Consider the following 72,089-nt stretch of genomic DNA (forward strand, 5'->3'; position numbering starts at 1 on the left):
AGACAGGCAGATCACAAGGTCAGGAGATCGAGACCATCCTGGCCAACACCATGAAACCCCGTCTATACGAAAAATACAAAAAATGTTAGCTGGGCACGGTGGCAGATGCCTGTAGTCCCAGCTACTAGGGAGGCTAAGGCAGGAGAATGGCCTGAACCTGGGAGGCAGAGCTTGCAGTGAGCTGAGATTGCACCACTGCACTCCAGCCTGGGTGACTGAGCGAGACTCTGTCTCAAAAAAAAAAAAAAAAAAAAATTCTTGTAAACATGTCTTACATATTTTTAAAGCCATTTTATGTTTTACTGATTACAGTATATACTGTGCCAAAAAATACCTATATGTACTTTTTATTGTAGTACTAACTCCTATTTTTGAACATTTAGAATTCTCAGGAAGCCCTATATAATGATAGCTGTATTCATAAAAACACATCATAGAAATATATCATCACTGAAATGAAATGTGTTTAGTCTATGGATGAAAATTGAGCCTCCTTGTTTGTAGCTCTTTGTGACACCTCATCTTGGTGTGACAGAGAAAACTAGAAAATGAACTTTCATTTACAAAATTTTCAATAAGGTCTATTAATGAATTAATGACATATGTTTTCCTAGACTGTAAGCTCCTTGAGGACAGGAACTACAGCTTATTTATTTTTAAGTACCAGCAATATTCTGCTTGATAAATTGGTGGTGCATGCATGTATATAAAAGGAAGAAAATCGTTTTTCTATCCAAAGGAAAGGATTTTAGATATCAGAAAGAAAATACATCTTTTCAAGGAAAGATATTACATAGAATGTGTCTTAGAATCATAGAATTTCAGAGTTGGAAGATATTCCTCAAAGTAAAAGTGTTATACACATTCAATGCCACATTCATTCAACTTTTATACATTAGAAAAGTTTGGAGATTCCCTTTTTCTTAAGCTTGATTCTTTTGAGCTAGTCAACAGAAAATGAAACCCCAATGTATGGCACTTTTTCATGCTGAGCACTTTGTATTAAAGGAAGTTGGAAGGACTTAGAAGCTGCCCCAGAACTGAAGTTTCTCTGGCTCTCCCTTAGTTTCTCCCGCCCTGCCTTAGTTTCTCCCTGCAAGCACAGGCAGGAGTTCTCTCTGAAGTTTTCTTATCTGACTGAGGGAAGTTCTTCCAAGAAACACAATTGCCTTCCCCTCACTAACCAGGGAATGTTAATCATGGGAAAAGAAACTAAGACCATGACCACACCCACCCAAACAGGCTTTTTATCTATTCCTATGAGGACTGTTACCCCGAGAGACTTTATCTCCATAATAAGACAACCTTTGTTCACAATGCAGTGCTGCCACTTGCCCTTCTGTAAATTGTAACCATGTACCCCAGAGCCCAGAGGAAAATTATCCCAGGCTGTTGTCTGTTCTTCAGACCCATTAATCTCCTCTAAAAATCATTTTCTCTTCTATTACAATTGCCTATATCTACCACTTTCCTCTTTCCTATAAAGAGGACATTTAATCTTCAACCTTCTAGCCCTTGAGTTTTATACCTTATGTGACTCCCATGCACTTATAAATTTTAAATTTGTTTAACTTTTCTCCCGTTAATCTTTCTATTGCCAATTTATTTTGGCAGATTCCATTATCGAACTTGCAGAGGAAAAGTTTGAACTTCCCTCCAATTTTCTCCCTCTCTACCAATTTGCTACTTTTCATCTTTCAGTGTAAAGGAAATAGCTCTCTCCTTTTATTGTTTACCTTATTTGGCACAAAGTACATAGATAATTTTTACGATTAACATTACTTGGGAATTGAAAGGGAAATTGTTTCTCTAAACCTTTTGCCTCACTTGATTTGAGCACTGTGTTAATGAGGACAGGGCAATGTATTTTCGCTCTGTAGCCACTCTTTGGCCTCTTAACCTTTTTCAGTGTTCTCAGTGAGAGGTCAGGAGAGAATAGAAGAATCTAGCACCACTGAAAAAGCAAGTCACTGTGTAGCCCTACTCTCAGCATTTCATATACATTACTGTTTTACAGGGAAAAGAGTATGATAATAATTTCTTGCAGTTCAGACCTGAGCACTGCAGTACTACTGTTATGAGATGCATAATGTCAGATTTTGCCTTTGAGGTGTACCACCTCTCCATCCTGGTTTCCATTCAATAAATGTTGATGAATATACAGAATGTTAAGGGTGGGGAATTACTATTATAAAATAATCCTAAATCATCACAAATATATCCATATAGGACAATTTCAACAGGCCAATACCCCAAGTTTCAACATGTTTTTAATGTCAGGTGAACTCCAAAAGATGCTTACCTTTCTTTGAAGTCAAGATAAATACCTGGTATTTTGTAAATGTTTGCACTGGTATGAGAGTCTTGCTAGAATTTAAACCAGCCCTGGGCCCCCAGCTGGCACAAACATGGGAGTAAGAAGCATGGCTGAGGCAAGCTTGCTCACCACCAATTCTTCTCAGGTCACTGAGCTCCATAATTACTGAAGAATCAACATTCAGTGCCAATTGTCAGGGCCTCTCTTGAGATTCCTTGGCCATGTGCTATTTTAATGCCAGTTCTCTTTGCCACCTGCTTTACATACAACCTGCTTTTGTTGTTGCTGTTGCTTTTGTTGTTGTTGTTGTCTTTATCAGAGCATCATTTTGTTTCACATGATTGCACACTATAAATAATTTTAAACCTATAGGTATCTGAAATATATTAGATGCTTAATAGAAAATGGGATCTATAACACTAGAAAGAATATCACTGAGTAAGAGCCCAATAGATAGGAATTGCCCTTTAAAAAAGGAATCTAATAGACAAACACAAAGCATTGCTGCACAGTAGCCCAAAGTAATTTCTTAGCCCAGTGGACTTCAGTAAGACAGACAAATCTCAAAAATCATATCCAAGAGGCCATATGTGTTAGGGACTGGAATCTTAAAGGTAAATGTCATTTTCACTCAGTAGGCCCTACTTGTACAGCTAGACCAGGGTTTACAGTTGGACTTCACTGAGATTGTCCAGAACCCAGGCAGTCCCACTTCTTGAATGTTTCAAATTATCAGCAGGTCTAGAAGGATTTTTGAAATAAGTGCTTGCCTATTGTTAAATAATACTATACTAAATACTCACTCGCTTTTTCTTCCTAAAATTTCACAGCCACACTGGGAAATAAGCAAGCAGGATTCATTATCCCCACCTGAGCTATGAAGAAATAAGATTTAGAGAGATTAGAGAGATCTTGAGTTTGTGTTTTTCCCACACTAGTAAACCATTATTCCTGTCTATACATGTATAGCAATGAGTTCACTCCCAGCACTAGAGCTCTATTCTGTTTACAAGTGAAGCCCAAATAACTCTTCAGAGGCAGAGGCACTATTTTGCACTTTAAAAACACACACCCTGTCTGTGCTGGCAAAGTCCTTCCACTTCTCTGCATGCTTGGGTGAGAAGAGGCAAAAGGGAAGAACTCAGAGAAGGAGACTGTGTTCTGTCCTCATCAGTTGGAGGGCTCTGTGTAGGCCACTTCACTTCTTGGAACTTTGGTCTTCTCATCTATAAAGTGAGGAGATAGCTGATATGGTCTGGATGTTTGTTCCCTCCAAATCTCATGTAGAAATGTGATCCCCAGTGTTAGAGGTGGGGCCTAGTGGGAGGTATTTGGATCATGGAGGTGGATCCCTCATGAATGGCTTGCTGCCCTCCCCACAGCAATGAGTGAGTTCTCACTCTATTACTTTACTCAAGAGCTGATTGTTTAAAGCAGCCTGGCACCTCCTCCTCTCTCTTGCTGGATGACACACCTGTTCCCTCTTCATCTTCTGCTATAAGTAAAAGCTTCCTGGGGCTTCACCAGAAGCCAAGTTAATGCTGGTGCCATGCATATATTGCCTGCAGAACCATGAGCTAAATAAACCTCTTTTTTTCATAAATTAACCCATCTCAGGTATTCCTTTATAGCAACGCAAAACACACTGATGTAGCGGCCTCACACTAAGGAGTGGCATTGGTTGATGTTCCCACACACCCAAATACACCATGCTCTTTGGCTGCTGTACCTAATGCCTTCTTGTTCTTTTAAAAACTTTCTTCTGGGAAAGAAAGGAAGCTGTTTCACCCAGAAATTTATAGTGGGTACCAGCTTAAAGGGTTACTCCTCAGAAATGTTTGCATTAAAATTAATATCTGGAAGGTGATATTTTAGTAGCCATCATCAATATGCGTATGGTAAGGAAGAACATTTTTGTGGAGTAACATGGGAGGTGTGTTGGTCACCTAGATGTGCCACTCAGATCCTCCTGTAGGGAGAGATGTGGTGCCCAGCTTTAGGGCATGTGGTCAACAGACAGCCTCCAACCAGTGTCTCCTCGAGGGGTGGCCCTAGCTACAGAGTGCAGCTTACCTTTCCCAAGGTCCCACCCACTCCAGGGCACCTACATCCAGTGAAAAGCAAAAGTGTGTGCGAGGGAACAACAAGACCCTGCTTCATGGGGAAACTTGACAGGTAATTCCCTCTTCAGAGCTCCCTTTTGGGATATCTAGGACTTTGGTTCACCTTTAATATTGTAGGTCAGTTTCTATTCTACCTACCAATAATGGAAGCCCAGGTGGTACTGGGGGAAGGGGGAACTGGCAAGAGGTGCTGTAGAGAAAGACAAGGCATCTCATTGTCTATTTTCAAAAACTTCATTTAACGCAGAAGAATGGGGAAACACATGTTCAAAGGACCACAGTAAGAAACAGAAAAAGCAGGAAAACAAGGAATCATGGATGTTTTCTCAGGAAAGTACCTAATTGTGGAGGTCCCAAGAGACAATGATGTCGTAATGGCTGAGATTCTTCCTGGAGGACTTTGAGAAGTGTCAAGCTCAGAATAGTATCTGGCTCACTTCCTGTCCTCTCGTTTCTGTTTAGGACTCTCTTGAGGAAGGTGCTCAGTTCCACTGAATGAAGTAGTACATTTATGGCCACAGTCTTGACTTCAAAATGACTCCCAGATTTCAGTTTTTCTGTAGATCCTTTCAGGAAACTGCAGGCTGTGCTTGACTTTCTGCCACCATACACACAACTATCACACCAAAAACATGTAACTTACGTCAGGCCAAGGTTAATAACAGGAAAATTTGATTTCTTAGGTTTTTACAGAGGACATCATGCTATCTGTTCTTGTTTAAGAGCCACAGAACATGAAATGGGACAGTAAAAGGAGTGGTTGATGTCAGTGGCTAAGCCCTGGATGGCCCACAGAAAGGTCAGTTCTTGGTGTCAAAAGTCACACAGATGCCACATGGCCTCTTAATGAATGTAGAGTGGAATAGTACCCTTAAGAAATACTGGCCATCAGAACAAAGGGAGTTTACTATTGTGCAAATTATTACTGTTTAAGGGATGACTCAGTTTTGGTGATTATACTAGTATCACCCAAAAATGGAACTTTTGAGTTTGCTCCAGATTTTGATAAATTGATTCTTACTGAAAAGGACTAAAATCTCTATGTCAGCGTTCAGTGTCTTAACACATTATCTTCTTATCTACAGGCAGCTTAAACCGGTATCTTAGGTGAAGGGATGGAAGCCAGGAATTTGGAGACTGGGTATAGCCTAGCAGAAAAAGCATGGGTAACGGGGCACTATTTAAAATCTCTGTTTGAAAGATGTGAAAATCTTGATTTTGAAAATCTTGAATCTCTCTTTGTCAGCTAACCAGCTCTGAACTTGGAGCCACTTCTAAGATCCTTCTGAGCCCCACTTTCTGAATCTGCAAAAGAGGCACAATCATTCTTGCTTTGCAGAATTATTGTGAAGTTTACATTAGATCCTATATACTATGCACAGGATGTGTGAGGCTTACAAAAAGCCTTTTCTTACAGCTTCTTGGTGAAGTAGGATGAGTTCATATTGCACAAGAGTTCATTTTCTGAATCTAACTTACCCTTCTTATGAGAAATTAATAATTAAATGATTGTGACATTTTTATCATTATGACATAGCAGAAAAATACTTAACAATTGAAGTAAAATGGCATTCATCATCGATCTCATTTTGAGAGGGTAGGCTCACAAATAGAACGTCTTCTCTTGCTTATGATATTCATATAGCTATATTCATATCTTTAAGAATCATGACTTATCTTTTATATTTATGTATATATTTCAGGCTTTATTTTTTCAAATATAAATACAGTTAATATGCAATCTTCTTTTGCCTTTGAATTTCACTTCCAAAGACATGTTTCTATTTCCCAATATTTGCCTCTTATCTATAATAAAATTCACCATCCTCTTAAAAATGTGTTGTATCAATGTGCAACCCCAGTATACTTAAGTCTCTGACACACACCCTCTGCGAAGAGCGGTAAAAGTTGCACAGTGAAGCTCTCTTCTTTGTGGCACTCCTTCAGAATATACATAGACCAAAAGACAACCCTTGTCTCATTTTCATTATGATTTCCCAAGAAGCCTCCTGAAAAGCTTCTACAGTTAAACTGACTATGCATAAAATATAATTTATGAACTTGAACAAACACATTTTTAATGTTTTGCAGCTGAGATGATATGTCATGTACAGTTTAAAGGGTTATCATCTCCTTTAAAAAATGATCACCCAGTTATAAACCCATTATCAAGATACTAAGTAAGACCAAAATCTTTACTGGCTTTGGAGTTAAACTTGGATTGAAATATTTACCCTACAATAAATTGTTTGTATCAATTTGAGAAAATTGTTTGCCTTTTTTGAGCCTCAGCTTCCTCATCTGTTAAGATTGGGTTAGTAATGATACTACTTCATGATGACATTATGAGACGATGAGAGAAAGCAAAGCACATAGGGCACGTAGTAGAGCCTCCACACATAGGAGTTGGTCAATTCACAATGCCAGTTATTACCAGTTTTCTCATCTTTACAACTGGATGATCATACCACTATAATAGGGTTATTATAAGGACAAAATGGTGGGTAATGCATGGTGCTATAAGGATGCACAGGAGAGTACCTCTCCTGAAGAGAAGGCTTTCTAGAGAAATTCTGTCTCATCTGAAACTTGAAAGATGTATAGTGTTAGCCAAGCCAAGAAAGTGTCTTAAAAGAAATGATCAAGCTTGCATAGAATATTCTTTATGGTTTTATCATACCAGTGATGGCATCTCTTGTCATATGCATGCATTTAGGTCATAAACTATATTTTATTTAGCATTGAACATCTCCAGCATCCCCCTGCCTTTATAGGAATGAGCAACAAAAGATAAATTGAACTACACTGAAATTAAAAGATTTTGTGCTACAAATGATACTATCAAGAAAGTGAAACGATAACCCATAGAATGAGAAAGTATTTGTAACAAGGGTGAACCTTGAAAACATTAAGCTAAGTGAAAGGAACAAATTACCAAAGATTACATATTGTGGGATTCCATTTCTATGGAAGTTCATAATAGGCATATCTATAGTGACAGAATATTGAAAGCTGGCAGGGTGGAAGAGGGAAAATCAGATTAACTGTTAATAAATAGGAGATTCTTTGGGGGAGTGATGAAAAGTTCTAAACCTAGATGATGATGATGGTTACAGAACTCTCAGAATTCATTAAAACCATTCAAATTGGTAAATTTTATGGTATGTAAATTGTTTCAATAAAGAGTATTAGAAAAACGAAAACCATACAGGGGTCTATGCACCATTGTCAGAAGATGATGGAAATTCCAAAGCTCATTGCATTTCTGAGGTATTTTTGAAACTACAGGTATTCTAAAAAAATGCATGTATATATGTATTTGAAACATCCCGATGTAGAAAACAAACTACTTTTCAACTTAAGTGAAAGTAGATTGAGATAAACTCAAAATAAAGTTAAGTCTGTCCAAGTGATTTGATACCACTACAAAATTATTTGACATTCACTATTTATCAGGTTAAATTTTTGTAGCCTCTTCTGAATTGCTCTCTAGGCATGTGGGATTGTGGAACTATTACTCTGGCTAATATTTAAGTATCAAGGCATAATGTCTAGCAGATACAGTAATAGACAGTATCTGATTTATCTGTTTTTGATCTGATAGTAATAGATATACTTTCATTAACATAATAAAGTCATTTCACAATTATTTTAATGCACCAGCTAGATACAGAAAATAACTTTGATTTTGTGTCCAGTGCCCATTTGCCCTCTTAAACCTGGCCTGCAAACTTGTCTTTTCCTACTGCTTGGATTAAATCTCAAGAATTCACACAATAAAAATCCATCCAGTCACTCTGAGTTACAAATAAGATCTCATTTTATCAACTGAAATATCTAGTACAAAGTCATAATCAGAACTCCAGACTCATGCCTATTTAGTTCTCCTCTTCTCTGACAGCTTAATTCTGCATTTATGTCTGAAAGCCCATAGCAAGAAGGGAATGGGCAGATATGACCCCCTTCTTGACTACTCGCTGACTATGCTTTCTGATCTTTCCAGGGTAAGGCTCAGGAGGGCATGAATCAGAGACCCAAAACAGGGACTTTGAGATTACTTAGCCAAGGAGTTAAGAGAAGACTGAAATTCTGCTCCCACTCTGCTCACCAACTCATGTGTCCTGGCATATGGCATTGTGTCCACCAGGAAGAAGCGATACCATTCAAATCTTCACACGCCCATCATCTGTTCACAAGTCTTTTGCCCATGGGGTGGGGCTGCATCTACTTCAAGAATGTATCATTTAGCTTTTTTTTTAAAAAAAAAAAAAACTAGCACTATTTTAACATCATAAAGATAGAGCTGTCCTATACTATTATCTAGCTTAAAAAATTACCAAATTTTAGAGATGTCTTTTCATTTCAAATGAAGCTGTAGGGGAGATGGGAATTTTTCCCTCCCCCTTTGAAGTTTCAAGTCTGCTAAAATAAACTGACAATGGATTTATAAGAGGAAAACACACAAATTTATTAACATGTAAGTGTTTATGGGAACCATACAAAATATGAAACTCAAAAAAGGGCAAGGTGGTTGAAGCTTAAATACTCTCTTCATAGGGAAGAGAGAAATGAGAAATGTAGGTAATTTTAAGAGGTAGTGACTTTCAGGGAGATTGAATGAGTCCAAAGAACAGCCAATGTCCTAGAACGAGGTTTCTCTGATCTCTGAAGGATGTTCCAACAAATTGCAGCAAGGTAAGGGACAGAACTCCACAGTGAGCGAAGGTCGTCTTCTTACGTAGGTAAAATCTCCCAGGTAATTTCTGAGAGCTAGTCTCAGAAGAATAGAGGAACAGTGTCTGGGAGTGGTGACAGCATTTAGTCTTTTCTCTGTGCTTAATCTTCTTTGGTTATTTGATGAGATTCCTAGGGAGGGGGTTTTAAGACAATTGGGTTTTTTTGGATGAAGTTTCTACAGCCAGACAAGAGAACTTCCAGAGAGAAGCTGTCCCTGTGCTTGGTGAGGAGGAGAAACAAGAGAAGATTAAAAAGTCCTTGTTTCTGAGTCTGCTTCTAAGGCCTTTTAATTTCCTATAGTTCAAAGTGCTCAGCATGCTGCAGTGCCATACTTTGGAGGACTGGGCCCCACCAAAGATATCATTCTATGGACTCCTAGAGGCCTTAAACACACTGCTTGTAAACCTGCCTTAGTGATGGCTTCATATGGTGCCTTTGGGCTACATAAACCCTCCCCTCCACAGTCCTCACAACTTGTCTAAATCATACTTGTCCTTTCAGTTTCACCTCCTTTGTAAGATCCTGCACTGAATGTGGCATAGCCATTCCTTCATCCATTGAGAACCCAAAGCATCCAGTACTAGTTCTCTGGATACTTTTCTAGTGATATGTTATATTCCTTCCCTCTCTTTCTCTTCCTTCACCTTTCTCCTTCCCTACCTCTTCCTCTCTTGTTCTTTTTTCTTTTTTGTCTTTCTTCCTAATCTTTTATTTCCAATTATGGGCCTGGTTTAGAAAGTCAAGTGATACAACTCCTTTAAGTGAAAAGAGTAGTGCCTTACTCCAAACTTCTTGCCCACTAGTCCTGTGCCTCAGAGTGATCACTTATTATGGCTTTGCTTGTCCCTTCTGCCCTTTATGCTCATGTTTCTAAATCAAATGCATCTGTTGCTTTTAGAGCTTTTTCAATTTTATACATTGTCTTTTTACTTCCAACAAAGACTAGGATTTAGCTGTCTTATGCCAATGCTAACACACATACTTTATGTTTTCATGGTAGTTCCTTGATACATCTTAAAGTCAAGATTTGGTGTTTGCATGGTTATGTTTAAGTTAGATTTTTGTTCATATCAAGTCTTGTAGAAAACATGGTAATATTTCTTTTCTTGTATAACTTTTTATTTTTCCTGGATTTAATAATTGCCTCATTTATTTTCTTGTGTCTATAATTGATGTTTCTATAATCTGTCTGACTGAACTCTAAGCCCTATAAATGCAGTCATTCAGACTGGTTTTATGGTTTTCTCGGTGATACCCCTCCTGGAACCATCTGTTTTCTATTCTGATCTGAACTGACTGCTCTGCTAGCCCCAGTGTAGTTATTTTCCTGGGACTTTCCTTCGTCTTCATCCTGGGAATTCCCTTAGCTTGTCTTCCATGTTTGGTCCCAGTTTCTGAGTCATTTGTCTTTTTGGATTTGGAGCCTTTGATTTGGGGAACACATACATCCGTATCCTCCCAGGAAAGTGAGTGTGCCTGAGAATGGGCAGAGGGATGGATGACTGTTTTGAAATTTTGCTGCATGTCTAAAGACATCTTTATTTTACCCACATAATTGATTTATAATTTGGAATTTTGTCTTGTTAATTGTGTTCCCTCAAATTTCACAGGTTTTCTCCACTGAATTCTAGCTTCCAGGAAGGCTATCAGTAATTCCAAAGCCATTTTAACGCTAATCTTTCTCTACAGGCTTTTAAGATGCTCTCTTTGTCTCAGGCTTTCCCACTGAGGGTTCTTTTCATTCACTGCAATGCCTGAAAGTAAATTCTTTAGAATTTGTGCTGCAGACATTTATCAAGTTCTCGCTATATGCAGGAACTATCTTAAAATTCATGTCTGGAGTGTTATAAAATTTTCTTTTATTATTTCCTATTTCCTACCCTTCATTTTCTATCTTCTCAATTTATAAGGCTCCTATTGTCTGTCTGTTGGATATCAGATTTGACTCTCTAATTTTCTTACCTTTTGTCACCTATTTTCAATTTCAGTTTCTTTTGAATAGTTACCCTCCTATTCAAGAGATGTCCTAAATTATCTTCTCTTCTTGTTTTAAAAATGCAACTTCTTAACTATCTGATTATATTAATTAAAGTTTTAAAGTTTATTTTTTCATTTATCTTGTTTCATGTAAGTTCATTTTTTTTTCTGTTTTGGATTTTATATTTAATAATGGCAGCATGTCTCAAATAATTGGATTTTACTCCACTTCAGAGTATGGCTCTGAGAACAGGTAGTAAGCTACGAGAGACCAGCCTGGTTGTCTACAACTATATTCTCTGTAGGACTAATAAATTCTGCTGAAGCTGGTCCTCCATTCTCCTGCCAATCAGGATATAAAGCTAGCATCCTTCAATCTGAATCTTCCAGGGGAAGGAAAGAGAAGGAGTGGACCAGATGTCTCACCATTTAGAATGAAAATGATCACCCAGGGTCTTCATTTTCAGTGCTGGCCTTCCTTCCATGGTCAGTGTGTCTTGTGTCCACTTATGGAAATCTTCATGATAATGCCTTTCTCCCAGAGTCAGGGACGGACAGCTGCTCAGCTGTGTGGGATGAGAGAAGGCATCTGAGGACATAACTGTTCCCTACAACGTTTCATTCCATTCATCTGGGTCAGCGGCCTCCCACACTCCTCTTTCTAAGCTACCTGCTGCTTCTAGTCCCTGAGAGTTTTCAAGGTTTTGCGGTCTGTTCTTGGCTTCTTTTCATTAGGCGTGTACATTCCCAGAAAGTTCAGATCTGTGTGAGTTACCACTTGGTGATGACTCATCTGCTGTTTTGTCTGCTCTTTGTCTCTATGTTCTTACCATTTGGGGGATTTGGGGAGATAAGCATATATGTTCAATTGGGTGCATTTAATTTCGAGTCTGTTTTACTGTTTCTAGCCACTTTTCCTTTGGCCAAAACATTTTCTCTCCCCTTATTTTTTTCTTCCCAGACTCCCAGTACCCCAAAGCAATGATCATGGCCTGCCATCGGCCTGTGAAGTGGGCAGCAAAGTCATGGCAGGACTGATTTTCAAGAGATGGGAACTGAGAAAGGTGGCCTGACCTCAGCCTGGACTATGACTTTTGAGGGGCACTGTGCAGGGCGTTGCTGGGCTGGTCTGGGGATGGGAGGCAGCTGGTCAGTAATAGTTACTACAGGCAGAGAATTCCTCCAGGCTGCCTGGAAAGGAAAAGATGAGCATTGTAGGGATCACCTGGACCTGGTGAGGAGATTCTCAGAAACTCTAAGAAGATCCTGGGACGATTGAGGCCACCAACTAAAAGGCAAGAATGATTTCGGTCTGCTGCATTCATGATTGCAGCTCCATGGTTTTCTAGCTGTGGGCTCCTCAGGAAACTTGCTTAATTCTCTGAAATTCAGTTTATTCTGCTGCAAAATGGGATCATTAGCCATATCTTCCTCCTAGAGTTGTGAAGATTAATCCTTTAATATATTAAATGATTAGTATAGCTCCATGTAGTCACTCAAAAAAAAAAAAAATGATGTGGGAGGACTAGTCTTATCATGCTTCATGTGTGACACATGGTAGGTCCTGTTAGGAAACCTTTGTTAACTAGTTGAGTGAAATCCATCTAGAGCTAATCATGCTGAATTGAATTTTATAGCCAGTTTTCTACGCTAGGCAAGAAAACTAACAAAAAACTGTTTTAGTTGTTGCTTTTAGCCAGAATAATTAGCGACGTAGCACTGCAATTGAAAAGATGTATACTTCCAAATCTCTTCCAATAACACTGCCAGGTAGACAAATCATGACTGATTAACCAAGAGCTATGCTTTATTTGGTCCACTAACAACTCTGCCCCAGGCACGTCGGCACAGTCTTCCAGGGACTCTGACTGATCAGCAAAGAACCAAATGGCTGGTAATTTCTAATTTATAAACACTGCTTGACGTAGGCAGTTGGGCATTCTGCCACACTGCTATGGCCTGAAATGGCCCAAGCACTTTTCAGTGCACGAAAAGCAATTTCAAGTGACTTAATAACTCTTTACCTACCCCTCTGTTGGGGTCCACAGACATCATTGGATGGAGATGGCCACCAAGTGGCCTCAGGACAAGGGGCTCAGATTACTGCTTCGTAGGGTTTCCAGCTGAACAATGAGTATATTGTGAAGGTCCCATCTGTCAAAGTAATCAAAGTATAAAGCGGGAAATAATACAATTAGACCTTTAAGACACATACATTTATCTTTGGTTTTTCAAAACTGATTGCAATTTGGCAGGGCTTCCCTTGGCGAAGAAGACAGAGATTGGCATTCGTTGATAAAAACTGGAATCTTACTTAAAATAAATCTCCAAGTACAAAGGTGAGAATACAGAGAGGCAACTAGGACTATTGACGGGGGCACGGAAAAGCCCTGTATACAAACTAAGTGTTCCAATAAGACAGGTAACTAATTAGCTTAGGTTAAGCACTATTTTTTTTTTAATGAAACATATCCACCTGCTAATAGAGTGGAAGGCTATATAGAGAAAAAAAAAAAAAGAACTGAGATAACTCCCTATGCTAAAACGCCACTGTCCTCTCTGGTTGCTGTGACCTCTAGGAGTGTTGCTGCTGGACTTCCGGTTCCCTCATCAGTTTCCTTCTGTACTCAGGGGCCCATGCAGAACTCACACTCTCACTTTCAGCCTCCTTGGCAGCTGCAGTCATGTCCCACTGTTTGAAACTGGTGGGATGCTCCTCCACCTTTCAGATGCTTTCCCTCTGCTCACCCCAAAGTCATTCCTCACCTCTGCCATCAGCCATCTATGCACCAGTGACACACAAGCCCTGCTGCTTCAAAACAGCCATCGTCCCTCAGTGACCTGAGCCCAGACTGCCACACTCAGACTAACCATCTTTGGACTCAGCCTGGGGCCACATAGTACTGGTTACGATTTCCTCACAAAAATCATTACCCTTCCTGAAGGAAAACTTTGCCTCCTCTCCTATCTTCCCCATTCCCTTAGCAAAACAAGACTCATTATCCAGGTACTATGGCCTCTTCTTGCTTCTCTGGTGAATGAATTATTGGGTATTCGGGGCACCTACAACCTTGTCTGGATCTGAAAGGGCATCTCATGGAAGGCAGGCAGACACCCAGACATCCCTTAACAACTCTGAATGCCATTAGGCTGGTGTCCTTCCTCCTGCAAGGTGCCTTAGAGCAAGGGCTCATCATCAATTGTCTAGACAAAAATCCTGATCTGTTTAATGAATCTAGCCTTACGAGAACCTCAGATACAAGCAGGACCATCACCCCAGGACCAGTCTTAAGAAATGTGTGTTTAAGAGCCTGAATGGAATTCCTAAGCCATATTTTGTCCTGCCAACCCAGGGGAATAATGCTGGACTAAATATTCGTGAAATGTCCCTCAAGATGATTAGAGATAGGCAGTAATTTTGGGGGTCCACTGTTGATTACTCCTAACTAGTTCTTCATTTTCTACCTTGATGGTAGAAACGATCTCCTTGGGAAAGGGAAGTGCTTGCCCAGTCCCAGTCACATCTGTAAACTTCTGGCATTTAAAAACTGGGTTGATATTTACTGTGGTGCCAGTATACTCTATCTTACATAATAGAGACACCAAGGCTTCTCATTTTAAAGGAGGTAGGGAATCCCTTTCCAGCATTGATGTCTTCAGGCAACCGTACTGGGGAAAGTCAACTGACTAGTGTTAGAGCTGGACTTCTAATGATCGAGACTACTTTGGGCCACCTAGACTGCTGCTGCTTATGAGAGCTGAAGCAGACCTAGAAATTGAGTCTCCGAGGGATTAGATCAGGGTTCAAGGCATTTTGTGTCTTCATCAAGTAGGAGTAGCCAACCAGGAAAGCATCATGCATATCAAGGTGGAATACCCAGGACAATGGGGTTACTCCAATTTTTCACGTTTTCTGTCCCTGCAACTTCAAGCTGCAGGTGAATGAAATGACCTGGTGAAGCCAGTTCATCATTGAGCTCCGTCCCCAGCCCTTTAAATCTAAGTGGTTCATTCACACATCATAGTGCTAAGAGCATGGAATCAAACTATAAATATCGAACTCCTCTCAAATATTTGCCTGACACTCTCAGGCTTTGCCACCTGACCTGTTATTTCCAGCTCCTCAATCTTCTGGCTGTTCCAGCCCCCCAAATTTGGCTTTAATAATCCTCTTGCTATTTAGCACTCCATTCGAATCTCATTAATTGGTTTTTAATCCCAAACCCCTGCTATACTCTTGGGATCACAGCAAGGCTGTTTCCCTACATATTTTGGCTTTCCAGAATACAGACTGTCACTCACACCCCACCATTACGGCCAGGTCAGCCCCCTTAAGCCCCTTTTTAAATTTTTGTTAGAGGAAGATGTGATTATTCATTAAATGCCTAAAGAGACATTGCCATATAAAATATTGTTTAACTTTTTGAGCTGTGTGTATCGCCTCTCCAAGCCAAGTACATAATGCTGTAAGTCAACCTAACTCATTTTTGAAGACTTCCATTAGATGTGCTGCTATTATGGCCTCCCATCTCTATCTCCACAGCTATATCCTCATGTTATTGATGCTGAGCTAAGCAATCCATTAATACATAAACACATACTCACAAAAAATTAATCTTCCTTTCATCCCTAATTCCTGCTTGTAAATGGCTTGTCTTTGCCATATCTGTGTTTGCATCTGATTCTGATTCTTGGCCATTATTTTCCTCTGGATTCAGTTAAAGTCACTTCTTCCCATTCCTGCCATTTTCTCCCAGCTGACTACCCAGCCATCTTTACACAGCAGTGTGTTCTGAGATCCATCTTATGCCAAAAATTCTGTGTATGCTCTTGAGGACAGAACCAAAATAGATAAGGTAAAATTATAGCAGAAAATGGTATCTTAATACAAGGAAAATCTAGCCATGTGTGATATTTTTCAATAAAGCCGGTTGTCTCCAAAGTGATGAACTCAACAGCAATTAATATACTTAAGTCAAGGTTGAAGGACTAACACGATACATTTAATTTTTGGAAATAGACGCATTAGAGAACACCAAAGAGCCTTTCTACTTCTAATATTTATATAGAAATAATATGTTCAAATAACATTAAACTCAATTTTGTCTGGGGCATCAAAGGCTGAGAGTAAACGGTGACTCTCACATCCCCGAGTGAGGTGAAGGAGCAGACTACCTGCAAAGCACATGTTATGGGAGAGAAACTGGTTCTGCCAGCATGGGGAGCCAACCAGGAAAAGAGAACTGTTGCGGAGAAAGGGATAACCCCATAGCCTCTGCCGTATATAGCTGCTGAACACCATTCTCCCGCCTCCTCCAACCAAATCGAAGCTTTGAAGAGAGAGTTTGAATTGTGTTCTTATACCCAGGGAAATGCACAGAAATAAAGAATGGGGCCAGACACAAGTTTGAGAAATTTAAAGGTGACAGGAGTCAGTCACTAAAGCTGCCTTCCTCATGGCAGAGCAAGATGACACAGGTCCTAGAAAGGGAGCTACACTTATAATAACAGGCTCAGTTTCTAGGGAAAATGAAGCTGTTCTTGAACCATCCTGAAGGAGCCTCCACCCAAGAGGGTTGCCTGAATATCAAGGCGACCTTAAAACAAACAATCCCTATGTGACGGAGTGCTGGGATCTGGGGCCTGAGGGAGGAAGTGGGAAGCTGAGGCTGGAAGAAGCATTCAAGTATCAGCTAATATTCAGCCAATCAATACACACCTCTATATGTGGAGGTCCCTGGTGTGTTCTGAGGATACGTAGAATGGATTGCTTGGAATGATGGGGAGTTTGGGGAACTATCACTGGAGCAGACTTTGACCAGACTTTGAAGGTCAGCCTCAATTGTATGATCTAAAGCAATACACGAATTCAGCCTAGATATTAGGCTGAGAAAGATCATCATGTCAGATGACTGGGAAATATATTCTTCCTTGGTCCCACTTATCTCCCTATCATGAAGCAGGTTTTTCCCAAGTTAAATTAGACCAATTTCTTTTTTTTTTTTTGAGACGGAGTCTCGCTCTGTCGCCGGGGCTGGAGTGCAGTGGCCAGATCTCAGCTCACTGCAAGCTCCGCCTCCCGGGTTTATGCCATTCTCCTGCCTCAGCCTCCGGAGTAGCTGGGACTACAGGGGCCCGCCACCTCGCCCGGCTAGTTTTTTGTATTTTTTAGTAGAGACGGGGTTTCACCGTGTTCGCCAGGATGGTCTCGATCTCCTCACCTCGTGATCCGCCCATCTCGGCCTCCCAAAGTGCTGGGATTACAGGCTTGAGCCACCTCGCCCGGCAAATTAGACTAATTTCTACTGAGGTTTATTCCTTCATATTCTTTCCTTCATCCTTGTACTCAGCTTTTGGCTTTCCATATGTTTTTTGTTCACCTACATGAAGTCAGATTTAATCTTGTCTTCAGTGCTCTATGCTAGTATTACATTGCCTGCTAATATCATTCCTCTTCCATGATATCATTAAACACAAGGCACTGATACATTTTATCAGAGTCCTTATTTCAATTCATATCCACCAAACCCAAACTTTCTGTCTGATGTGATCCTCACTTCCTTAGAAATGCATCTGATTTGATCATCAAATCATTTTACTTGTCTTTCAAAATTTAGTTAAAAAATCAATTCATCTGTAATGCATACAATATTTCTATAAAATCAAAGTCATTATCCCAAAGGAAAAATTCCAAATTAAAGTTATAGAAAACAATATCCATCCTAAAACATTCCACTGTGCCTCACCTTATTTCCAACTTCTATTTAATTCTTATTTGAGCCTAGGCTCTTTCTTGAGATAGGGCTGGGTTTTGAAGGAGCTGTCCACCCTAGCAAATGGCTCAGCATTTCAAAATGTTAATTATAACAGCAGTTAGTTAGAAATGGTTCTGGCAGCTTTCTAGCTCTGAAAGTGTTTTCTAATAATAACTATTGGTGATATTAATAAACAATCATGGGAAGAATGAACAACTATATCTACAAAACTATATTTCTCAATATGCGTTATTATTGTCTCTTAAGACCATGTTGCATATTTTTATTTGTTTATTTAATGCCAAAATCCTGGAAGTGCTCTTGTGAGACATATACAAAGAAAGTGTCTCTGGTCTCTGAGGTCTTTCCTGATTCATCAAAATGTACTAGGAAAGAAAAGTGACTGTCTTGGCAAAGAACCACAGTAGTTTGCTGCATTTGTTTGTTTTTATTAACACAACTCATATTTGAAATAAAAATACATTTGATACAGTACTCTTTGTCCCCTCATTTTATATAATATCACAACTTAAATGTATTTTTTAAAATAAGTATATGTGGAAGGGTTTTATTTTTGTTTTCTGACTAATAGTTGAGAACGTGTGTGTGTGTGTGTGTGTTTTAAGAATTCCTTTAGGTCTGTTTAATTTATCTCACTTTGTTTTGTTTGTGTAACTTGAAATCACTAATCATTTTCTTGTTTAATGTTAAAATGGTTCAGATAAAATGCAAAAGCAAGAAATTGCACCTGATACTTGAAAGTTGCTATTCCTGACAGCACTTCATCTTTTTTCATGCCCATATTGGCTTTTCTCCCAGCCCATCCATTCCTTAATGTAAGTGTTATAAATTGCTCTAAAGTGCCATAAAGCATAATAAACATAAATCAATATTTCTTGGTTAAAAACTTAGAAATTCTGGTCCACCTCAGGTTGGTTGTAGGTGTCCTGAATCGATCATGTCCCTTGGTTACTTCATCTTACCAGAAGCCATTTCTGGGCCCAAGGATGCCTCCCTTTTTGTTTTTCTCCCTGACCTTTGTCCCCTGGACACTTGCAGTGACACATCAGGATGGATTGTGGGGAAGATATCATCCAGCAGCCTTAGAAAAGCCCCATTCTTTTTCCTTTCGGCCTCTGATCCTGGCAACTTAGGAGGAGTGGAGTGACGTTCTCAGACAAAGTCAGACCGCAAGCTGGCAATATGTCAGGCTCATCTGAGGCAAATTCCAGTTTGTCATGGGGAAAAGAAATGTTCATTTTCTTCTGGGATTCAATGAATTAAGCAAAAGCCCACTCTTTTCCTTCTGGTTTTTGCAAATGTGTCATCTGATCTAAATGGAACACCTGCAGGCAGCTTAATGACAAAAACGACACATTTGAATTCTGCTATCTTGGGAATTTTTCAATATCATATGCCACACCCTTGGGTAGAAAACCACATCCCTCTCCTGGAAATGACAGCTTGCCCCCACAGCCAACTGATGCTATTTATGTGGCGTTGTTGTTATTTATTCCCACCTCAAAGGGGATGATTGAATGGCTTTGTGGTTTCTCCCAAGATGCTGTAAGAGCTATATAGTATGAAATCTGCAAGCTCAGGTGATCATCTTTCTTGAGAAGATTTTCACAGGCGGCTCTTTGGAAATTGCATGAAAAGGTTGGTAGGACATTAGACAAAGTGATTTTATTAAGCTTATTGACTCACAGTTCACTTTTCCTACTAATTGTGATCCATTGCCCACAGAAGGCAGACTACCTTCTCCCTAAAACCTCACTCAGCTCCAGCAGAAAGCAGGCTCTCTCTGGATATCAAGAAGCAGCTTTTGCCTGAGGCAGACACAGCTACCTAGACTGTGTTTCATGGGAGTAGAGATGGGGAGAATGAGACAGACTCCAATCCCACATTTATCCCCCTTCCACCTGTCCCAGTCTCAAACACTTTCATTGATATTCATTGCTTAGGATTTGGAAAACTTGTAGAGCAATAGAAAACTAAATGATCTCTAAATATATGAAAAGATGCTTAGCTGTACTCTTAAGGGCAATATAAATAGAAAAGATCTTCGGATGTCATTTTTTCACTAATGATATTGGCCAAACAATTTTAACACCAGAAGGTTTTGTTATGTCGTTGCTGGTGGTTCAAGCCTGGTGGAGGAGCACTAGGAATAGCTATCAAACTTACAGATGCAATTGCTCTTGGATTTCAGCAATTCTATCTTAGGATTTGATCATATATATATATATATATATATATATATATATATATACACACACACACCCTGCACATATGAATGACAAATATATGAAATTATTTCTTGCAGAACTCTGTAAACATCAAAAATTCAAAACAACTTAAATTTATTTACTAAAGGACTGGTTAAATTAACCATAGTATATACACACAATTGACTATTATACAATAGTATAAAAGAAAGTGGAGGCCGGGTGCAGTGGCTTACGCCTGTAATCCCAGCACTTTGGGAGGCTAAGGTGGGTAGATCACGAGGTCGGGAGAGGAGATCGAGACCATCCTGGCTAACGCAGTGAAACCCCGTCTGTACTAAAAATACAAAACATTAGTTGGGCATGGTGGCGGGCGCCTGTAGTCGCAGCTACTCGAGAGGCTGAGGCAGGAGAATGGCGTGAACTCGGGAGACGGAGCTTGCAGTGAGCTGAAATCGCGCCACTGCACTCCAGCCTGGGCAACAGAGCAAGACTCTGCCCCCAGCCACAAAAAAAAGTGGCAGCTCTTTATATACTGGAAATATCTCTAAGATGTATCTTTAAATGGAAAAATATAGAACAGTACATACATGTTAATATATGTATACATGAAAGGGGCAAAACAATCATATTTAGTCTTACTTTACATTTGCATAAAGATATACTTAAAATATACATTAAAAACTAGTAACAGAGGTTACCTGTGGGGTGTAGGGAGTGATGAGAGGAACAAAACTGATGAGACTGGAGAGAAGAGTGAGAATTCTCAAAGTATACTGCCATGATTTTTGAGCTATGTGAAAGTGTAACTATTCAAAACATTTTATTTATTTATTTATTTATTTATTTTGAGACGGAGTCTCACCCTGTCGCCCAGGCTGGAGTACAGTGGTGCGATCTCGGCTCACTGCAAGCTCTGCCTCCGGGTTTATGCCATTCTCCTGCCTCAGCCTCCCGAGTAACTGGGACTACAGGCGCCCACCACATCGCCCGGCTAGTTTTTTTGTATTTTTTTTAGTAGAGACAGAGTTTCACCCTGTTAGCCAGGATGGTCTCGATCTCCTGACCTCGTGATCCGCCTGTCTCAGCCTCCCAAAGTGCTGGGATTACAGGCTTGAGCCACCGCGCCCGGCCTATTCAAAACATTTTAAAGATAAGAAGTCATACATTTATTTATTTTGTAAAGCATTTTATTGTGGCAAAACGTGCATAACAAAATTTGCCACTGTAACTAGTGGCATTAATTACATTTACAATGTTGTACAACCCTCACCACTTTCGATTTCCAAAAATTTTCGTCAGCCTGAATAGAAACTCTGTATTCATGAAGCAATAACTTTCTGTTCTCCACTCTCCCCATCCCCTAGTAACCTCTCATGTACTTTCTGTTTCTGTGAATCTGCCTACTCTCGAGATTTCATATCAGTGGAATCATACAATAGTTGTCCTTTTGTGTCTAACTGACTTCATTTAGCATAATGTCTTCAAGGTTTATCCATGTTGTAGCATGTATCAGAATTTCATTCCTTTTTACGACTGAATAATATTTTATTGTATGTATATAATATTTTGTTTATTCATCTGTAAATGGATATTAGGGTTGTTCCCAACTTTTGATTATTGGGATTAGTACTTCAATACACAGTAGCATATGATTACCTGTTTGTGCCTCTGTTTTCAATTATTTTGGTTATTTACGTAGGAGTGACTTGCTGGGTCATGTGGTAATTCCATATGTAGCTTTCTGAGAAACTTCCAAACCATTTTCCACAACAGCTACCCCTGTTTACATTTCTACCAGCAATATACGAGGGTTCTAATTTCTCTCTACTCTCATCAACACTTGTCATTTTCTGCTATTTTGATTATAGCCATCCTAATGGGTATGGAGTAATATCTCATTGGGGTTGACCTACTCAAAATGTTTAAATTGATAAGAAAGCTATTCATAAATGCCTTCTATTAAAATGTGGAAGACAAAATTGATGGCTCCTGCCTGTAATCCCAGCACTTTGGGAGGCCTAGGTGGGAGGATCGCTAGAGCTCAGGAGTACAAGTACAGCCTGTGCAACATGGTGAAACCTCCATCTCTACAAAAAATCCCAAAATTAGCCAGGTGTGGTGGTGTGTGCCTGTGGTCCTAGCTACTTGGGAGGCTGAGGTAGGAGAATCGCTTGAGCCTGAGATGTAGAGGTTGCAGTGAGCCAAAACTGCACCACTGCACTCCATCCTCCAGCCTGAGTGTCTAAAAAAAAAAAAAAAAAAGAGTAATACTATGAAGAAACACCATCTCAAATTTGTTACTAAATCAACAAGTTGGCTGACATTTAGCAGACCTCAAGTTGCCAAGGTGGGGGCACTGGCTAGGCCCTATCCTCTGAATGTACATAAAAGCCACTCGTAATTACAGTTGTTATTATTGTTGAATGTCTATCAAATGCTAGCACTTTATGCCATTGTTTTCCCCTGAAAGTTCTCTGAGGTAGATATTTTTTAATCCCTATGTTATAGACGAGGAAGCTAAAGGTCTTCTAGGATGAGAAAGCCAAAGTCAAACCGCTGGTAAATGGCAATGCCAGGATTTGAATTAAAGTTGTCTTGACCTCTGGATTTTTTTCCACCCAAAACAAGGCCTTTAGGCCCAAGTCTTTTCCTTTCTTTCTGATTTGATACTGTGGCATCTGAGCTAGTTTACACCATTTTCTCTGAAATCTCAGGCTCACAAGATACCACCAAAGAACACAGATCTTTCTATCTAGCTTGCCACCTGGAACTTTCTCCTTTCCCTGAGACCTGCAAATTTGAATATATCTGCAGCCAAATGGCAGCTTCCTTCATGGAAGGAAGTAAGCTGTAATGCACAAGGGATAGACTGACCGCTCTGCTAATCTGAACTGGGATCTGGCAGGAGAAAGGTGAGCAGACCCAATGGCCAGAGCTTTCCATCCATGATCTGACAAGTGGAATGAATGGTCAACCCCTTCTTTGTACATCATGCCTTACTCTGAGCACAGGGCCCTCATCTGTAAATAGCTGCTGCCAAAATGCTGGATGAAGTGGCCTAACCCACCTGAGAGAGTCTACTGAAAAGCTCGCCAATCACCTCTTCACCAAGTCCATGTGTGAGTGGCTTGTTAGCAAGACCTATCTGCACACAGGGAAATACAAAGTCCTGGGAAATTCATAATCTTGCCAACTATGCTGAATTCTTTCCCATATAAACACAAAATGCTTTTTTTTTTTTTACCACTTCACTGAAACACAGAGATTTTAATATAATATATTACAATAGGATATATTACAGTGGTTTTATATATATGTACACACACATATATATACATATATACACACACACTATATATATATATATGAAAACTACTTATTCAGGGAAAACACCACAATTCTGTTGTATTAGTCTGTTCTCACACTGCTAATAAAGACATACCCAATAGTGGGTAATTTATGAAGGAAAGAGGTTTAATTAACACAATTTGGCATGGCTGGGGAGGCCTCAGTAAACTTACAATCATGGTGGAAGGGGAAGCAAACACGTCCTTCTTCACATGATGGCAGGAAAGAGAAGAATGAGTGCACAGGGCGGGAGGAAACCCCTTACAAAATCATTAGATCTCGTGAGAACTAACTCACTATCATGAGAACAGGATGGGAGAAACCACGCTTGTGATTCAACTATCTCCACCTGGTCCCTCCCACAACATGTGGAAATTATGGGAACTACAATTCAAGATGAGACTTGGGTGGGGACATGGCAAAACCATATCATCTATCCTGGTAGATTGTTGATTTGAGCTCAAAGGGAAGGTCAAAAGAAAGTGAGATCTGGAGCCTGTTTGAAAGATCTGGAATACATGTTCCACTCTGCTTTTTCCTTTCTGTCCACCCAGCTCAGGAATCTTCAGGACCCTGCTGTTGCCTCTTTTTTTTTAGGTTTAATTATTTTTAAAATTTTATCATAAGTAGTAAAAATAAAATGTGAAATTTATTTTTACTGTAAACTTTTAATGGAGAAAAAGTGAATTCCCCTTACTTCTCCCCAGTCTCCTTCCACATGGATATTGTCTATTACTGAATCCTTGTGTATTCCTTGAGGTCTTTTAATAAACACATTAGTACATTACAACTCAGCTTTTTAATCAGTGAACCTCTATACAACAAATAAGTTTTAAGCACTTACTATTTAGAAGGCTTTGGGTTAGGCACAGGGGATATGGAAAGATTAAGTCATAATATATTGAAGACTTTTGCCAGGAATTTTGCTGAGGGGTTCATTTTTCGTACTGTATTTAATCTGCACAATAATCCCAAAAAATGTACTACCATATCAATGAGAAAACTGAAACCCAGAGAAGCTAAGTAATTTCCCAGAGGCCACATAGATGATAGAACGCAGAGCCCAGATTCAAGCAGAGGGGTGGCTGTCTAGAGCACCTAGTCTTAATGACACAGCACAGCAATACACTAAAATAATTGTCAGTCTTTCATCCACTGTGTAGACCCTCTCTTCATGACTTTACATAGATTGGCTTATTTAGTGTTCATGAGAACCTGAATGTAGACTGTTATTATGCTCATTTTACAGATGAAGATATTGAGGTGCGGTGAGGTTAATTACCGTATCTAGATTATGCTAGTTACAAGTGCAGAACTGGGACTGGAATCACTGCAGTCTGGTTCCATAGTTGCTTCTCCTGACTCCTATATTAGATGCCTATTCTAATGTTATGTGCATAGATGCATACTCATGCTTGAGTACTCTGCAGCTCTTAATCACATTTGCTTAGAGTTTTTGATAACATTGAAAAATGTTTAGCTACAATGTAATAAAAATAGAGAACTGCATATATGCTATGATTCTAATTATATCAACTATATATAGCAGAAAAGTTTTGTGAGAAATTAATCGGTTTTGGTTCCTCCTGATAAAGAGTATTTTTGTTGTTGTTGTTATTTCAAGAAAGTCACCCATTCTCTGTGTTTCCGTATCTCATTGGAGACTTTAATATCTCTGTTCTACTTGTAACAGTGTGACTGTCCATCCAACCCAGGACTCTCTCTTACCTCTTTTTTTGATTTAATTATTTTTAAAATTTTATTATGCCTATAATATTAACAAAATTATTATAGGCATAATAATAATGGGAAGGGCCAAAGCAGAAGTTTCCGGACACTCCACAGATGCCATGATCACCTCCATCCCAGCCTCCTAGAAGAGACTGTGCTAAGTGGAGATATGGAGGGATGACTGGGAGGCAAGTGTTTCTAGAGTGAAAAAGTGGAAAAAGGAGAATTAGCAATGAAGAGTTTAGGAGCTTCTCCCATCACTGGGAAGTGGTTGAGACTTTTGTTTCCCCCTCAGTTTCCTTCTACCTGGTGACAGCCAGCCTACTAGTAATAGAACTTTTGGAGGAATAGTGCAAGTGTGTGGTACCTTCTCATAGGTTTTGGGGAAAAATGGTAGAATATTAAAAATCACGGACTGGGAGTCCATATCAAAGGTTCCTACACCTGGATTTAAAAAGTTGGAGAACTGTGGTGACCAGTGTGGAATGGAGAAGCATGTTCTTTTTCAGAATTCAACTGCAGAAAACCACACACAACTCTTTTGAAAGACATTCTGTCTACCCAATCTCCATCTAAGGTAGGAGTTAATAATTACTGGTATTTTCCTCCAACTCAGCTGATGAGGACTACAATTTAATTTGATTTAAAAACAGAAGAAATGTGACATTCCACATAGAGAAAAGACACTAGAAAATTCCAACAATTGTCTTCAGGTAGTAGAATGGTGAGTGATTTTTTTTTCTTTATAATTTTATATATTTTTAAGTTTTCTATGATTCTCACTTTCTACTTACAAAATCATAAAACCAATTACTTTATTTAAACTCTTATTAGTTATATCACTTCCCCATCCATCTGGCTGAGTTATGCTTTATTTTCATCTAGACATTTTTACACTGCAAATGTTTGTTACAAGTAGGACAGCTATGATTTTTCTCTAGAATCCAATCCTAGAATTTGCATTTAGATATATGTAAATTAAAACAATTTAGGCCAACATCATTCTATATCCTACTTTTAAAAGAATTTTTGAAAACTAGAGGGGTTTCATCATTTCGTTCCCTGCCATCCTTTAAATTCAGGATCAGAAACATAACAGGCAGCGTGGGCCAAGACAGAGTCATGAAGGAATGAAGCCACACCTTGAACAATGCTCCTCCAAATGGTAATTTTTGGCAACTAATTCAAACTTAAAAAATGGAATGTGGGCCAAATGTATATGCCTAGAAGAGAACCTCATGAGCTGCTTGCAGAATAACAGCAACCACTTTGCAGTTTCTGCTTGAACCAGTCACTGGTTTACGGTTGTAGTTACTCACTTCAATTAGATGTGAACTGATACCAAAAATAGATGTACTGTGTCAGGTTACTTTATCCCAGACTGTAGCCAAGTGTACTGTAATCCTACATAAAAGCGAGTTCTCTTTAAGGACCATCTGGAGACAGATCTCTCCTTTAACAGTCCCCCAAGGCTTTAGCACCAGGGCTGTTAATTTCAGGTACATTTCCTAGGTATTCCCTGTTTGTCGCATATATGTGAGACTCTCAGAGGAATTTCAGTTGCTTGATAGTAATTTTTTCTGTGTCCCATAGTCCCGTCTGTAATTTGCATTGCAGTTTTTTTGCAAGAACTCACTGTTTTCCCTCAAGTCATTCCACTGTGTTTTTGAGTTTATTGTCCCATTGTAACTTGGGCTAAGTAAATGCCCACTGGGTCCTAACACTCAGTCTTGCATGATTTCTTTGAGCCTGTTTGCCAGCCTTCCTTGTGTTTCCCGGCACCGCATAGGGGTATTTTCAGATAAATCCTTGCTACTTATGGCTTTAGATCTGGATCACATTTCTCGGCCCATCCCTGCTAAAATATGTATTCCTTGGGTCATCATCTCCTCCTAACGCATCTTTCCAAGCAATGGAAGAGTACATCTTCTTACCATCTTCCTTACTCTCCAACAAATTAACTTTTTGGGTCTTCATTCTTCACCACTCATATAATAAAGTTCCATAAACATTTTTTGAGTAACCAACCACCTTATATTGACACTATTTCAGGTACACAAAGGTGAGTAAAATGAAATGTTTGCCCATAAGGAAGCTAAACTTTAGTGGGTTTATTTTTTCCTAGGGCTGCAGTAACAAAATGCATGACTTAGAACAACATAAATGTATTGTCTCATAGTTTTGATAGTTAAAAGTCTGAAACCAAAATCAAGGTGTCGGTTGGGTTGATTTTTTCTAAAGGCTGTGAGGGAGAATATGTTCCAGGCCTTTCTTGTAGCTTCTGGTGCACTCAGGCTGTAGCCTCAGTGCCTGTAGCCTCAGGCACTCTCTGGCTTACAGACGGTGTTCTCCGTGCACCCTGAGTCTTCACAATGTCTTCTCAGTATGAGCGTCTGTGTCCAAATTTCCCCATTCAGGGCCCACCCTACACCAGTATGACCTTATCTTAACTAATTACATCTGCAACATCCCTATTTCCAAATAAGATCATATGCTGAGGTACTGGGGGTTAATCCCAAAATATGAACTTTAGGGGAACTCACTTCAACCCAAAACAATAGGCAAAAATGCATACACATGAAATTAACTAGAATAAAAGATGAGAAGCTATATACTAATGATAAGCACTAAATGCTAGCAAAGCACAAAGAAGGAGTATTACATTGTGATTGGATTAGACTGGGCAGAGATTGCAAAATGAAGCTCTCACTCGAACAGCATTGCCAAGGATTCTCCTGGTGTTGCTGCCCGGAGCAGAGAAGAATGTCCCACTGTTGCCGAACATGTAAAAGCCTTCCTCTTCTCTGGGCTCTTTAGGGCACACCTTTGACCTATTTCTGAGTCCACCACAGACAAAATGGTCTCCCCACAGCCTGAGCTATACATCTAATATCTGAGTATCAGACTCTACTGTACTTATCAGATTTATTAGATAAAATCACCTGAGGGCGGAAGTACCAATAAGTATGAGTAATTAAAACACTGAGCAGCAATATTATTAAAGGTATATTAAAATCAATGACATCCATTTGAAAAGATATATTTCACACCCTGTCCTCCACAGTGGGAGATGTGGCTGAGCAGAAACAGGTCAAGCAGAGAGTATTGTTAATGAAAATCCTCGTGGAAAAGGCTGCCTGAGACAAAATGAGTTAAAATCTTTATTGTCTCTTGACAGCCCACATGAATCTATGATGATGATAAATGTTCTCATTTAGAACTTTTTCTTTTCCTGAGATATTTTACATGTTATCTCCAATTTGCTTTGAATTTCTCAAAAGACATATGTTCACAGAAGAAAGTCTCTGCTTGCTTTTCATTAAGTAAGATCTTATCAGGCTGTTTGCATGTGGCATCACGTTTGAACTATTAATCTTATGACAGGATATTAAAAAGGGGGGAGGGGGATTCCTTAACAGGTTGAGGGCCATTACACTTGAGAAACAGCCCTCAGCACCCAGGAACAAGAACCAGCACAGGAATTGCAACTGCAATGACTAATAAGACTTTCCTGAAGCTAATGCTCTAGGCAAAAAGGTTGCTTCTTACGAGGGCGTACACTGGACAGAGGAAGCTAAAATGACTTGTGTGGCACGTGACTGGACTGAGGTGCTGCTGGATCATTGACCTGCAGGATCATGGTGAGGCACCAGGGAATGATTATTAATCAGTTTGGTGTCAAGCGATTGTTAACTCTCAGTGACATTAAGGCTTCTCTGGAACTGAGACACAAACCAGTGGGGCAAAACACAGATCTAGAATAAAAGGAAAAATAATAATTCTGTATCCCTACTATAGCAAGTCTATAAAGTACAGAAACACAAACACACTAGTGTACACTCAAACACACACACAAAGAGAGACACAAAAACAACACTCTAAGAAACCAACAGGAAACTAGCTTAAGAGAAGGCTTTGCGGGTAAGTGAGATCTTCGTGACTTTCTGGGCCATAAGACTAGGACAAGACTTTGACATTTGTCTCAACAGTAGTGAGAATCTTTGATGGATTTTAAGCAAAGAAAATACACAATCAGAATTGTATTTTTCAAAGGTTATTTTGACAGTGGTTATTAATTGATTTAAAATACGGCGAGAAAAAGTCAGAATGCTGTAGAAGTCCAGGTGACCACCTTCGCCTATGGTTGGCCTATGGAAATAATGAAAGTATATAAATTCCAGAAGTGTTTTGAAGTTCAAATTAAAGAACTTGATGATGGCTTAAACAACAGGAATGGGGAAGAGGAGGGCATCAAGGGAGATTTCCAGTTTTCTGGGTGTACAACCAGACCAATGGTAGGGAATGAGGCAGAAATGGGGATAGCAGATATGGTGGGGCAGGTCATGAGTTGGATTTTGGACATATTATGTTTGCAATGCCTATGAAGTGTCTACGTAGGGATGTTAGGTTGTATATTTCCATCTAATGGTTATTAAATGCCATAAAGTAGCCTGGTATGTGATCTACTCAATACTGTCTAGATAACTCTCATTCATTTTTCTAAGTCTTCAATTAAAAAAAATGAAATATTTTTATACTTGAACAAAATAGAAAATCTTGGTATTATTGCAAATTTATAAATTAAGTTGACTCAAAATATCCTGAACTTCTTTCTCCCTTTTCTATCCAGGAAAAGTGTTGTCGTTTGAAAGTCAATGGTTTCTCAGACCACCAGAAAATGTAGCCAAAGCAGGGCAATGTTGACAGAGGCCTAAGAAAAATTAGGGTTATCATCAGTAGAGAATATGTGTTTTTGCTATATGTTAACCAGTTGTGTTCTCTTCTTCTCCAGATTATCTCCTTTTGATATCGTGGCTTAGAAGAAGACAGAATGTGGCCACATGTTACTCTTCTACCAATGTCAGGATAAAGCATGCATTAGGACCCCTCGATGGAGAACTATGTCCATTCCATGCTCCTTCCAACTAGCTTGAGAAATGGCTCCAAATTTTCCTTAATATTATTCTGAATTGCTCTATGAAGTAAATGTCAAGTATTTTATTTCCATTTCCCTAAAAGAGAGAATGGGTTGCTAGGGAAAATGCCTAAGCCAGCCATAAAGCATTTCCAAAGGGAGGACATAGTGAATAAAAATGTTAATTCCTGTCTTGTTTAACAAGCTTTCATGGCAGCTCCAAGGGGTAGTAAAATTTATACTCCTACCAGGACAGCTCTAGAATATGGCATCAGCATGGGATGGAAAGTAGCCCTGGGAAACAGAATACTGTGGTTGCCTGCTACCCTTTACTTAGCTGAATAGTTTGTTTCTGCTGTGCTTAGGAGGTTTGCACCTCATGGGGTGGGAGGCGGTGCAATCAGGTAAGAATGCTCTTTACTTACTCCTTTGTCGGAAAAAGGATGACTGTAATGTGTGGGCTGGAGTGGAGCGGAACTGAGTTTAAAATCTGCACTAAAAGAAAACTAAAGACTAGGTATTAACAATGGCTTTGCTCTCTGAGTTGCCATGGGCTGAGAGGGACAACTGGACAGCTAGAGGGATTCCAGAGGGAGTTGGCAGGACAGAGCAGTGTAAGCCATCTTACTGCCTCGAAGAACACAGAAGTCTGTAGGAGCACATCAGACTTCAGTAACACGAGATTTATCTCAGTATTCATTTTTTCTGATTCTCAGTTTTCTTATCCACAAAATAGATTAAATAATATATGCTTTGTGAACTTCTTGTGAAGATTAAATGAGATGAAAAATGCAAAGTGCTGGAGGACCACCTGCAGGAGCTCTATACATGAAAAACTGTTGTTATTATTGGCAAAATAAAGGTAAAGGCTGCATTCAAGACTGTTAAGAAATTGTTACAGAAAATATTTTTATTAGTCATTGTACAGATAAAGAAAGTGATTTCATATAAAGAAAATTTTCCATTTAAACTTTTTATTTAAATTTAAATGTTCTATCTAAAATGAAAAAATTACAATGCTTCTGCCTTTTATGATAAGAGATAATAAGTCATGTTAGTAGAAGAATAAATTAAAATATTCCCTTACCTACAAAAATTGATGAGTGTACAAGTCACACTTAAGAATTTGTGATCATGTTTAAGGAAAGATGACAATATGAAGACCTTGAGTATTGCCTTAGTTTTGCAAAAGACGTTGCTAGGCCTTTCTGATTAGCTCAAGAAAAGTCCCCAGAGAAGGTCTTAAGGAAGAAGAAAGAGGACAAGAAAACTGGACATAACTTAAGCCAAAATTTTGACATGGACATATCCTCATAGAACAAGACACAATACTGTAAGGGGCAGCAGGGTGGATGGCTCTGTGTGATGGTCTTGGTTACATACTCCCCTTCACTTAGTTCAAACAAAACCCAAAAATCTCTTTGTAAACACCTCTCATTGTCATTGTCCATGTGGAGAAGCTCAGAGATTTCATTTGGCCTAAGTGACCTACTAACCACTTTACAGCCTATTCAGGTCCACTTTTTAATACTGCACATGTTGGAAATGAAACTGGTGCTTATAACTCCTAGAAGTATAAATTTTAATGAAGATTCTAAAAGCCTTATCTTGGCCCTGTGAAGGTGCGGATTAAAAACGTTCCATTTCTGACATGTCTATAATGAACTTCATTGCTGCTTCTTAAAAATTTTTCCTTTCGATAAGAAATTAAAGACTGATTTCCTCTTTACAAAAGAAAATGCCACTTTATTCCCCATAGACACCCTCTCCCTTAGTAAAACAACTCTGATTTTTATAGCTGGGCATGTTGCCACCCAGTTAAAGATATATTTCCCTTGCAGCTAAATCAGGCCAAGTGACTATGCTCTTGCCAATAATATGTAAACTGAAGTGTAGCATGGTACTCTTGGAAAGTCTCTTTAAAAAGCATCCTTTCTTTTGTATTTGTCCCTTCGTCTTCCTCCTACTTGAGATGTACATATAATGGCAGGCACTTCTGTAGGCATTTTGGACCATGAAGTGTCTTTGATGGAAACTAAGAAAAGTAGAGCAACAGAATTCAAGGTTTTACAATTCTAAAACCTTTGTAAAGGTTTTGTGAAAGGTTTTTATGGATATATCCCGTAAAAGTTTTACAAAACCTTTACAAAGGTTTTACAATTGAAGGTAATTAATATTACAGTATTAATTATAGCAAAGGTCATGCTTCTGCAGAAAAGAAAAAGAGTCCCTTGACATGATGGTTCAAACAAGTTAGGAAAAGCAGACTGTGCTTCTCAAAATCACCAGAGAATCAGACTGGCTGAGCACACTGCCATCCTCAATGCATGGCTTCTCTATTGCTTTAGTGTTTATCATTTGAAGCCAGTAGGAAGCAAGGAGAACATCAAAGCTCATAATCAATGACTGAAAGCATCCATCACTTCTGCTCACATCATTTTGGCAATGTCACAGTCTTCTTGATCACACTTGAATGCTGGGGAAGCTAAGCAGTGTAGTACAACTGGACAATCAGTTCCTATGTCCAAGAACTTTTTTAAGACAGTAGGGTAGAATGCTTACTCTTGATCAAAAAGCAGTCTCCACCAAAACTGTAGGTCTTCATATTTTATCCAGATGATAAAAAATCTACTTTTCTCTTGTTTAGCTTACTACATGCTGGGCCTTTATTATTTATAGTTGAACATAATCTTCACTGATATACCCCTTTTATGTTTTTTCAATGAACCTCAACTGTACATCATTAATTGGATTATTAGATAAGTGCTAAATAATCCTCCAGCTATAAAATTCTAAGAACAATTAAAACTTCCTTTCTTAACATTCTTAGTGAACAACTTACAGGTTAAAAGACAAATCCAAAGAGATTATTTCCTGCAAAGAGTCTTTAGTATGGTAGCACCTACTTCTAGAAGGCCCATCATAAACTGTCGTCTAGTGAAAGTGATGAAAAAGAGTGGCTGAGAGTCCGTCTTATCAGGAGGTGGAACAGGTGAAGCCCTCACCAGTGAAAAATCTTGGCAGATGCAGCCACTAAGATTTCCTACTACAAAGAATAACAGCAGTTAGAAAAGCAGGTTGGAGAGTTTGTTTTGTTCAACAATACTTCATTCTCTTACTTATCCCAGCAAAGTTTACTCCCATAGAATAAGAGATTTATATTAGTCAGAATACTTTTAACTTTGCAGGTGACTGACAACTTACGCCAAAAAGACTTAAGTAATGTATGACATATATCTAGAGTTATATTTGTTTGAAGAGAGAGAGCAAGTTGTTTGGATAAGAGCTTGATTCCTGGTTCAAATGATGTCAACAGATTCATTTCTTGGTTCTGCTTCTGAGTTGACTCCATTTATAGGTGAGCCAGATCTAGGTCCCCAGCAGCACAAAAGAGAGAGTTTGCTTCCCCATTCAGTAGTCCCAGAATTGTGCCTCATTGTTCTGATTGCACAGACTTGGCTTATATCCCTGACATGAACCCTGACATGACCAGTAAGTGAAACAAGCAGGTTGACTTAACCTTGGTCGCACACCAAACTGTCGTAGATTGAGAGAGAGTTGGCCTCGTGCTAAGCACATAAGCTGAATGTGGGGAAGTCAGCACACTGCGTTCCCAAAACAGAGAGTAGATAATGAGTGTCAAGGACAACAGATGAAACCTCCATGTATTCTCTTTGTTTTGTCCAAAATATGAAACCTCAAAGGGAGACAGTTCAAGGTCTCATTTAATTAATGTGTCCATCTTCAGGTCTCAAATCTCTGAGGGATGTGCACCCAGTGAGATTAGGATACGGGTCCCCAGGGTTCACTGATCCATGGCCGATCCATGACTAATTCACCATCCCCACATATCCGGTGTGCAATGGGGAAGAAGGACCCGGTACCTATAACCAAAACACATATAGAAAGGATGAAGGGGAATGAAAAACAATGCACAATGAATCCTATTTCATTGTACGCACCTATCCCATGGGCAGGAAAAGCAATGACTCACTGCTCTGGCCTAAGTCCTTTGGTCAGTCAGTGTGGCTGACCTTGGCTCTGTCCTCTGAAATTATTGCCCATTTCCATTATTTTTCCCCATATCTCCTGGTTCTGGTCTGTGGAAGGATGCCCCTTGAGTACTGTCCTACTTAAGAGATGGGTACCGAGGATGATGTCCTTTCCGGGAGCTGCACCTGTTTTGAAGTCCACTTCATTTTGTTGCATGTCAGGAGCCTGAGAATTATTTTAGATGTTGACCAGAAACCTTTGGTGACTTATCTCCTCTTCTCAGAAATTTTACATTCTACATTCAAGAGTTTGTAACACAACATTCCAGAAGTTAATTTTAATACATTTAGTGCTCTTTTACTTGAGAAAGATAAAAAGCTCAAATCAATCTGGCTTAAGCAAAAGGGGAATTTTTTGATGTAGATAACCGAGAAGTCCAGGGATAGCATTGGCTTCAGGTAGAACTTGATTTCAGCTGTGCACAATGCACAGTCCATTGCTTCTTCTATGTCTATTTCATTCTCAGACTCCCTATGGTAGTGACCAGTATCTTCAAACTCATACCAGAGTAAAGCCTTGCAGGTTTTGTTTCTCTGAATCAAATCAAGATCATTTTGCTACCAGAAAAGTAAACGTACTCTAGATAGCATGAAACAAACAAACAAACAAACGAAACCCACCACACAAATCTAGTTAATATGTGGACAGAATGGTGAAGATTGCTCATGTTTCTTCACATTCCATATTTGAGAAGAAACCTATAAATCCAGATTCCCTGAGATAGAAAACATATAGTTTAGTCTAGCTCTAACCAGCTCAGCAGAGCATGCAGTGCAGAAAAAATATTGCCTAAATAACTTGTATTTATGGCTTTGTTCTGTGAATACTTCTTTTTGCTCCTGAGAATTGGAAGAAAGAAAATGTACACAAAAGCAGTAAACAACACAATGTCTGAGATGATAGTAGCTGTGTAGCATCTCCCTGACATGCTCTGATGGTTAATTTGATATGTCAACATGGCTAGACCATGATACCCAGAAATTTGGTCAAATAGTCAAGGGGATGTTGTTTGAAGGTATTATTTTCAGACCACATTAGCAGTTGAGTCAGTAGACTGTGAGTAAAGCAAATAATCATCTGTATTGTGGGTAGGCCTAATCTTATTAATTGAAGGCCTGAAGAGAAAAAGACTCAGTGAGGTCCCTCTAGGAAGAGGGAATTCCTCCTCCAAACTATATTTGAACATGAAATGTAACATCAGTTCTTCCTTAAGTCTCCAGCCTGCTAGTCTACCCTTGCAGATTTTTTGGACTTTCCAGACTCTAAAATCATGTGAGCCAATTCCTTAAAAGAAATAATAAGTATCTCTCTTTCAGTCTTTCTTTCTCTCTCTCTCTCTCTCTCTGGGTGTATTTTCCTCTCTCTCTTTCTTTCTCCCTCTCTCCTTTTCTCTCTCTCTCTCTGTCCCTCTCTACATATAAAGAAGTAACACACACACACACACACACACACACACACACACACACACACACAGAGAGAGAGAGAGATGCCCTCACGATTCTGTTTCTCTGGGGAACCCTAGCACATGCACTAATGTAGACATGGTGCTAATACACTGGGAAGAGCCAATATAACACTTGCCTTAGTTTCCTATTGCTGCTATAATAAATTACCATAAATTTAGTGGCTGAAAATAGCGTACATTTTTATATTGCAGTTTTGGAGGTCAAAAGTGTGACACAGATCTTGGCTAAAATCAAGGTGTTAGCAAGGCTGCATTCCCCTGGAGGCTTTAGGGGAGAATTCATCTTGTCCAGTTGCCTTTGCCGGCTCCTTGCATTCCTTGGCTCGTGACCACTACTTCTTCCACCATCGGAGCCAATAGCACAGCATTTTCCAGTCTCTCTCCAACTCTGGCTCTCATGCCTCTCTCTAATAAGGGCCCTTGTGATTAGAGTGGATGTACTTGGATAATCCAGGATAATCTTTCTCAAAATATAATTATATCTGCAAAGTACCTTTTGCCATGTAAATTGACGTATTCACAGGTTCTATGGATTAAGGCGTGAACATCCTGAGGTGGTATATTATTCTGCATACTGCAGACCTTTATAAAGACTGGTATTTAGAGACGCATTCAGTCATACATTCGATAAGTGCTTACTGTATAGTATGAGCTGAGACTTCTTTGTGCTACTCTAGAGGTCAACATATTAGCCAACAGCAAAGAAAATGGGTCTGATTCTTATGCCCACGGAGCTTACATCTAACAGGACCAGTCAAAAGTAGATAAGAAGGTTCTATGGTCTGAATGTTTGTGTCCCTCCGAAATTCAATGTTGAAATTCTAATTCCCCAGATGATAGTATCAGGAGATGAGAACTATGCAGGGACGTGCTCTTGCGAATGGAATTTGTGTCTTTATAAAAGAGGCCTGGGAAAGCGAGCACTGTAGTCCCTTCTAACATATGAAATGACAGTGAGAAGACATCCATCAGTGAAGAAAGTGGGCCCTCACCAACACCCCCCATGCTAGTTCTCTGATCTTGGACTTCTCAGCATTGAGGACTATATGACACAAATTTCTGATTTTTATAAGCTACCCAATTTATGGTGTTTTTGTTATAGCAGCCCAAGTGGATTTAAACAGGAAATAAATGTGCAAATAAGACAATTTCAAATAGTGATAAGAAAGTTGAAAAAACAAAATGTGATAGAGTAACCGGATGTAGGATGAGGTAGCTTCTAAGGTGAAGGCTTTCCAGCTGCCACTTGAATGAGCAGTCTCCAGCCATGTCAGGATCTGTGAGAAGAGCATTTCAGACAGAGGAAATAGCTGTTGCTCAGGCCAGGTTGGGATTAGGGTGATTTTTTTTTGTCTTGTGTTGTTTTGTTTTTTGAGATAGAGTCTTACTCTGTCACCCAGGCTGGAGTGCAGTGTTGCCATTTCGGATCACTGCAACCTCCGCCTTCTGGCTTCAAGCAATTCTCATGCCTCAGCTTCCTAAGAAGCTGGGATTACAGACATGCACCACCATGCCTGGCTAATTTTTGTATTTTTAGTAGAGATGGGGTTTCCCTGTGTGGGCCAGGTTGGTCTGGAAGTACTAGCCTCAAGAGATGCACTCGCCTCAGCCTCCCAAAATTCTGGGATTACAGGTAAGAGCCACTGTGCCCGACCATGAATTAGTGTGATGTAGTTGAGAAAATGGTCACGCCAGAGCACACTGACCAAGTGAAAGCATGGTACAAGATGGTGTCAGAGAGATAGGCAGAGCCATACCACGTAGGACTTTGTTAAAGGGTTTGGAGAATATGTTAGTCTATTCTTGCATTACTATAAAGAAATATCTGAGACTGGGTAATTTCTTAACAAAAAGAAAGAAAGAAAAAAAGTGGTTTAATTGGTTTACAGTTCTGCAGGCTGTACACATATGGTGCCTGCATCTGCCTGGCTTCTTGGGAGGCCTCAGGGAGCTTTTACACATGGTGGAAGGTGAAGCAGGAGCAGGTGTCACACTGCAAAAGCAGGAGTAAGAGAGAGAGAAGGGAGACGTCCCACATGGTTTTAAACAAGGAGATCTGTGTCAGTGATAGCTCATGTACTACCGAGACCATGGAATCAAGCCATTCATGAAGCATCAGCCCCCATGATCCAAACACCTCCCACCAGGCCCCACCTCCAACACTGGAGATTACATTTCAACATGAGATTTCAGGGGCCAAACATCCAAACTGTATCAGAGAGCCCATTATTTTTCCCCCATGAGATGTTCGTTGGTAGAGAAAAATTTAATAATATTAAGAATCTGCTCACCACATAAACTGTTAATCACCAGAATACTTCCTACCAGACCATCGATTTGTCAGAGTTAGTGTGCCTGCAGAATTTAAGAAGTTAGTAAAAATTATTTGAGCTTACGTACACATATTTGGATTTGCTGATCATTTGCAAGTGCATTTTGCCATGGGTATGTGGAAATATCCATAGAATATTCATAGGAAAAAAAGGAAATGAGTTATGTTGTCTCCTAGCCAACAATTTGGTATTAGTTTTTTTTTATCACTAACCAATAAAAAAGTATAGGTGTCTTTGCTTCTCCCCCATTACAACATAGCTAGGTTTGGAAAAGATCTATTTTAGGTTTCTTTATTTCACAACAGGAGAGAGTCTGTGTTTCTCAACACTTACAAAGCTGCAGGAAAAAGAGCTGAAAATAAAAGGGAAAATTGCTTTGGTCATTTTGCAGGATAATTCAACTTGAAAAGAATAAATGTTACGACCTTATATTTAAAGTCCAAATAAAAAGAAATGTGTCCTGTGGTGTCTGGGAAGACAGGCCAGAAATCAGGAGCCCAGATAATTAGCAATTTGAGAATCGTGGTCAGAAAACAGCAAATTAAACAAAAAGCATTATAGGGGAAAAATAACACTATGACAAACTAAGGCTGACTTGGCCCTTGATAAATATCTAGTCGTTCTCTCTCTCTCTCTCTTTCTCTATCTATAGCTCTATCCACATCTGAATTCTCCCTTCTTCACATTTCCACCCATTTTCATTAATTTATTGTTATTCTTTCTGTGTTTCTTTTATCAAAAATAAGAAACTATATAGATATTCTTGTTACCTTGTCTTTCTTACAAAAAAGTGGAAGCATAGTACCCTGTGTTTTGCTTTCGGTCCACACATCTTTGTAAAAAATCTTTCGTATCAGTTGATTTCTTTCTCTCGCTCTCTGTGATTTCATAGTACCTTGTTTTACGGCTCTTCAGTGTACTCAGTCTCCCATAAATGGTTATTTGGGCTGTTTTCTATATATTGCTACTATATTGCTATATTATCTATCTATAGTATATTATCTATATTATATAATAGATTATGTTATCTATATTGTATAATATATTATCTATATTATATTATCGATATATTGCTATTATAAATAATGATGCATGTGTAACTTGGTTTTGTTATTTGTGGGAGTATGTCTTCCAACATATTCCTAGAAGTGGATTGTTGCATCAAAGGATAAATGTGTGTGGAGTTTTGTTGGACATTGCCACTTCCCTTCCATAGGGATGGTATCATTTTGCACACACACCAGCAATTTCTGAGTGCCCTTTTCTCCAAAGCCTCACCAACAGAGTGGGTTCTTAAGCTTTTTAATTGGTGCCAAACAAGTTAATAGGTAAGAAATTGTAGCACACGGTTGCTTTAATTAGCATTTGTTTGAATATGAGTGACGTTGAGTACTTTTCCCATGTTTTTTAAATGCCATTCTTTCTGTCAGATTTTGATATTTCCTCCCTTTGACAGTAAAGGATTCTTTATGCATCCAGGAAATCAGCCTTTTATCCATTACACCTCAACTATTTTATCACAGTGTTATTTTCTTTATCTTTTACTATAGTTTATTTGTCATGCAATTTGTTTCTATTCAGTAAACTTTACCAATCTTTGTGTTGTTATTATTATTGCAACTGAATTTTGAGTCAAATTACAAAGGTTTTCCTTACTTTAGGCTTATAAAAAATGTGCCCATGTTTTCCTCTTGTACATATCTCTCTCATTGTTTATACTTACATTTCAGATCCATTTGGAGTTCTTTTTGATGCATTATGTGAGTATGAATCCAATTTTCTTTTCTTTTTCCAAATGACTATCCAGTTGTGCCACATTCATTTATTTAATGTCCATGTCTGCCTCAATGATTTGAGGTCTTACCTATGTTAAGTTTCCATATGCACTTCAGCTTGTTCCTAGGCTCTCTATTGTGTTTCATTGGTATGTCTGTCTGTTATATCCCAGTATGACATTTTAAAAATAGAACTTAATAAAGTATTTTAATGTCTACTAGGGTTAGTTCCCCTTTATTCCTCTTCTTCTTAAGGGGGTTTCAAGCTATTTTTGCACATTGATTTTTGTTGATTTTTTTCATTCGGTCTTCAGAACAGCTTATCTTATTCCAGAGAAATAAGCAAACAAATGAACACATTATTTGTATTGCAATTGCACTAAATTTATATATGAAACTGAAAAAAATTGATATATTTATGAAGTTGCATAATCCTATCCAAGGACAGATATCACCTTCCATTTGGTAAGTCTTTATCAGAAATGCTTTCAAGTTTTCATCATATAAGCTTTGCTCATTTCTTGTTAAGTTTATTTCTAAGTATTGGAAGGGAAGGACAGAATTATAAGAGATTTTTTCCTAACATTTTCCAATGATTTACTCTCTCTATTTATGAAAGTTATTGATTTTTATGTAAATTTTATATCTTGTTGCCATACTTAAATGTTGTGTTAGTTTTACTTTAGATCTTCCTCGTTAATAGTCTGAACTTAATTAAGGTGCTCTTTGACACGTAATATATTATTGAATTTTATAAAATTTTAATGGATGTTGGAAAAATGCATGCTCAATTTTTAAAGTAGAAAATTCAATATATCCATGAACTAGTGCTCAAGAATTCTGCTAGTCAAATTTTCTGAGTTAGTTTTGGCATATTTGATCACAACGTCTGTTGATATTTGTTAACGTTTCCCAACTGAAAAAGTTATATTTAAAAATTTTTTCCTTTTTCTAATAGCTTTTGCTTTACTAATTTGAATCCATGTGATTTGGCAAGTGACAATTTGTACTATATCTTCATTGTGCATTATAATCATCAACTTAACTATGTCATTCATATATTCCTCAAATTAAGGTTATCATTTTGCTTTATTTTTTCTGTCTCAACAGAGACATTTTTACTCTTTTTAGTTTAAGTTTTCCTTTTACCTTTTGTTTTACACATATTTCTTCTAAGGAGACTCTTATTTTTGTGGCTATCATGTAATTTTACTACATGTTTTCAAATGTGATAGAGACCACCAAACTGTTCTCCCAAAATATACCTAGCGATCTGTACCCCACCAGCAGCCAACAAGAGTTCAGATTGCACCATATTTTCACGAGTCCATACATTTCACCCAAATGATGGTGGTAAAATGGATATACATTGTGACTTTTTAAACATTTTTTCTTTTCTTTTTCTAATTTCAATTTTTAGATTCAGGTAGTACATGTGCAGTTTATGTGACTACACTGCATGATGCTGAGAAAGGGGTATGGATCCTGTCATGCAGATAGTGAGTATAATACCCACAAGGTGGTTTTTCAACCCATGAGTCTTTGTGTCCATGAGCACCCAATGTTTAGTTCCTATTTTCTTGTTCTCCACTTCTGCAAAATGCTTATTTAGATACTTACTTGTATTTCCCTTATTAATTTGTAGTTCTCTAAATATTCTGGATGCTAATCATTTCTTAGTATACTCACTGGGAATTTCTGTTCATTTTTTATTTATTGATTTTTTTTTTACCAGTTTTTGGTTTCAATTTTAGTTTCTAAATGGTATTTTATAATGAACAAAAGTACAGTTTAACACAAATAGGTTATTAATCTTTGCTTTCATGACTTGTGCTTCTTTTGTGTCTTATTTAAAAATGCTTCTGTGAGTTCTAGCCAGAGCAATCAGCCAAGAGAAAGAAAGAAAGGTCATTCAAATAGGAAAAGAAGTCCAAATATCTCTCTTCACTGACTATATCATTGTATACCTAGAAACTGGAAAGACTCCACCAACGGTCTCTTAGAACTAGTAAATGACTTCAGTGAAGCTTTAGGACACAAAATTAATGTACAAAAATCATTAACATTTCGATACACTGATAACGTTCAAGTGGAGAGTGAAATCAGGAACACAATCTCATTTACCATATAGCCATGTACAAAAAAAAAAATGCCTAGGAATACATCTAACCAAGGAGGTGAAAGATCTCTACAAGGAGAACTACAAAACACTGCTTAAAAAATCATAGATAACACAAAAAATGGAAAAATATTCCATGCTCATGGATTGGAAGAATCAATATCGTTAAAATGGCCATACTGCCAAAGCAATCTAAAGATTCAATGCTCATGCTATCAAGCTACCAATGTCATTTTTCACAGAACTAGAAAAAAAAAATACTAAAATTCATATGGAACCAAAAAAGAGTCTGAAAAACCAAAGCAATCTTAAGTAAAAAGAACAAAGCTGGAAACATAGACAAATGAAACAGAATAGAGAATCCAGAAATAAAGCCACACATGTACAGCCATCTGATCTTCAACAAAATCAACAAAAATAAGCAATGGGGAAAGGACTTCCTATTCAATAAATAGTACAGGTATAGCTGGTTACTGATATGCAGGAGAATGAAACTGGACTTCTACATTTTACTATATACTGAAATTTACTCAAGATGGATTAAAGATTTAAATGTAAGACCTCAAACTATAAGAATCCTGAAAGAAAATCTGGGAAACAGCATTCTGAATGTTGGCCTTGGGAAAGAATTTATCATTAAGTCCTCAAAAGCAATTGTGAGTCCTGTCTCTACAAAAAGTAAAAACAATTAGCTAGGCATGGTAGTGCATGCCTGTGTGAGGCTGAGGTGGGAGGATAACTTGAGCCTAGGAAGTTGAGGCTGTGGTGAGCCATGTTTGCACCATTGCACTCCAGCATGGGCAGCAGAGTGAGACCCTCTTTCAAAAAAAAAATGCAATTGACAAGTGGGACCTAATCAAACTAAAGAGCTTCTGCATAGCAAAAGAAACTATCAACAGAGTAAACAGACAATCCCCAGAATGGGAAAAATATTCAGAAACTATACATCTAATAAACATCTAGTATCCAGAATCTATAAAGAACTTAATTCAACAAGCAAAATAACAAATAACTCCATTAAAAAATGGGCAAAAGACGACTGGGCATGGTGGCTCACGCCTGGAATCCCAGCACTTTGGGAGGCCAAGGCAGGCAGCTTACCTGAGATCAGGAGTTCAAGACCACCCTGGTCAACATGGTGAAACCCCATCTCTACTAAAAATACAAAATTTAGTTGGACGTGGTGGCACACACTGGTAATCCCAGATACGTGGGAGGCTGAGGCAGGAGAATTGCTGGAGCCCAGGAGACAGAGGTTGCAGTGAGCCAAGATTGTGCCACCTCTCTCCAGCCTAGCCTACAGAGTAAGACTCTGTCTCAAAAAAAAAAAAAAAGGGCAAAAGACATGAACAGGTACTTCTCCAAAGAAGAGAAGAAAGCAGACGACATATGAAACGTTGCTAATATCACTAATCATCAAAGAAATGCAAATCAAAATTACAATGAGATACCATCTCACACTAGTCAGAATGGCTCTTATTAAAATGTCAAAAGCAACATATCGAGGCTGTGGAGAAAAGGGAATGCTTATACACTATCCATGGAAATGTAAATTAATTAAACTGCTATGGAAGGCAGTTAGGGAATTTCTTAAAGAACTTAAAACAGTCCGGGCGCGGTGGCTCCAGCCTGTAATCCCAGCACTTTGGGAGGCCGAGACGGGCGGATCACAAGGTCAGGAGATCGAGACCATCCTGGCTAACACAGTGAAACCCCGTCTCTACTAAAATACAAAAAACTAGCCAGGCGAGATGGCGGGCGCCTGTAGTCCCAGCTACTCGGGAGGCTGAGGCAGGAGAATGGCGTGAACCCGGGAGGCAGAGGTTGCAGTGAGCTGAGATCATGCACTGCACTGCAGCTGGGTGACAAAGCAAGACTCCGTCTCAAAAAAAAAAAAAAAAAAAAAGAACTTAAAACAGAGCTACCATTTGACCCACCAATCTCATTAATGGGTATATACTCAAAAGAAAATAAATTGTTCTACCAAACACACAGGCACTCGTGTGTTCATCACAGTGCTATTCACAATAGCAAAGATATGGACTCAATCCAGGTGCCCATCAATGGTGTGTTAAAAGAAAAATTTTGGCCAAATCAAATTTAAAAGAGTTTAGTTGAGCGAAGAATCATTCGTGAATCAAGCAGCCTGGTGAGCCACATTAGGCTCAGAGACTCCAGTGCAGCCACGTATTGGAATAAGATTATGGACAGAAAAAGGAAAGTGATCTACAGAACATGGAAGTGAGGTACAGAAACAGATGGATTGGTTACAGCTCAGCGTTTGCATTATTTGAACACTCTGAATAGCTGGCCACCTTTGGTCAAAACTCAGTGATTGGCACAAGAGTAATTTACAGTCTATTTATAATTCAATTTAAGTTACAGTTTGTGATATACAGAGAAACGTTTAGGCTGAACTTAAAGTATGTAAGGAGGCAGTTTTAGGCTAAACTTGATTTAACAGGTGCATTGAATACAGAAAATGTGATATACATACACCATGAAATACTACATAGCCGTGAAAAAGAATGAAATCATGTCCTTTGCAGCAACATAGGTGCAGCTGGAGATCATTTTCCTAATTGAATTAATGTAGGAACAGTAAACCAAATACTGCATGCTCTCACTTATAAGTGGAAGCTAGACACTGGGTACTCATGAATGTAAAGATGGCAATAACACACACTGGGGACTACTAGAGAGAGGAAGGAGGAAGTGGAGCAAGATTTGAAAAACTATTGGGTACTATGGGCACTACCTGGTGATGGGATCATTCACATCCTAACTTCAGCATCATGCAATATACTCATGTAGCAGTCCTGCACGTGTACCCCCAAACCTAAAAGTTGAAATCATTTTTAAAGCTTATGAATAATATAAAATATTTATAGAAAATAGAAACAGAAAAACCCTTCTTTGGGGCTTTTATTTCTTTGTTTCTTTTCCTTTTTTTGTTCTCTTTGAGGTTTTAAACATAATCTCTATTATTTTCTACTGAGATTTTACACTATTTCTTTTTCACTTTTAAGTTTTGGATACATCTGAAATTGACTTTTTTGCATGGTGTAAGGTAGGCGTAGAATTTAATGTTTCTCTATATGAATAACCAATTTTCCCAACTTATATTTAATAGTCCATACTTCCCATGCTGTTCTAAAATGACACTTTGCTTTACTTCAAATTTTCTTTATTTATGGTACTATTTATGGACTTTCTATCGTGTTGTATTGGCCTCTTTGTCTTTACCTATCTTGAAATTATGTGGCAGTGCATTTTATTGCTTTATAATAAACCTTGATATCTGGTGGAAAATTTATGTCAGTTTTCTGGCTATTCTTTGCCTTTCATGTGAATTTTATAACAAGCTTGTCAGGACATGAAAATCCTTGTTAAGATTTTTACAGTCATCCTTTGGTATTGGCAGAGATTGGTTCCAGGAATCCCTGAAGGTACCAATATTCATGAATGCTCAAGTCCTTTATATAAAATGGTATAGTAGTATTTGTATATAGCCTACATACATCCTTCCATATACTTGCAAATATCTCTAGATTACCAATAGTGCCTAATACACTGTAAATAACCATGTAAATCATTATTTTACTGTATGTTCAGGGAATAATGACAAGAAAAAAATGTTTGTACATGTTTAATACAGATACAACCATTCATTGTTTGCCAAATATTTTACATCCACAGTTGGTTGAATAAAGGGATGCAGAACCCATGGACCACAGAGGGCAACTGTATTTAAAATGCTTTCTATTTATGCATTAATTTCTTGTAGAATTAATACTGAGTCACCCTATCCATGAATACGGCCTACCACTCCATTTATCTCATTTGTTTTTAATGTCATTTCCCCATAGGTTGGATATTTCCTCTTATTTGTGCTATTTGTTCTTGTTATACTCAATTATCTTTCAGAGAAATTTTAAGAGCATAAAAATTGTCTTTTATATCTACAAGCATATTTAACATTTCTGGTGCTCTTCTCCTCTTTGGGCAGATTTGGTTTTCCATCTGTCATCACTTTCCTTCAGCCTGAAGAATTTTAACATTTCTTGTAATGGAGGTTTGTTGGCAATAAAGTTGTTCATAATATTACCTGATTATACTTTGCATGTATATATATATATTTTTGTTTGTTTGTTTGTTTTGCGATTTCCTTTCTTGCATTACTGATATTGGCAACTTGTGTTTTCTCTTAATTTTCTTGATTAGTATAGCTAGAGGTTTGTTTGCCCTCTGTGGTCCATTAGTTAACTTGATTGATCTTTGCAGAGAACCAAATTTTGCTTTTAATGACTTACTCTATTAAATTCCTTTTCTATATCTTTAACATGTGTTGTTTTCTATATTACTTCCTTCACTACTCTTACTTGTTTTCTTTGCTTTACTTTTTTTTAACTTAGGATGGAAGCTTATGTAATTTACAACTTTCTTTTTTACTAATGTGTAGGCATGAAAATCATAAATTTACCTCTAAGTATTGTTTTTATTTCACAAAGTGTGTATGTTGTGTTTTTGTTATCATCCAGTTCCGAATATTTTCTAACTTCACCTAGAACTTTTCTTCTGACCCACGAATTATTTAGAATTCTTTTCACTTTTTTTGAAAATTTCTCTTTTTACTTTCATTTTTGCAAAATATTTTTACTGGATATAGTATTCAATAGCAATTATTTTTTCATTTCAGCAGTTTAAAAATGTCAATTTCTTGTGTTTTATCTTGCATTGTTTCTGATGAGGAGCAACGTCTTTTTTCTTCCTCTTTGTAACCTGTCTCTTTTTCTCTGGTTGCTTTTAAGATTTTCTCTTAATCATTATTTTTTATAAATTTGATTACAATATGTTTTGTGGTTTTTCTTGGGCTTCTTTTCTTGAGCTTTATTGACCTTCTTGTATGTGTATGTGGATAGCTTTCATTAAATACAAAGAATGTCTGACTCAGTATTTCTTTAAATATATTTTCTGACTTCTGTGGTCTTCATGGGAGTCAATGACATCTTTGTTAGACTGTTTCATATTATCTTACAGGTCAGTGAAGCTCTGCTTTGATTGCTTTATACTTTTTAAAATTTTTTATAATTGAGGGGGTCGCACTCTGTCAGCCAGGCTGGGGTGCACTGGTGCAGTCAAAGCTTACTGCAGCCTTGAAATCCTGGGCTCAAGCGATCCTCCCACCTTAGCTTCCTGTGTAGCTGGAATTACAGGTGTCCACAACCGCTTATCCTACATTGTTTTCTACTTGCTTGGATTACATCATCAAGTTCCCTGATCTTTTCTCTTGCCATGTATATACTCTATCTTAGCCCAACTAGGAATATTTTTTTTTCTGATATTTTATCTTTCAGCTTTTGATGTTCTATTTCTTAATGACATAATTTCCTTTCCCCCATCTAACCCCCACCCCACAAATCCTAGCTGCTGGTAACCATCATTCTGCTCTCGGCTTTTATGTGTTCTTTCTCTCTCTTTTTTTTAAGCTTTCACATATAAGTGAGAGTATGCAGTGTTTATCTTTCTGTGTCTGGCTTATTTCACTTAGCATAATGTCCTCCAGGTTCATCTCTTCTGTTATAAGTGACATGATTTTCCTCTTCTTTAAATGCTGACTAGTATCCATTGTGTATATACACCACATGTTAAAATCAATCCATCAGTTGATGGACACCTAGGTTGATTCTATAATTTGGCTATTGTGAATAGTGCTGAAATACACATGGAAGTACAGATATATCTCTGACATAGTGATTTCAAATCCTTAGCATGTGTACCCAGAAGCGGGACTGCTGGATCATACTGAAGCAGGGTAGTTCCCTTGACCCCTATGCAGGACTTGTAAAGGGGTGGCTCGCTTAGTCCACAGCACTCAAACCCCTTGCAGGAGCAGGGGGCACGCAGGTGAGCAGGTGCAGAAGCTGGGGAGAGTGCCTTAAAACCCCATACCAGCCTGTGGCAGTGTGTAGGGGTTGCTCATGAACCCCTGAGCCACAGAGGGCATGGGTTACAGTGTGCTCCTTTAGCTTTGCTGTCCATGGATGGCGTAAGTGTTAAACAGCTCAGTGGAGGGTCAGTGTGACAGCCTCTTTCACCTGCACCTGGGTCCTTGTATGGTGTCCAGGAGGAATGAGGTTGGGCAAACAGATTGGAGGGTGGTTCACGCAAAGCATTTTATTGAGCAGTGGAAGTGGCTCTCAGTGGGATGGGGAGCTGGAAAGGGGATGGAGTGTCCAACAAGTCTTTCCCTGGGGTTCAGCCATCCCTGGCCAAACTCCTTTCCAACAATAGTCTCCAATGTCCAGGTGCTTCTTTCCTCTCGATGTTCAGACACTTTTCTCTTTTAGTTTTTACTAAAAGACAAATTTAGTGAGCTTAATACGTGAGCTTCTTGGGATTGCTACTGGATGCCCAGCATACTGAGTGAGCTCACTTAACTCTGAATGGCTGGAACTTGAATGTCTTCCAGTCTTCTGGTCTATGGATTTCAGTAGTTGTCCAGTTTATTATTACTCAGTGCTTTGTCGTTCTCCAGGAGTTATTTGTTCTGATTTGTAAAATGCACAGAAATCTGCACAGGGGCTCTTTTGAGTCTCTGGCAAATGCTAAGATTTCTGGGCATCTTTCTCTGAATAATTACCTTCTTTTCATTCAGCCCCACAAATTCTAGACACCTAATCCTTCCCAATTTCTGATCAATGTTTCTTTAATTCAAAGAGATCACACTGTTCTTAGATGCTTTCCACTTACATGCACCAGTCTGGAACATGCCTCCAAGCAGAAACCTGGGGAAATGATAGGGCTCATCTCATTTGTTTCCTTTCTCTCAGAGATTATAGTCTCGCAATTTTTTCCCCAAAGTCTAGAAGTAGTTATCTGTCATAATTTCTTTTTACTTTTAATATGGTTTACATCAGAAACTGTTTACATCAGTAGTTAGTCCAGTGCTAGTTACCTCATCATGGCTAGATGTCGAAGTTCTCTGCATAGCACTTTACTCTTCAAAGAAGTCAAGACTATTACAGTTAGAAAAAAAAATCTCACTAGTCATCAATAGATCAATCCACTCCAACCTCATAGGACTTGAATTTCATTTTCTAACTATTCAATAAATGGCTATTTAGGCTATACCTGGTCACCTCTAGTGATGATGAGATCACCTCTCCAAGGTAGGCATACATTTCAGGCTGGCAAGATCATCATCTTTTTCATGTTCGGAACTCCATCTCTCTGCAGCTCACTCTTGTCTTACCTCTTGATTCTGTGTATGGAAGAGTCTACTCTCTCTTCCACTAAACAGTCCTACAAATAGTTGACAGTAGCATCATGTTCCCACAGAGCCAGCTTTTCTTCATGATAAGCATGCCCAGTTTCTTCAACTTATTCCACAAGAAGGAACAAGTAAGGTAAAAAGACAACTGCTTTATTCTCCTCCCTGCCCTTAAGTATATGCCCTAAGACTTTTGAAATCTCAGGAGAAAATTCCTTTTGAAGCCCTCCTGCACTCTTAGCTTGAATCAGACATGCTTAATTTGATCATTTGATCAAAGGATCACTCAGCCGTTGCAAACAGTCTATGTAGTTAGCATCTTCAACATCTCCTAGGACTGTACGAATAGAGCCTCTTCCTAGTTTTATGATGCAGAAAACACCAGTCCTGACCATGCCCTCAAATGGAACTACAGAACTATTGGATAATTGCTTCATTTATTGGGAAGTGGGAACTAGAAGAGAGCAAAGTATAATTCTATTGAATTACATGTTTCCATTTTCTAATTGATAACTTGAAGAATAAGATTGAACATAACATTTCAGGTCCCAATGGTCAGTTAACATATCTGAAGATTAGGGGTACTTTATGGTTCTGATATTATTTGTTGCTCAACTTTTTTTTTTGAGGTGGAGTTTCGCTCTTTTGCCCACACTGGAGTGAAGTGGCATGATCTTGGCTCACTGCAACCTCTGCTTCCTAGGTTCAAGCAATTCTCCTGCCTCAGCTCCCGAGTAATTGGGATTATAGGTGCCTGCCACCACACCCGCTAATTTTTGTATTTTTAGTAGAGAGAGGATTTCAGCATGTTGGCTAGGTTGCTCTCAAACTCCTGACCTCAGGTGATTTGCCTGCCTCGGCCTCCCAAAGTGCTGAGATTACAGGTGTGAGCCACCATGCCTGGCTGTTTTTGTATTTTTAGTAGAGAGAGGATTTCAGCATGTTGGCTAGGTTGCTCTCAAACTCCTGACATCAGGTGATTTGCCTGCCTCGGCCTCCCAAAGTGCTGAGATTACAGGTGTGAGCCACCATGCCCGGCTGACTTTTCAGTCCTAAAATTGAGCTTTCAGTACTTTGTTTTTACTCCAAAGTCAGGATTAATCTTACTTAATAACTGTCTTATAATGAAGTTAAATAAAAGTCCTGAAAAACATGTTCACCTGCACCTCTTCATTCTTAATAAGAACAGGTTTGGAGGCAGTGGGCCTCATAGACTAAACCTGACAGTTTGTTTTAATTGGTTTCTGATTCATTTCTTTAGGTTATGCCTTATTTCTCTTAGTCTCCAGGTCTGTACTAATCTGCATAACAGCATTAACAGAACATTGCAAAACATAATTCTCACTCGTTAAAAAAATGCAGATGCTAAATGTCACACATTTACATTTTGAAACAGTGATTTCCTTCAATCTACTTTATCTTATTTAACTTTTAAAAAATGATTTTCCAAGGGCTATAGTGTAGGAAAACCTTGGTAAGTAACTTTACCTCAAGCATTTTTTAATCACATAGAGAGAGAACAGTTGCACCAAAGTGTCTCCTTATTAGCATGTAATGTCTCTTATGGTGTGATGGGTTCTGCAGCTGAGGAATAGCTATAAACATTTTTTGTTGCCTAAGACAAAATGGTTGATGGTTAATACTTGCTTTCTCTTAACAGGCTCTTTATTTGCCCAATTAAATTTGTCTCATAAACTCTCTCATTTTAATATAATGATGAGGCTCTAGGGTTAGATCTGATGCTGGAGTCAGATATTTAGCTGTTCACCTTTACTTCCCACAGAGAGGAAATGTTTTTCAGTAGCTTGTGATAAAAAATAGAAGGGAATAATAGATTTGAAGTGTCTGATATTTTGTAATCTGTTACATTTTCCTTGTCACTTCAAGACATGGCTGGAAAAAGAAAAGGAAGTGACCAGAAGATAGGCCTGGAAGTTGATTTCAAATAGAGGAGTTGGACAAACTCTGCACTGCAGACTTTGACAGTCAACGAACTAGAGTCTGAACAGCAAGGAGTAACCTGCAACTTCTATCATTAGTCTTCACCTTATTTCTAATACTAGGTGACTGTGGACCCACAGGCATTTGTCACCACCAAATAGGGGTCAAGAGCTCTCTAGTTTTAGCTAATGTTTATTAATTTCTCTGGCCCCACTCCACCACCAACATTCTTTTTTTAAATTCACCAAACTACATCGCACTCTTACTGTGAGCCAAGCCCAAAACTAGGTGCTAGAAATGCAAAAATAAATGTCAAGTTCTCTGCCTTAAAAGAAATTCACAGATAAGACTATAAAACAGGCAATTCAAAAACAGTTTGATAAGGCTTACAACCAAGATTGGCCAAATTCAAAACTAAATTTTAGTGGATCAGAGAGAATTTCTTGAAGGAATTAAAACCTAAACTAAACTTAACAGATAAGTGGTTAGCTTAGACAATGCAGGGGTAGAAGAGATGAAAATGTTGGGAATGAGAGAGAAAGGAGACTTCAGGTACCATAGTGTGGAAGTCTGAAGGAACATGAGGCCTCAGATAATGATAATCAGTTTAGTGTGGTGGGGACATTAGGCATTTGTATGTTAGCCCCTATTTCTATTATTAGTATGAATCAGTTGCCCAAATGAGAGACCTATCTTTGCATATGCCTTAGTATTACAGCCTCAGACATGGCTTTGAAATATAATTCCTCTCTCTATCCTCACTATCACTGCCTTAGGTTTCCCCTGGACTATTATGTCTTCTACCTGGAAGTCAAGCCTTCATGCTGTCTTCTCTCCATTCCAACCTCCACGGGAAGAAGAGATAATATCATTTTCTAGCTGTATATAAAAAAAAGTACCAGGAATTTTTTGTTGACTGCAGGTATATTTAAAACCCTTTATCTTGTCATACAAGTCTCAATCTAACTGAGCCGAGCTTACCTTACCAAGCTACTTTCTTGCCACTCCCACATCATACAGGTCATTCTGTAACCCATCACATATTTTTAGAATTGTACTTTGAGGTCTTCCCTGAGACCTGAACATACAATTTTTCTTCCCTTTTTAGACAAATACCTACTCATCCATCAGGATCCAGCTCAAATGCAATTTTGCTATGAATCTCTCCGTGGCTTTACTGATGAAAATTAGTCAGTCTAGTCAGTCTATCATTTCTCTTCTCTTAGTACATTGTAAATAATTCTATTAAACATCTTATATTATGTGGTGATTATGTTTTCATAGCTATAAACAGATTGCAAGGTCTAAGCATATCCATTTAGTGACTCGTGGTGCCAAAGTCTAGATACTGTAGTGAGTTGAATGACAGCCCCCAAAAAGATATGTCCATGTCCTGATCTTGGGAACCTGTGAATGTTACCTTATTTGAAGAAATGGTCTTTGTAGCTGTAATTAAATGAAGGATGTTTTAGATAAGGAGATCATCCTGGATTATCCATACAGGCCCTAAATCCAATAACAAGTGCTTTTATAAAGGTGAGACAGTGAGATATTTGACACAGAATAGGAGGAGCCAATGTGACCCTGGAGGGGTCATTAAAATATGGTCCCAGCCAAGGAATGCCAGCAGTTACCAGAATCTGAAAGAGGCAAAAATTGGATTTTCTGCTAGAGCCTCCAGAGGAAGTGTGGCCCTGGCAATACTTTGATTTGAGATTTCTTACCACCAGAACTGTAAAAGAATAAATTTCTGCAAATTTAAGCCATGCAGTTTGTAGTAATTTATTGCAGAAGTTACAGGACACTAACAGAGAGACCAAAAGGTGGTGACTATCACTATTAATGTCATTAATAGAATACAAATTCACCAGGATATAAAATGTATACATTACATTTCAGGTTCCTTTTTATGCCATAAATATAAGTAACAAGATTCACCTATATCATTCATTCATTAATTTATTCACATATAAGTATTTATGGTTTGAGCCTTTTCTATGTGCTAAGTACTATGCTTAGGACCTTGAATCTATTATCTACTTGAATATTCACAGCAACATTCTTAGGGAGAAATAATTATTACAGCTTTGCAGATGACTTGAAAGAGACTCTAAGTTTTAAGTAATTTGTTCAGTCATGAGGAAGTGACTGAGGCAAAATTAAAACCAGATTTTTCTGAACCTAAAGTCTATACCCTTAACCCTGATGATCCACAACCATATGATTTTAAAACATGCAGCCAAAATTAGGTATATGATAACATAAACAGTATTTGTTTTAGTGATTCTTCTTTTGCCAAAGTCCAAAGTTACATGTCAATGAAAAACATATTCTTAAACATTCTCATATTGTGTAAAACAAATAGACTTCATTTCACTGTTTTTATTAATGCAACTAAGTTGCATAGTTCCATTCCAATGATAAATATTATTTATCTAAAACTTCAAGCTTAGAATTTAAAAATAATATAGGATTTCACTCTAATAGTTTCTATTAGTGAAACAAGAGAGTTCCCTGACGCCTTTCACAGGATGTGCGACAGGGGTGTGGCTTGTGCGTTCAGCTGCTATGTGCTCAAACCCCTTACAGAAGGGGGAGCATGCAGATGGGCAGGTGCACGAGCTTGGACAAGCACTTTGGGACTCTAATCCCACGGTAACATCTAGGGGTGGGTGCCTCCAACTCCTGAAGCCCAAGTTGACATGGCATGTGTTACAGTGCACTCCTTTAGCTTTGCCATCTGCAGATGGCGTAAGTGTTAACCAGCTCAGTGCCCTCTTGGTACTCAGGTCCTTGTCTGGTGTTCAGGAAGAATCAGGTCACACATGGACTTGAAAGATGAATGCAGGGGTTTTACTGAGTGGTGGAGGTGGCTTTCAGTAGGATGGATGGGGAGCTGGAAATGGGATGGAGTGGGAAGATGATCTTCTGGAGTTTGGTATCCAGCAGCCGATCACCTCTTTGACTGCCCCTAGTTAAACTCTTCTTGCATTTGGATGTTCCTTCTCTTCTCTCTGCTGTGCTCTTCTGCCATTCTTCTACTCTTCTGTTCGTCTCTGCCTTGTGTGCTTCTGGAACCTGGGGTCTGGGGTTTATATGAGTACGAGATGGGAGTGTGTGGTGGGCCAAAAGGCAACTTTTGGGTGCAAAACCAGGAATGCCTGTTCCCACTTAGGGTCATGGAGTTTCAGACTTGAGGGTGGGGCCTTTGCAGGGGAACTGCCTTCTTCCACATAATATTTTCCTGTCTCCTTTCCATATCATTAGTAGCAGATACACTTGAATCAAAGTAATAATAGGATTCAACCAAGGTAAATAGAGGAGAATTTGAGTTTTCACTCAAAAATACAACTCTGTTCTATAAGAAAATAATTTGGTCATCAACTGCCTTAATCTTTACTTGGATTACCTTAATTACCTTTTGTTAATTCTACTCTAGTTTCTTCAGAGACTGACAGGCACAGTTTTGTTATCGTATTTTATTTAAGTGGATCAGGTTTGTAGACAACTTATTTTCGGAAACATCAACAGGATTATCTTCTGTATCAAATAAAGGATGATAATCTGTTTTCAAAGCTTATAGCAGAATAGTTCTGAAAGCAGTAATGGAGTCCAGAAAGAGATGAGGTAGAGATGGCAAAAGGCCATTGATTGCCCAGAAGTTTTCTTCTAAAATCTTAGACCTTGCACAAATATACAAATACCATTAACCATAAATAATTACATTACTTTAGCCTGAGCTATATTTAAGCTAGGTCATTTGTCAGTTTGCTTATTTGTTTTAAGATCAGTGTTTCGTAAGGAAAATCATGTTTATGGTAAGACAAAAACTCAATCCACACTACTAATACAGAGCTGCAAATATCTACAAAGCCACTTCTGTCTTACTTTTCCAGGAAATAACAGATATAAAAGAGATTATTTGTATGGCATGAGCCTCATATTTGTCAGAGCTTAGTCATGGATGTCTGCCAACTTGGTAGTGTGAAAGCACACTGGACTGAATTGGGAGACGTAGGTGCTAATCCTCTTTCATTACTAATTGTAGGAACCTCAGATAGTCACTTTTCTCCCTGGGTTTTAGTTTTTTATTACAAAGACAATGAGTAGGGCAAGATGCCCCTAAGGTCCATTTCTAACTTTAAAAGTTTACCATTTCAATCCCAAAAGAAAGGAATTAGGTATAATATTTTTATTTTGTTTCATCCAAGATCAAATGATACCCATTTACAGTGCAACTTCTAAGAGGCTCCATTAGCTTCATATTGTTTCACAGAACTTCAGGCTTTGCCTTACAGAGTTATTTTACAAAATTATGGGCTTAACATATATTTTGGAGGTTGAATTGACAAGATTTTGTGGTGATATGAATACGGAAATAAAGCAGAAAAAAAGTGTTAAAGATGAAATGCTTGTTCCTGGCATAAACCATTGGGTGGTTGCTAAAATCAGAAATACTGGAAGAAAACTAGATTGGAAGGAAAGGTCAAAAATTTCGTTTTGGGCAACTCAAATCTGGGGTGCTTCTAAGAATGAAATGTATATGTAGGTAAATATTCAAGTTTGGAGTTTAGAAGAGAGGTCAGGCAGGGAGATATGAATATGGCTATGATAAAAATATGTTAATGGAAGCAGTGTGAAAGCAAAAACCAGGCAAACCAGGTAGTCATAGGGCAGGGAGCTCTTACAAATTTCCTGTCCCTTCCCATCACCACTGAAGGAGCCTTGGTTTGCCCCAGGGACGGAGGAGGAGGATGTCTTAAGTTACTTGCCCTTGGTAGCTATGCCACAAGCAAAATGTCCTATTACATCTTTACCCCTTTTCTTTCTTCATCTAGAAGGACTTTCTTCCTTGTATTTCCAAATAAAATCCTACTAATTCTCCAAAAAACAATTTAAATGCCTTAAACCTTCCTTAATATCCCCAGATCAAAGTTGCCTTTATTTCTTCTGAGTTCAAATATTCCTTGTCCTTCTTTGTTAATCATTTTCTTGATTACTATCTTTATCAGATTTATAGGATTTACTATCTTTATCAGACTGTCAATCCCTTCATATCAGGAACCAAGTCCTCTCACCTTTGCTCTTAGCAAAACATTTTAAGCAAAGACTTACTAACTATCTATTGAATTGAAGCAGAATATAAATTGTTGAGGTATATTGTTGCAATACAATGTATATTTTAGAGGTGTAATGTGTATTTTTGAGATTTGTCATTATCTCCTTCCAAGTGAAATGGGAGAGTTCTCTGACCCCCCTGACCGGACATGCAACAGAGGCGTGGTTTGTGTGTTCAGCTGCCACATACTGAAACTTCTTATGGGAGGGGGAACATGCAGATGGGCAGGTGCAGGAGCCAGGGTGAGCACTTCTGGGCTCTGGCCCCATGGTAGCAACTAGGCGTGGGTACCTGTGACTCCCAAAGCCCCAGTGGGTGTGTTACAGTGCTCCTTTAGCTCTGCCATACACAGATGACTTAAGTGTTATCCAGCTCAGTGTCCTCTTGCTACCTAAATTCTTGTCTGGCATCCAGGAAGAATCAAGCCACATGGACAGATTGAAGGATGGTAAATGTGGGGGATTTTATTGCTGGATAGAGGTGGTTCTCAGTGGGATGAATGGGGAGCTGGAAATGGGATGGAGGGGGAAGATGATCTTCACCAGGAGATCAGCCTTCCTGCTGCTGATCTCCTCTCTGAACGCCCCCAGACAAACTCCTCTCAATGTTCAGATATTCCTTTTCTCCTCTCCTTCTCTGCCACACCACTCTGCTACTCTGCTGCTCTTCTGCCCCTCTTCTCTTCTGCTCATGGAGCCTGGGATTTGGGGTTTATATGGGTACAGAATAGGGGAATGGGGCAGGCAAAAAGGCAACTTTCAGGTATGAAAACAGGAATGCCTGTTCCTATTTACGGCCATGGGTTTCCAGGCTTGAGAGTGGGGTTTTTGCCAGGGAACTGTCCTCTTCTACCCAGTATTTCCCTGCCTCCTCCCCATATGACAAGCAAATACCCTCTTGAAGTGAGGTGTCCGCATGTGACTTGCAACGGGCAACAAAATGAGAACAGAAATGGAGGTTGTCACTTCTGAGTTGAGGCATGTAGAGTGGTGTGTTTCTCCCCACACTCTCTTCCCCTGCTGTGGAAGCCCCTGCAGATGTGGAGGTGCTTCACGAGCCTGGCAGCCTGCAGTGCTGAGCCTCCACATGAGGACAGTTGCCTTGGAGAGTTGCTGGATGATGAAATTTTTGAGCTGTTTGTTCCCCAGCATAATGAAGTTTATCTTGAGGCAAAAGAAAATCAAGTTTTAAAAGAGAGAGAGAGAGAGAGAGAGAACTGAATTCAAATCCTGGATTTGCCACTTCACAGTAATGTGACTTTTAAGAAGTTCAGTAAAATCTTATACCTCAGTTTCTTTGTTTGTAAAATGGAAGCTGCTACCCTCTCTACCTTCCACATTTAACAGAAGGTTATAGAAAATATCATAAGTATTGATCATATAACAGACGCTTAATAAATAGTATCTATTTATCTATAACATTATATCATATATATCTTACATTTTTGCACTTTCTGGGTCACCTAGCACAATGCCAAGAATAATATCATGGCCTGGGTAAAGTTGGCTGGTTAATCTGAATATTTATAATAGAATACCTATAGACTATACAATGAGAGACTTACAGAGGTACTCAAGAGACCATTTCTAAATTACCAAAGAATGCAAATGAAGTCTGGTATAAAGTTGACCCTGACCTTTAGAGAATTCAGAGGGCAGTGTGTTCTTAAATAATGAACTGTACTTGAATAATTTCTTCAATGTGTTGGTTCCAGCCATTCAGCATACATTGCATACCAGACCTCCCTGCTCTCACTGCCTTGTTCCTAGATGATTGTTCTGTAATTAACCTTGGACAACTCCCACCCTTCATTTTTCCTCCTCTTGTATCCTTCCTAATGTATCATTTAGCCAGTGCAGAGGTTTGGCTTGATCCAACCTCTAAGGTTTTGATTTCTCAGACTCATTTCACACTGGCAACATGCCATGATCATCAACACTAGTCATTTCTATTTAATAGAAAATTAATTATTCTACTTCATAACATTTATGGTTTTTTTTCTTTTTTTTACAGCTATTGCTCTGTTTGCCTAAGAAAGATTTGAGATAAAAAAAACTCGCATTACAAAATAGTATTTTGTTCTAAATGTCTAAATAATTTAAACTCAATCATAAAGATTTAAAGGATAGTTTGGAAGACGTTTGATGTTGTCAGGGAAAGATCATGGGCTTTAGAATGAGAGGAGAATCTGAATTTTAGCTTCTCCACTTGATAGCTCTTTATTTAGGGTAAATCTGGCTTTTTATAACCTCACTATCTCACTTCCTTTATCTGTGAAGTTCAGATAATAATAATATTTACATCTTAGATTAGTAAGATTGGATGAAGTAATATTTAAAAATCCATGTAAAATCCATAGAAGTGCCTACCCTAAAGTTAGCACTGGATGAAAATGTTGGTTCCGTCATGGAAGTTACAGTTTACTTAGGAGATAAATGGAAACATTCGAAATTGAAGAAGGAGCTCTGTAAAATTGATCTTGAATGAGCATCTTTATCCACAGAAAGGGCAATTAAGGGCTGATTTCTGTGATAAGCACTTTAGGTGCACCAGCAGGGCACAGGAGGAGAAGGCCAGTGAATGCAGGAGTTGAAAATTTTAGTGCTCAGAGAACCTCAAAAAGAGAAATCAATGATATGATGCAGGATTTGAGATTTTATCTGAACTCAGGAGTGTAGATACAACTTCGATAGATGAAGACATTAGGTGAGAGGTAGAAAGCACAGCTGAGGTGCTATGTTATGATAATAGAATTTTTTCATATATGGAAAAGAATAAGATGATCAGCTGACTGGAGCTACGAGTTTGCCTTAGGAACCAGCATAAAAATGGGAGGGAAGGATTGCATTCATTTAGGGAGAATCTGAGATCCACAGTTACTTTCACTTTACCTTGAAGGAAATTTGGAGCCATTTTAGGGTAGTAACATGACAAAGCAGTACTTTAGTATGATTCTCTCTGGTAGCTGTGTTTGCAAGATGATATCAGATGTAGCACACATTGGGGCAGAACAGTTTGTTAAAGAGATGATGAGAGTAATACTGATTTGGGAGATGGAGACTTGGAGTAGTGGCAAATGTGACTAGAGGATAAATGGTGACATCCACAGCCATTCTCAGGAAAACATAGGGTTTGGCAGTAGATTCCTAACAGGAAATTAAGAAGAGGTAATAATTATGAATGACCTATAGATGAGTGTTTGTGCATCAGACTCAGAAAGTCCATCCCACTCACCAAAGAATCTTTGAAAACTCCCTATTGTGAAGCATTCATTGAACTTTGCATGATGAATTAGAACAAAATTGTATGTTATTATGTTTTAAGGTGGCCTTTGTGTTGACTGGTTTATTGGGAGAGACAAAATATCAATACCAGTCTGCTTTGCCTGGTACCTAATAGACCTATGGGCTCAAAATGGAAAGATGTGGATATCTTGTGTTTTATTTGTTTACCCACTTTAGCATCATGGAACTGGAGACTCAGAAGGCAACCTAGACAAGTTCCTGCTCTGCTCTAAATGTAGAGATGGCTTCTGTCACAAGAAAGGGCTTGTTCCATCATATCAGTTATCATACAACCTGAAAATTCCTCATGCGGTTGGCTTTCACCCCCATGCATGTCTGACCCTACTCTTTTCCTTTTATCAATGGTAGTTTATGCATGGACTCCTCCTTTGTTAACAACAAGCTCACATTTACGTAACTCACCCCAATGGGAAATTAACATGCCACAAAGTCAGGGGAAAAATGAGCTAAATTGAAAAATGTGCTAAGTGGGAATAAAATGTGTACATAAGTTTGTATCTTTCAGCCCAACATTTAAAGAACTGCATCGAGAGAACAGATCTGGAGAGATCACTTAGTCCATACAAATAACTTCAGCGAACATAGGGGCTCTCAACCCTGACTATGTAGGAGAATTTTACAGGAACTTCTGACAGATACCAATCTCATCCCCAGAGATCCTGTTAAATTATGTATAGAGGGATACCTTGAGATCAGGACATTTTGAAATCTCCCTAGGAAACTGTAAAGTGCAACTAGGGTTGAGACATATTCTTCTGTACCCTGGCCTGGCTGCTCATTAGGATCAATCGGGGAGTCTATAAAAAAATATGCCCAGTTTCAACTCTCAAAAGATTCTCACGTAAGTGGTCTTGGGCAAAATCTGAGCATTGATGTATTGGAAAGTTCTCCATGTGATTCTTCTGTAAAGCCAGTTTGAGAATCGATGAGCTGAGGAGTAACTCCTAAACATCAAAATCCCCTGAAAAAGTTGTTAACACAAAAGATTGCTGGATCCCATTTCCACAAACTCTGCTCCAGTAGTTGTGGGTGGAACCAGATAATTTATATGTCCAACAAGTTCCCAGGTTTGGTTGCTGTTGCCAGTGTGGAGACTCCATTTTGAGAAACACGGAAGTAAAACTCATCTATATTAAAAATATTTCTGAAGTAGATTAGTCTCCTTTGTAAATATCCTACAACACTTTAGCCTCACCTTAATGCATCCAATTTATTTCCTTAACAAGGTCTTAGTTATTTGAAGTTGAGATCGTCAGTGAATTCATATGAACACCACTAGTTACCAATTAATTCCTTCACTTTTTATCACTCTCTTCCCCCAAAAAGTGATTCTTTTTTTCTTTTGTAATTTCAATTCAGAAGAAATGTAAGCAAATAACTGCTAACCATTCAAAATTTGTTTTTTGACTTCTAAGGGTTAAGGTCCACTGATCCACAGTAATTTAAAAAAATCATGTAAACACAAAAGAGTAGGAGGCAGGGATAAGACACCATTGTAGGTATCATATAATAAAACTCAAGGTCACATTGACCCATAGGTTAGAGAATGCCATCTACTAAGCACAAAGGAAAACAAATTGTCACATTTTTTTTTTCTGTCACTGGTTGTAAATGAAAGAATATATTTTGAGGAACAGGATTAATAAAACATTAAAATAACTAGGAAAAAAGGCTGGTAATTAAAGATGTACTGTAATTCAAACCCAGCCTGAACAATGGCTCTTCTCTTCTGATTCTACTTCTTTTTAATTACAGAAATAACAGCTCTTCCTGGATCAGCTCTCTCCCGTCTGTCATCTCCAACAGATACAAAGCCAGCTTTAAAAAGACCAAACCTGCAAAAATCATTCATGCTCTCTGCCTCCATGTTTTTCTTTCCAACCTAGTTCCTCCAGAAAATGTAAAAGAACAACCGAACCGTCAACTGGTACAATGACTTCTACACGTCAGACCTCGGCCACACCACAGCCATCAGATTATTCTATCACAGCGTCTCTCAACCGTGGAATATGGTCTCCAAGGGAAACAAGCCAGAGAGGGCTCAGGAGCATTGCTATAAAGCAGAAGGCAAATGGAAATCTTTCCCCAAAGGGCACACTAGGATTGTTAGGTGAGGGCTGCTCAATCCATTAAAAGTTTAAACTCAAAAAAAAAGAAAAAAGAAAAAAAAAAAACCTTTTGTAAAAAAGCAACCTGTTCCAGATTTTAAGTATAAAAAAGAGTTTATTCAGGGGACCGAAATGTTGACAGTGAGTCAATCGGGAGGATATTTTCAATCAGGACCATCTGACTGACAGATTTCATATTATTAATGCAAATACTAGGGGACATCAAATTTCAAGGGCAGGCATTGTGCTAAGTCAAACTTCTACCTAAAAATGCATTACATTTTGTCTGTAAATCAAGGTCAGTTATTAAATTAAGGTGCTCTTATCCCTAAATACTTTATTCCATCATCGTGTTTAATTAATCACAAACCCCTTACTTGGGGTTCTTTAGGAAGTGATGAGCAAAATCCATAAAAAAATTAAGAGAAAAAGTGACAGATATCTTTAAAAAAAACAGAGAATAGGTGTAAGGAAATGTAAGTATAAGTAAAAAAAGTACATGATTCTTTAAATAGATGATAGATACAATAATAATAATTTTGGAGCCCTACAACTCCACAGCACATTAATCTTTTCAAATTGTTATTTTTCATCATTAAAACAATCATGTAAAACAGGTAGAGTACATCAGTATTCCAATTTCACAGATGCATACACTGAGTCAAGGAAAAGTTAAGTATCTATTAAGTCATCCATCTTACTGGAAATGGAACGGAAACTTGAAAGCATATCTTCTAAATCCCACCTCTTCTCTAAAGAGAGTGTCACCTCTTCTCCAAAGATAGTGTCAGAACATAGAAAGTAGAAGTTAAACTGTATGCACCATTCTGCCTTCCATATTTGTTTTTCCCAAGAAGTAATTTAAAAAACACATCAGAGATAGTGCTTGTGAAACACTTTGCTAAATGCTAAATTGTGCAAATACTTTGGCAAAGAGTAGCAGTTTCTTAAAAAATTAACAAAGAATTACCATATGACCCAGCAATTCCACTCCTAGTCATGTACCCAAGAGAACTGAAAATATATGTTCATGTAAGAACTTAGAGTTAAATATTTGTAGCAGCTTTATTTAAAATAGCCAAAGAGTGGCAACAACCGCAAAAAATGTACCTCAATGATGGATGTGTAAATAAAACATGCTATATATATATAAAACAATGAAATATTATTTAGCCACAAAAAGAAATGAAGTTTCTTTTTCTATTACTTGGTCATAAAGTGTTTTGTTTGTTTGTTTGTTTTTGTAGCATGTACTGACCTGGAAAACCTCATGTTAAGTGAAAGAACGCAGTTACAAAGGACCACATAGTTTTGATACCATTTATATAACATGTCTAGAACAGGCAAATCTAGAGTGATGGAAAGTAGGTTAGTGGTTGTCTAGTACTACAGTAAGCAGGGATTGGAGAGTGTTGACTAAGGAATACAGGGTTTCTTTCTGTGGTGATTTTTTTTTTTAAAGTTCTAAAATTGATTGTTGTGTTGTTTGCACAATGTTGTGAATATCCTAAAAGCTATTGAGTGATACACTTTAAATGGGTGAATTGTATTGTAGGTAAATTATGTCTCAATAAAACTGTGAAAAAAACACACAGGCATACTCTGTTTCAAGTGGTGCATAAGATCATCTCTGCATTCAAAAGAGATAAAAGAAACTCTCTTTCTTTACTTCCTTTACTTTTTCTTCTTTTAGTCTTCCCAGGTTTTAGGATCAGAACTCAAGTTGTTGTGATAGGTAATTTGCAAAGTACGAAGGAGTTTGATCCACTTTGATTTGCCTGAGATCTAAATCCAGATGTAGTACTTTGATGGGCATTTCGAGTTTTCAGCATCTTCCTGACAGAAAGACTGCCTGGAAGGGCATAATTCTTCTGTACAAAGGACACTGAGTATTCTTTAATCTTGTATCTATTTTTGTTTCTTCCTCTTACCTGGATTCTTGTGTTGCGTCATCCACACTTAAACATAACAATTCATGACTTCAACTCCAGGCCATTAGATTGGTGGGTTTAAAAAACCCTGTAGCCAAGCATGGTACCTCAGGCCTGTTATCTCAGCATTTCGGGAGGCCGAGGTGGGAGGATGGCTTGTGGCCAGGAGTTCAAGACCAGCCAGAGCTATGTAGTCAGATCCTGTCTCTACAAAAAAATGAAAAAACTAGCCAGGCATGTCACCCACATGCCTGCCGTCCCAACTACTCAAGAGGCTGAGGTGGGAGGATTGCTTGAGCCGAGGAAATTGAAGCTGCATGAACTATGATTATAGGACGGCATCCCAGCCTGGGCACACAGCAAAGTGCTGCTTCTAAAAATAATAAAATAAAATAAAATAAAATAAAATAAAATAAAATAAATAAAATAAAATAATAGAATAGAATAGAATAGAATAGAATAAAATAAAATAAAATAGAAAAATTTAAAAATAGGCACTGTAACTACTATTACTTACTTGACTTCTCATCTTTCCTTTTTCTAGTTTTTAGAGAAATGGCTCTTAGTATCTCTGCAAACCACCTACCTAATCACTAGTTTCATTTGATATAATAAAATAAAATTTACATAAAATCATTCCCATAGTAACTATCTACACAATTAGATACAATAGTTCTCTACTTTTAAGAGGTGATTACTCTCTTTTCAGGTGTAAAGTTAACCTAAAACAGAGCACAGTGTATTTTTTAAAAAATACATTAGTCAAATCTAAACAGGCATATTAAACAATAAAAGGAGGTGATTTCATCACATGCACAAAGCTGAAAACTTTTTTCTCGCTTAATTATTTAAAGATTGTGAACTTTTTGATGGAAAGATGTGTTTTTTAATTCATTTTTATGCCTTTACATATCTTGAATATCTTGAATATTTCCTACCATATAATGGGTGCTTAATGTGAATGGATGGATAAACAAATGAGTGAATGAAAGTCTGAATTAGCCACATCTGTTTTTAACAGACTGGAATCAAAGAGCCCTGGACCCAAGACATGATTTTTTCAATTCCTTTTTTTGTACACGCATGTAATTTTATATCAGTTAGACTTAATTTTCTCATCAGCTACATGGGGTTGCTAATGTGTTGTGAGCATAAATAATGGTGTGAACTCAGAAAATCTGAGACAGGTCACAGTTAATTTAGAAAGTTTATTTTGCCATGGTTGATGACATGCCTATGACACAGCCTTAGGAAATCCTGACGATACATGCCCAAGGTGGTTGGGGCACAGCCTGATTTTATACATTTTAGGGAGACATGAGACATCAATCAGTATATGTAAGAAGTACATTGGTTTGGTCTGGAAAGGCGGGACCACTTGAAGCAAAGGCAGGAAGACTGGAAGCGGGGAGGGAGCTTCCAGGTCACAGATGAGAGACACAAAAGAATAGGTTGCATTCTTTTGACTTTCTGATTAGCCTTTCCAAAGGAGGCAATCAGATATGCATCATGTCAGTGAGCAGAGGGATAACTTTGAACAGAATGGGAGGCAGGTTTGCCCTAAGCAGTTTCCAGTTTGAGTCTTCCTTAGTGATTTTAGGGGCCCAAGACATTTTCCTTTCACAGCAGCATACAGTTCCAGAAAACCAAGTAGCATTGAAAACATGTAGACTATTAGCTTATAGGCATTACTTTATGTAATAATCAGGTGGGTCACAGAAAAAGCCAGAACTTATAGATAAACAGGAGAAGAAAGAGTAAAAGTGGATGAAACCAAAGCAAATTTACTAGCTGAATATGATTGTGATCAGCCTGATGATTTTGAAGAACTATGAGGAAAAAACCCCAAATCTGTTGCAAATCATCAATATGGTTTGTTGCAAATCATGTCCTCCACTCTGTGAAGCAGACATTTTTCTTACTGTCCTGAAAACTTTGATGGTGGGGACTTGTAAAGAAATAAATTATGACTTAAAGAAAGGTCAAGAATAATCTATTCCAGCTGCAGCTTGAGGAAGCTAATTTGAATTTAAAAGAAAGCAAAAATCCTTTTTATTTCCCTCCTTTCACTCAAGATTTTTAATATTGTGGACTTCTAACAGATATAATTTCACGGTATCAATAGAGGACTCAAAAGGAATATTCAAATGGTAGAAAATCTACCAATAGTTTGGAGAAGAATCCCTGATACATTTATTGAAAAAGTAAATTATGTACAGTAGCTGTCAGGCCCAGATGAAGATTGTTCTTGTTAAATATAGTGAACTCCAAGTTTCTCTTCAAAGAATCAGTATGTCAGTATGTTCAGCTCTCTTATTCTCTGTTCTCCATTTTAAAGTGTGACTTCCTGGTTCTCTTTGCCCTCCTTGCCTCTAGTTTCTGTAAACAACTTTCCCACCAGTTCTAATTAATAGTTCAAATCTGTTCCCTTGGTCACCTGCTTTGACCTGAGTCACCCCTGGTCACCTGCTCCATCCTGACTCATCCTGAGTCATCTGTTCTGTAACCGTCCTTCCTGCCAAACTACTCGCTCCACCACTCCAACTCGTACCCTTGCTCTCTTTAAAATAGCCAATCGGAATTAGCTTAGACTGTGTGGTCCAATCCTAGCCAATAGGGGAATGACACAGCAGTAAGGGGTACCTGTGTCAGGAATAAAATCCCCTTTGCCTCCCTTGTTCAGGTGTGCTCTTGGCATTGCTCCATCCATGAGATGTACCCTTCTATGGAAGTAAAAATTTGCCTTGCTGAGAAAATTTGTATTTGAGTGTTATTCTTTTATTTTTGTGGCACCAAAAAATTTGCTTCTAACATTCTTCTCCCAACATGGCACCCAAACCCTGCCCTGCTCTGCTGCCTCATTCAACCTCTTCCCATTGTGGTCACTTATGATTTTTGGCACACAGTTTCATTGTTCTGTCTAATAGTCCTCCAGAGTTCACTGAAATCCTGCTACCTGGGAGTGTATCCTTGGCTAGCAAGTATTGGAGAAGATGTGGTCTCATTCCCTGCAAGACCCTAAAATCTGCTGTAGAAAATTCATCCTTCTTTCTACCACTCATTATTTCTTATAATCTTATTTTATCACTGAAGATTTGGGAATTTAGTAGAGTGCTCTCTTAACCTCAAATTGTTGCTACTTTTCAGCTATTTTAGTGAGATAAAACTTTTCAGTTATATAATAGCTGATTTTCCTGAAATTTTTTCTTGACATGGAAAGAATTTTATTAAAGATTATATGAAATAAACATATTTGACCAGCTCCCAACTACTCTGGTCAGACAAGCTTTCTTTTGGGTTTATATTGTTTAAAACTTCTGCAAATGTTCAGAATATTTCTTTTTAAAAGAGTTTTGTGAAAGATAGGTTATTTTGTAAAGTAATACTACTAAAAGATGTGAGAATAAAACTATTTATTCTACAAAAAATATTCACATTTTAATATGAGATTAGACTTGGCAAAGTCCATTTTGTTGATTTCTTATGATGAGATAAATTTTCAAATATTTACTATATACTATGCTATTTGCAAGTTAATTTCTTATTCTTAGAATTATTAACACATATGTATTTAGAGAAATTTTAATTGTATGCTGTGTCATTTTATACAGGGTTAGGCATCCCTAATCAGACTATATTTGCAAGGTGTATATGGAACATAAATGAATTTTGTGTTTAGACTTAGGGCTCATCTCCAAGATACCTCACCAAGCATATGCAAATATCTCTTAATCTGAAAATATCCTAAATCTAAAACACTTCTGGTCCTGAGCATGGTAGATAAAGGATACTCAATCTATAATTGATATTTCATATTGAAACAAGTTTATCTACTGGAAAGTTGAAGAAAGATTGAGATTTCTTTTTTTTTTTTTCTAGTCTCTTTCTTCTAAGATAACATTCACCATGACAGATCATATACAGAGCCATAAAAAGTCTTAATATTTCAAATAATTGAAACCACATGGAGTATGATTTCTAACTGCAACAAAATCAATCTAGAAATCTAGATGAAAGGATATTTTAAACATTCTTAACATTTTGGAGCCCTAAAAACACACCACCAGGTAAGCTATGCATCAAAGGAGAAATAACAAGTTAACTACAAAGAATAAATTGAATATAAATAAAAATGAAGCATATTAAAATTTAGTGCATACAATTAAAGTATTCCTTGGAGTTTTTGCTATAACTTTTAGAAGAAATATGGAGCAAAACATTTATATGATTGGGTAGGCAAACATTTTTAGGACACAAAAAACATGAGTCTTAAAAGAAAAAATGATGAATTACATTTCATTCAAATTAAAAACATAGTCTTTTCAAGACACCATTTAGAAATTAAAAGGCAAGCCACAGATTGGGAGAAAATATTGACAATATTTATTTCTGACAAATAATTTATAACCAGAATACATTAAGAACTCCTACAACTCAATAAGACAAACAACTTTTAAAACAGCCAAAAGATTTGAACAGAAGGCTTACAAAAGAAAATGTACAAATGAACAATAACATAAAAAGATGCTTAACATCATTAGTCATCAGGAAAAGGCAAATAATTGAAATAATAGGTAGTGCAGAGTATCGCTGAAGATACAAAGCAACTGAAAATATTCTTGCTACTATTGGGAAAAGTAAAATTTTGCAACCACTTTGGTAAAAAAATTTGGCAGGTTATTTTTATGAGGTTGAATGTTCGCTTATCATACAACTCAGCAGTTCTACTCTTAGGTATTTACCCAAGAGAAACCAAAACATATATTCACATGAAGACTTAGGTATGAATGTTCACAGCAACTGTGGTCATAATAGCAAAAAACTAGAAACCAACAGTCTATCAAGAGACAAATATAAAAATAAACTGTGATATGTCCATACAATGAAATACTTCTTGGAAACAAACAAACAAAAAAACACACACAAATCTGTAATATATATGACAACATAAGAGAGTATCAAAAATATGCTGAGTAAAAGAAGCAGACCTAAAGGAGTAGGTACTGTATGATTTCATTTATATACAATTCTACAAAGGCAAAACAATTTATAAAGATAGAAAGCATATTGGGCCAGGCACAGTGGCTCATGCCTGTAATCCCAGCATGTTGGGAGGCTGAGGCAGGTGGATCACTTGAGGTCAGGAGTTCAAGACAAGCCTGGCCAACATGGCAAAACTACTTCTCTACTAAAAATACAAAAATTAGCCAGTCATAGTGGTGGGTGTTTCTAGTCCCAGCAACCTGGGAGGCTAAGGCCGGAGAATCGCTTGAACCCAGGAGGTGGAGATTGTAGTGAGCCGAGATGGTACCACTGCACTCCAGCCTAGGCGACACAGCAAGAGTCCAACTCAAAAAAAAAAAAAAAGAGAAAGAAAGCATATTGGTGACTGCCAAGGGCCAAGGATGAGGGTGTAAAGTTGAGTTCCCCTGAAAATGAAGGAACTTTTTGCTTTGGTGGTGGTTACTTGCTGTACACATTTATCAAAAACCATTGAACTATACACCTAAAAGGGGTGCATTTTATTATATGAAAATTATGCCTCAATTAAATTGATTTTTTTCAAAGCTGACCAAAAGACCACCAAGATCAGCTTTGTATTGATGAACTAAAGAATTAGGTTTTTCCCTTGTTTTTTACTTTTTTCTTCTCTTTCCTATTTGTTTTTAAATGTGCAAGCATTTCTTCTATAGTAGAAAAATATCAATATTCTTAAAAGCTCCTATACGAATTTCCATACAGGTTTGCTCTCTTGTGTTTCATACTGCCTTGTTACTTCTTTGCTTTTTAAAAAGACTAGAGTACTAAGGGAGTATTAAAAAGGATATCTCACTTATTCTTCAATTTTCAGGCCACATCGTTTTAAAGTAAAGTATCCCTCGCACACAGGTCTTCTACATGTTTTATTTGCCAGAAAATTATGTAGGTTGAAGAGCTCAGCAGAGCTATTGTTTGTGATTGCTCTGCTGCCTCATCTCGACCTTTATGTCGTAAAAGTTTAGCTTCTGAGGAACATAAGGAAGAGTGTTTCCTTTAGCATTTCCAGGGTACTGCCGATCCTTCCTTCTTCTCTGGTCTTAAAGACACCTTAGCAAAGTTAACATTGGAGACTCCCAGTTTCTACAGGCAGTCTGATTAAGCAGGTTGTTGAAATGGTACAAGGGGTAATTTTGTGTACATTCATTTAAAAAGTAAAAAGGAATACCCTGGCACAAGGCCATGTTGCCCTCTACTACTTAGTAAAATTAATTAAATTGGCCTATTCCTAGGAGAGGTTTTCTGCTTGAGTTTGAATAGTTAGTGCAGGTAAGATTTACAAAACTCTGTTTGTATAGGTGTTCAATTAGATTTTCCAATTTAGGCTGTGCTGAGCTGATATACATTTTTGAGCCATTCGGTGCATTTTGATTTTCTAATTTTCTGGGTCATGTTTTCCAGCACTACAGAGGCTAAAAGAACATACTTGATGAATGAGTGAAATCAAAAAGGAAACAAAGCACTTCTAATACATGGAGAGAATCCAGAGAGAATATTCACAGGCCTCTTCTTCATTTGTCTTTTAGTGGCAATCTTACTATTGTCAATCATTCACTTACTCATCTTCTGTGATCTCTTCTTTTTTTCATTTATTCTGTCATTTGTTTATTGAGTCCATACTAAGTACCCAGGCCTCAAAGACGTGATGATAATAACAGCTACCATTTTCAGAACATCTTAGGTTTGTGGCATTGTACGTACTTCGTTTCTAATGTTAAAATTATTTTTGAAAGCAACGTCTTAATAGATGTTGAGGAAGGCAATGAAACTGAACCAGGATTTGAACTCAAATATCATCAATGGGAAAACTCAGACTCATTTCAGTAAACCACCCTGGCTTCCAAGTCATATTCTAGAGATAAACCCAAAAGGTTTAAGAGTAATTAAGACAGCATGCAAAGCTGGAAAAAGCGCAAGTCTAGGAGATAAGAATTCTAATCCTATCCTTGACAAACTAGACTTGGGATCTTGGAGAGACACTTTATCTGGGGGGAGATGAATGTATAAATCCCCTATAAAACAGGAAGTGCATTATTTTTTATGATTGCTTCTCTTCCGATTGTAAACATTTCTAATTCTGTCATTTTTTGCCTTGAACATTATAAACAGTTGACTTGAAATTTCAGTTTTTAGAGATTTTGCAATTTTAAAACTTATTCTCTTTTCTGCTTTCTCTCCTTTCTAACTAGCTCAGCAGTTAAGCTCCAAAATGATAAAAAGAGGTATTGGGTACCTAAATTTGGGGGAAATCAGCTATTGAACTATCAACTGATTCCAAATTATGTCAAGCAACTTGTGAGCTGGTGGCTCTTGAGCTCCAGTTTCTCACATTCCTCTTGGCATTGGTCCTTGAACATGACAACATAATGATGTTCTCAATTTGGTGATTTTTAAAATATTTTAATCTTAATGAATGAATACAGAATAAGTTGTGTTTGCTGAGCTCAAATTTCACCAAGTGTGAGAAAACTACATTTCAGTTGTATGTCCTGTTACACAATGTTCTTGGAACTTCTCATATGTCATTCTGTCTGTTCATGTGCAATCTGATAACTAACTGCAATTAGCAAACGAAATATTTATATATGCTGCCACATAGTCAGTCCATATGTGCAAAATATTGCAAGTTCCTCAGTAGCATTTAGCATCACCCATTGTTATGTTAGTTTCTTGAAATAGACCTTATGGTGCCTTACAAAGTGTGTCCAAAACGCATGCAATTTCCTTGGTTTGCATGTTCATAGTAGAGCTGAAGTCAGCCTCGGTGAGGTTTGTTCTCTAACAAAATTCAGCAGCACCAACACAGAGTCATCCTCTGTGTCACTCATATCCTTAACTTATACGTTACTCCCTGTCCCACAGAGTACATACAGTGTATGTCCACATGGCCCAACCAGTTACTATTTTATTTTAAACGATTTCTAGTCATTGCCCCAACAGAAATAGTGGAAGGTCGCACTGAGACTCTCAAAAAGGAAATTTTAACTTTGAACAGAGACACATTCTCTATAATTAGCACATGCACAACAGGATGAGTTTGTTGACTTTTAAAAAACTCTTCCTGAAAGTAGAAATTCATAAATGGAAAGAAAACATGCATTGGATTGACTTCTGAATTAAATTAAAGGACGTTCAACAGTTGAAAGAATATAGGGCAGCTGCCCTCCATAAAATATCGGTATTTGTAGGCTTTCTCCCCTTCCAAGTCTGATCACATTACATTAAGCAATGGAGAGTGTAAGGAAGTGAGATTCCACCTGCAGCCTTAGGTTTGTGAATAACCTTATTTATCAAAAAGGTTCAAGTGATCCCAAATAAATCACAACACAAAACAGAGAGGGAGAGGGAATGCAGAAGAGACAGAGAAGAGGGAGAGGTGAAGGAGAACATGAGGTGATTGACGTGACCCTTGTGAGGGGTTCTGGTACTTGGGCTGGTACAAAGTATCTGGTATGAACAAGATACTTGTAACCTGAACTAATGATACAGCCAATCG

Source organism: Colobus angolensis, unplaced genomic scaffold (genome assembly GCF_000951035.1).
Source record: "Colobus angolensis palliatus isolate OR3802 unplaced genomic scaffold, Cang.pa_1.0 Scaffold360, whole genome shotgun sequence".
In the NCBI taxonomy this organism is placed as follows: domain Eukaryota; kingdom Metazoa; phylum Chordata; class Mammalia; order Primates; family Cercopithecidae; genus Colobus; species Colobus angolensis.